Below are 58,420 nucleotides of genomic sequence, written 5' to 3' on the forward strand. Positions count from 1 at the left end.
TTGTAATCGAAACGTGCTTCGACCAATTTTGGAAATGCATTTCTTGGTCGAGTAAATGTGTCGAAGTAATTCAAACCAATGAATTTTATGTTTAAAATCTCAAGTTCGGTGCAAATGGAGATTATGTCAAAAGTTGACGAAATTTGAACGTGCATCATGTGTAGTGTATTTAATTTTTCAAATAATGGACGACATTCATACAATGTTTGTTCGTTCACATCGAAACAATCAATTTTCAATTGTTTTATATTCTTACAATATTTAACGATCAGTCTTAGATAATCATTCTTATTAGTTAGCCATGGTGATAATAGGGACAACGATGTCATGAATTGACCGAAATTGCTGAGAAAATGTTGTACTTGTGATAATGTTGGATCTCGGGTCAATTCTAAATCCAAAATATCAACATTTTTCCATTTATATTTTCTTGAAAAGGCTTCATTGCCGATACTATTGAAACGACTACAAACATTTACAACTGAACTGAATGTGGTAAAATGTAATTTTTTGAATACTTCACGTAAACAATCATTATTGAGTGCATTCAAAATGTTTCGCGATGAACCTGGCTCTGGCAATTGTAGCAATCGTTCGCTTGCATCTAAAACTATGGAAGTCATCTCTTCATCTTGTTCTATGACATGGTCTGTGTATGATTTAACTTCCATCCTTATATCGTTGGCATATAGATATCCTGCCGCAATTAGTTGGTCAGCAATTGATTTATCATCAGCCTCTTTATCTTCCTCGAATTCCACGAAACCGGTCAGAGGACCGTTTCGCATGTCTTTGTTGTATCCAATGTATTGAACATTTCCGAATTGTCGAAAAAGTTCGTACTGTTTTAACGAGAACTGAAATTCACAAAATCCATAAGAAAAAAAAAAAGATTTGTTTTTTGTTTTTAAAGGAGTTGGTGAAATCTATAAGGTTGTCTCTTTTACTCGCATTAATATGCATATTTAAATTTGACATTGGAATCAAATTTTCACCAATTCCTTTAACTTCGAATCAAATAATCAAATAAAAAAAATTAAATCATGTATAACTTACAATCGAAGACATTGGAGACACACAAATCATTTTCGATTTGGGTTCGTATAAATGTTCATCCAAAAGTTTACTCATTATTATAGTAGCTCAGACCAAAAATGTTGAAATAATATTTTCTATTTATTACTTAAACTTGAAACTGATTTAACAAAATATAAATACTTCACTTCAGAGAGAGTATAAATGGTATCTATTCAACTATTTTTTTTAACTTCACCACTTGAAAAAAACTTGCTAGCTTTTTGAGATATTTTCTTGTTGACGTTCGACACCAGAATAACTACTTGTTTTTCACCTTCAAACCGATTAAATACGATACATGAGTTTTAAGTTAATGATTCGTTGGAATATTTTACCTGCTGTCATAAATGACAGTTGGACTCTGTGTCCAACTATCAATTGGAATTATTTGTTTATGAATGCCGATGTATCCATTTTTCTCAGAAGAGAAATAAGCATATTGATATACATTCGATGGAAGTTTTATTACTTTTAATATGTTTTTGTTTTATTGTAATACAAAAGTTATTGTTTGTTCATAGGCAAAAGAAAAAAAAAATAGACAAAGAAAGAATATTAGAATTTTTTTTCACTGAGACATTTATGACTATGTTCAAGAAAAAAAACACAAAAAAAAACAAATGAAACATAATGGTAAGATAGAGTCTGATCTATATACTCAAATCGATCAATAAGCAAAACAATAATGCGATTCAATGTGAAATGCACTACGACCCCGACAAACCATCACCTCTTCGTTAACTGTCTATTCAAAAAGTCGGATTTTATGATAACTTTTGATATTTCGGTGAATTTGTTCAAAGTTTTTTTGCCTAAATTCAGGAGAAACGATATTCAAAAAAATGTTATTTCAATATATATAAAAAATACATAAACATTGAACGCATTTGTTTAATTGAGGGGCCCTCACGCATATACGAAAATTGATACATGCAAGGCAGCAGAATTCAAAAGATGTATTATTTATATAACGTTCAGTGGCTTTGTTTTGCTGGCACAACTGCCTATCGAGCAATAGTTATTCGATTGCAATAGTTTCAATTTGAAACAAAAGTCTAGGAAATAATAACATATTTTTGTAACAGATCAAGTTGAAAGTAAGCACATTCTGCATTGGAGACATCTTTTTCTTCAATCAACGAATTGAATATTCAAGAATGTGATTGAGCAGCGTTACTTTTAGTATGTATTTTAACAATATTTTTTATGTATACTGAATTCACTTTTATTTACATTTTTCTGCTTGCGTCTTGACGAATATTAAATTATGCTGAGCAAAGAACTGTGCTGTTCATTTTGTCACTTCAATCGATTTATGTAAATAAGTTGAATCGACTATCTCATTTAAGTATGTTTTTTCAATTAATCTCTGTGTGTTAAAAATTGATCTAATAAAGTTATAATTTCATATCAAATATTTTAAAATGTTGTGCATAAATTTGCATTTCGATATTTAATTCAATTTTATTTATAAAAAAAGACCAATGAAAAATGTTGTCCGATCGCATTATGAATCTTATCCGAACGATTGCCGGAAATGAGGGTTTCGTGGATTATAAAATCGACGGATCAAGTCATGGCGATAATTTTGTGGCAATTATTACTGCTGTCAAAATATTCGGAATAAAATCAAATGCTAAAGTTGAAGAATTGCATTTAATTTGCAAGGATCCAACTGCAAATGAGTCACGTAAAAGATACTCCAACTATGCAATGACATTTAGTCACTAAATTTACGTCTACTCAAAATTATTGCCGGCATTCGTTCGATTCCAGACTGAAAAAGGTTTCAGCAAAGTGGATTCATTTCTTTCATTTCCAAAAGTGTACGCCACTGAAATCGATGTAAAAAGTGACACACTCATCTTGATCATGGAAGACATGAGATCGAAAAAAGAAGTAATGTTACCCAAAGAAGAAGTGATTCTGCTCGATTATGCATTAACGATTATGCGAGAGCTGGGCAAATTTCATGCTATTTCATTTGCAACCCAGACCAGAAACCCGATGAATTTAAAGAGTTCACGCAGATCGAGGACACATTTGTTCCAATTGTAATCAACGGAAGAATGAGATCTTTCAACAATAAATCGCTTGAAAAAGCAGCGAAGGTGCTTAAAAAACCTGAACACAAACAACTTATGAATTTTCGTGAGAATTTCCCAAATATAATCAGCAATTTTTTAACTGGTGAATCGAGCAGGGAATTTGCGGAAATGCGGAAATTAAAAATTGGTAATTTTGTGTCTGATTTATCTTTCAAAAGAAGAGACAGTTGAAGTGGATATGATTGGTCGATGGGCAATTTGATTGCATTTTTAAATATGCCGATAACGATCTAATCCTATGTTTTTGACACAATTTCAATTTTTCTTACAAAATATTTTACATTTTTGTACAATTTCGCTATATTTTGTAGGATGATCGATGCAAAAGTGTATGTTTCCTTGATTGGCAACTTACAAAATATTGCTCACCAGTACTGGACTTGCATTAAAACATTTTCTCGATAACAGATAAACAATTCCGAAACGATCACTGCGATAACCTATTGGAAGTGTATTAGGCATCGTAGAATACAAAAAGTGGGCAGCGACCCAAATAAACTCTATATATTCAACGATTTACAAGCTCAGCTCCGGAAATTCGCCAAATTTGCACTTTTATGTGGTCCAGTAATTTTACAATTCAAAGTGGCTGCTGCAAAGGATATTAAAAACTTGGACGATTACTGTGAACTCGTTGAAAATGGCGAAAACCCAGATTTGATCAATCAATTCGATGAAACAACACTACAAAAATACAGCATATTGATAAATGACCTTGTCGAAAAATGGCCCGATGTTATTGAATTTGGATATATTAAAATTCAATAATTTATTCTATTACATCTTATCCGTCCGGGTTTTGTCCCGAAAATCCGTCCCGCCCGAATGGCCTTAGTTTTGAAAGTAGTAAAATATCAATAAAGTGCTTAACTTTTTCCCATTATATTGGTGCATACACAAACTTTTAATTCATATTTAGACATCAAAACAAAAAATTCTATTAAATAAATTGTAAAAAGAAGAAAATTCTGGAATCGATGTGAAAACCAAATAAAAAACGTATCTCATATTGTAAATATAATTTTTATTATTTTTTATTTCCGTTAAACATGCAGTTTCCTATGGTATATTATACTGAAAAGCATTTATTTCTAAATTTATAGCTTAAATTTCACACATTTACAAATGTATTTTTTATTTTATTTTTTTCTTCGTTCTCCTAATAATGTAGATGTTTCTGGCGATAAGCACACTTTATCACAATTTCTATTCGGTGTACCGTTTGTGTCTATGTTCATGTCGATTCAATGGTTCGTGAATAGATTGGACAGAGATTCACCGATGTCGTCAATTGTAAAAAAATCACCGGCATCTGTGGACGGTGTAAATCACTGTGATCCATTGAATGGCTATGAATTAGCTACCAACGTCTACCAAATAAAAAGTGTATGTATGTTTGTATCTGTTTTTGAAGGCATATTTGGTGACAATGGGTTGAGTTTCTCTAGCTTATTCATTTTATACAATGCAAAACGAAAAAAATTTGAAACTAGAACACAACCCGAAATTTAGACTTGCAATTTCTTCTTTCCACACTAACAAAACAAAAAAAAAACTTCTTTATTCTTATTATTTCTATTTTTTTTTTTCGTGTAGTCGGTATAATTTTCTTTCATTTTATGTGAGTCTAAGTAAGTAATATACACAAAAAGAAATTTCTGCTGAGCAAATAAACAAACAAAATAAAAACCATCATGCTAATGATTGTGAGTACACAGTTTGCATGGTATTGAACGGAACGATTTGTTTGGGTGCAAGAAGCGTTCGATTTTTATGATTATTGAATAGTATGGGCGTGTGTGATTAAATTTTGCGAATGAATATGGGAACTGTTTTATGTTCCCTTTGCACCTAAACTGTAAGTAAGTATATATTCTAATGACTCACATTCATCTAAAAAGTCTTCTATAAATAAGATCTTATGAACGATATTATTTGATTAAAACGAGGCCGCCCAACACTTTGCAATGATACTGAATAAACACTTGTTTTTTTTTGTATTGGTGCATAGTTATATTGAATAAGCTTAACGGATAAATTGTGGTAAGTAGCAGATTTGTTGCTGAAATATATATTTTTTTGTAGATAAACAGTATTTCAAACAGTAGCCAGAATTATCGAGTGTAAGATAATTAGATATTTGGTATATATAAAAGACAATGAAATGTAAAATATCAAGAGACACGTATTTATAATCTCGTTGAAAAAGAAACTCACTTAAATTTTATATGAAAAATAAAGTCCCATTCATACAACATTCGGCATCAACTTCATTTTTTTCATTTTTGTTTTCAAAAACCAGTTTCATTGACCCTAATAAAATTCGCTTTCCTTTTAACGAACCAAAGGGGAATTGAATTTTAAAGATTTAAGGTGTTTTCTTTGCCTCAACTTACTAAATAAAAATATTAATTATTTTGGAAATTAATATTACAGATCTACATTTACATTATAGTGTACTAAAATATAGATAATTGATGTTGTTACTTTCGTTTGTTTCTCATTTTTACTCTCTATGTGTGAATGGAGAGTGCTTTTTATAGACGCTTGAAATCTGAAAATTTCATGTATGTCCTCTATCTACAAATCGTTAATACATTTTAGACGAACATCCGTTTTTCATTAATTTATCTATTTTACTCTATGAATCATCTCATTTTATGGCTTCAATGCGACGAAATTATTTATTTGGTTGAAATTTTATAGTTTTTCTTTTGTCAAACAAAAAATTTTCCGTGTGAAAAAAAAAACAGCGAATTTTGATATTTCTGGAATCGACCATAGTCGCTTAGTAATAAATCAATTATTTTGGAATATTTTGGCCGGCGTTCGACTATAATTACATTTAAGCGTAACCAAATAATCTGCTGTAGTCGAACATTTATGAACTTTTTACGTTTTAGCAAATGTTAATTTAAGTTGTCTATTTTTCCAATCAACGGCCTCAAATTGGTTCATCATAAATTTTTCTCGCACACGGAATATTTCCGTTGTCATCAAAGATTTGTCCTTTCGACTGAGTTCGTATGCATTCGGTCATCATTGAAAAAAAAAATATATTGAAACTGCAATAATAAATCCTTCTTCCTTAGCATTTACGGTATATGTGTCTATAGTTTAAATATACAATTAATCAACAATAAAAATGTGCTTGAAACATTTATGCATTCCTTTTGTATATGTGTGTTTGTATAGTATGTGAGTTATTTTTGATAATATTCATGGATTCATAGCTGCGGAGAGTATAAGCGAGCTGGTGCTTAATGGCCCATTCATTTTTTTTTTATTCTTCATTTTATCATCAATCGAAATTGCCTAAACTCTATTTAAATAATTTCATTCTATAATAGTATATTTCGATTGAACCTGTTCGTTTTTTCTACAATTCGAAATAATAATTATTATTTAGACAATAATAAAAAATAATTTTTTTTTATTAAGATATCTTTTGTTGTTTCGTTTGTTTGTTATTCACAATAGTTTTTTTTTTATTCAAGCACACCAAAATGAAATTAATTTAGCCAAATAGTCGCGATGACCAATTAATTGAATAAATAGAAATAAGCGCCGCAATTTTAATGGCATATGATGCAATCGATGGTGATACCATTTGGTTCGCTGAACTTGTATCTGAACCTGAATGAATAATGAGAGAGGGAGAAATACCTATGATGAGATTAAGTATACTGTGAAATTTGTGACATTAAATGGTGTATGACTTACCTTTAATTGGTATATCTTCTAGAGTTGAGTACACAGACCATCCATTAGTGTTTTTGGATTTAACACGAACATGCCAATCGCCTGGCGTCAAAGTAAGCTTATGTCTTATCCTAGAAAAAAAAGAAAGAAAAAAACCATTTAATCATATGCATAAAATAAATCACAATTGAATCGAATAAATGTGTATTCTTACTTCCAAATACCAGAATGTCCTGGGCTCTGATCAATTACAGCTTCGGTTAACCAATTAGTTTCCTATAAAAGTGATTGAAACCATTCCATAAGCATATTTAATTGAATGAAAATATGTATCAACGATATGAAAAAAAAACCCCAATAAACTTACTCCTTTAAGTCGATAGTTCAACATGATCTCTTTAAGTGGTTGCATGCTACGAATGTGCCAATGGGTAACGATACTGTTTCCATCAGTTTCAACTTGATGTAACTTTGGTGGTTCCGGTGCGTCTGTCAAATCAATGCTAACATTTTCATTGCCAATTGAATTTTCAACTTTACATTCATATACACCCAAATCTTGTGGCTTAACATCATTCACCACCAAAATCGATTGCATTTGATTTTGTGATGTTGGTGATGTTTTTGGTGGTAGAATAATGTACTTTGAACGTTTTTCATGCGAAGCACCAGTTTGCAAAATTTGTTGATTTTTGCTCCAAATAACTTGACTTTCAATTGATGAATCATAATCACAATATAATTCAGCATTGTCACCGTCTTTTGTATTAATCACTGAACGTAGAGCCGAAACACGAGGTGTGTCTGAAAATGAAATTGTTAAAATTTTATATTAAAATCGATTCCCGCACAAATAATTTATAAATAAATGATTGATTCTTCCAGAAAAAAATGCACTCACATTGAATATTGATTGTAACAACAGCATGTGCAGTTCCATCAGCTCCATCATCGGCCAAACATTGATAAACACGAACATCATCATGGCTTGCTTTTTCAATTGTCAAAATGCCACCATTTATTTTAAGATTATCGTTCGACTCAAGACGATTTCCACCGGCCGACCATTTGAAGACAATATCATTTTTCGCACCACTTGCTTTGCATTCGATTTGAATTCGATCATTTTGACGATAAGTTATTGAACGTCCGCTCACATCACGTTCACCCACAATGATATGCGCTTGCAAATTTGACAAAACCACCAATTTTGCTGTCATATTCATTTTATTTGGAAACAATTGACAACTATACACATTTTGATCTGATTCTTGTACATTGGTTATTGTTAACGAATGATCTTTTACGGATACGATGAATCGATCATCAATTGTGGAACGTTGGTTGCCAACAAATAAAGGTTTTCCTTGTACATTCCATAACACCACATTGTGTGCTGCAAAAAAAGGTGATCGACAACAAAAAAAAACCAGAAGAAATTAGTAAGTTCGGTCGAATAAACGGCAACTTATAGGGAGTGACTCATAATAAAAGGAACTGAAAGAATGGGTGTTTACCTGCAAAATTTTCAACATCACATCTTAGTGTTACCGTTTCACCAATTCGTACAGTTTCGGTGTAGTCGGACAATTTGAAAAATGCTGCAGCCGTATTAACATTTGTATCAACACTGTTACTATTTATGTTGCCCTGCTTTTGCACCGAATCTGACACATCATCGTCATAGTCATCGTCGCCTTCACCATCCTCTATATTATAAACGAAAGAAAGAAGAAAAAAACATCAGTCCAATTCATGTCATGGGGTTTTTCCTTGGTTCTTATTCAAATTACGTTGATAATCTGAATCCGATAGCTTGGCATCTTCCGATGGTGCAGACAGTCCTGAAAATCAATAGAGAATTCCATTTCATTAGTAAAATGTCATATTTAAAAGGAAACATTTAATTTTACACAAGAAACCATTAGCGACACACAAAAAACGATGGAATACGCAAAATTATGAGCTTAAATTAACGCCGGCATACGCTTAATTGAATCGAAATATAAATGCGTTTTGATCAATTGCATCTGTTACGACGCAATGATTGAGGCACTTAATTGATGTATTTGACTTAAATGAGCTACCATTTTTTTTTATTCAACGAACATTTTAAAATAGTTTTATCTGGATATAAATGCTCGCATTTTATTAAGTCCTTAAAAACAAACTCTCACAAAATACGCATATCATTGAAATGTATTTTTTTTATTCTCTCCAATAATCAACCGAATAACGATTAAATATAACTCAATTAATTGTTGCTGTATATATAAATATCCAAAATGAATTTATTGATCATAAATCGAATTTCGGTTCGGTTGAATGCATTTCGTGTGGCATAATTTTTCGATGTGTGTATATTTATATATCGAGATCATTTCCCATGCCGTGTTTGTGCATACGTGCTTGCCGACTTGTGCATGGGCCGGTATTCTCTTCCTTCATATCCGTTCAAATGCAAATTAAACTGTCTATTTACATTCTGTTATTGGTTCGGTTTTTTTTTTTCAATTTCATTGTAATCATTTCATTTGGTTCTGAATGGAATGTAAATATTTGTTAGAACTGGCTTTAAACTTTTGGAAAAACGTACCAATTCTAATTAGATTCAGTGTCTTTTTTTTCCTCTCTATCAACTTCGATTGTTCGAGTTTTTTCTCTATCAATTCTTCTCTCTCTCCATTTGATTACATGAAATGAGTTCTCAAAGTCGTGAGTTTAGGTTTTTTTTTTGATCAAAACGTAATTTGAATTCGGTTGATTTTTTTTTCAAACAACATAAAATATATGGGCGTTTGGCGTCAATTAAAATAAACGCGTCACACAAGTGCGTACACACAGCAACGCACAGACACACACACGCACAAAAAACCGATCGAATGCCATGCAAGCGAATCAATGGTAATAGGAAGAACGAAAAAAAACGTCATGCATAGAAAACTGAACAACAAACAAAAGTGCCGAATTTTTTTTCTCGTCGTTGTTGTTATTATATTGTTTGGGGAGAGTCAAAAAAACTGTTTTTTTTTTCCTCGAGATTGTCGCACGCATTTTTTCGGTATGACCACACAAAACTAAGTGATTAAATGGAAAATGCGAATGCAAAAGAGCGAAGGAGTGCAGTGGATAGAGAGAGAAAGAGAGAGGTAAATGCAACGCGGACAATATTTTCTGGTTGAGTAAATTCAAAAATTTACATAAAATGAGGGTCGGCGCATTGCATTAACCGTAATGAATGACGTGCGTGTTTGCACTCATGACAACGATGCTTTTAACTCATATCCCTGTTTGGATCTTCAGTCAATTCACTACATTTTGTCTCTTTTTATTTTCTCTATTTTGCGTCTTCGTTTCAAATATGCCAGTTGCCGGTGGCAAAACCACACTTTCGCGAAAATGTTCATTTTACAACTATGCACTTTAAATATGGGCGCGCACACGCTAAAACTTTACATTTCTTTTTATTTCTCATTTATTGCAATGTAAAAGTACAATCGATGTTTTGAAATCTTCGTTGTTCGCCACTATATCTGCAATCAATTCTAATTTATCCAACATACGGACAGTGGACGGAAGGAAAATTTAATTTTGACTTTCATGCAAATCCCGAACATTTTGTGTGAAATAAAGGATCGGACATAAATTAGGGCAAAGCATTAGTGAGTGAGAAAAATAGAAAAAAGGAAAACATGTTGGCTATTTTGCACTCAATTTAAAATGAATCGCGTAATATATTTTAAAGTTGCGGCAGAAAGCGAGAAGTAGAGAGAACAGTGAGAGATTATTCGTGTTTACCATATGCTTGGTCATTTTCACGCAATGTTGTCACTGACTTATGGGATTGCACGAAGAAAATGTACATAATTTTTGTTCCATCCTGTTGGAATTGTTGTGTAACAACGGAAAAATCAATGCATTCAACATAAAGTTTTATATTCTCTTCAATGTGCATGCGATTGTCGACAATGAATCGGGCCCGTTGAATGAATGCTGTCTGCATATCACAAAGACGAAACACATTTATAGCAAATGCAATGAATATTTGAACTATTTTCTTACCGCGGAACACACAAGTCGGACGTAGTCATCTAGTCTTACAAATGTTATACGACATTTGCTTTGGCAAAATCATCGTGATTATAAAAGAAAAACGAAATTTTTGCATTTTTATTACAATAGCTGGGATATACTGTTGTTAATAAAAAATTTCCTTTTATTTTTCTTATTGTGGCATTTTCAGAGGTAACGTCAACCATAACGATGGCTTCGGTGCATTTAACACTGAATGAATACTTGCAACTTGCTTTTGAAATTGTTTTCGGGCTTTTCCAACATCAATTATCCGGAAGAATTTTATGCTCTATACATCGTCGGTATTCGTGGTTTGCCGCCCTCAAAACACACACTCACACACACATACATAAAATATTGAGTGCATTGGGCAAGCACCGAAAACGAGTTGAAATTATGTCATGTTCAATCCAAAAACACTGTGTTATCGTTTTGGACGCGTCGTGATTATTGTCATCATCATCATCATCACCATATCGAATAGCTTGGTTCCGTCATCGTCAATCGTCTCTATTTCTCTGTGTTATTGTTTTCGCTCTCATTCGGATTGATGAAAAAATATGGTGATGTGGTTTTGAGATAGTTTTCGGGTGTTTTGTGCGTTAAAGTTTTTCGTCTTCCATAAAATTGTGCTTGTTTTCGAATAAAAATAGATTTAAATATGAGTCATGCAAGGAGCAGTGAATAACGAGCACGAATTATGTCTCATATGCATTTCATTCTTCTCTCTTTCTTCTTGTGAGTAAACAACCCAGCATATTAATCAATAAATGGGTGTAGAGTTTTTATGGTTTCGATTCACTCCATTCCATTCAGCGGGCGATAAAGAATAGAGACATAGAGAGAGAGAAAGGGAATGTGCAATGCGAATAGAGAAATTGACGAGGAGATGGAATGAAGAGTTCAAGAGAGAAATATACATAAATATCGTAGCTATATGGTGTCGCATGGTTCACAATCACAGCAATACAATAATGTTTCCATAGCGAACCGAATTTTGTGCTCAATGTTTATATTTACTGTTTGGATCGTTAAGATTCTTTTCCCTGTTTCTTTTTTCCGAAATTCATCCGACATATCGGCATCGTCGTCGATTGCATTGAAAACAGCACTTTGCTTCACAATTCATTGTTGAAAGTTTTTATATATAAATATATAGTTTTTTTTTATTTATGCTTCTTTTCCGATTATTTTCGTCGATGACTTATTGGCTATATGAGAATGTATCACATTAAATGCACACCAATTGGTCTTTTATTTGCCAAGGGTTTGCTGAAATGTTTTGATGGTCATGGACATGGGAAGAAAAGGGGAAATGCTACGTATATCGACCCACTAAGTGAGTAGATTTTATTTTATTTAAGATATACATTGATAAAGACATCACCATTAAATAGTTACATAATCCTGGTATTGTGTTGATGAGAAAGTGAATTCTGTATGTGTGTTCTTGTGCATTTGCAGCCATTTATTGTCTGCTTGCCAATCATTTAAGTGAATAACAGTTTATTTACTGTTACGCATTGAAAGCAAAAATATCTCTATTGAGATATTGCTCTTCCCATAAATGCCAGTTTTAAAATCAATGCAAAAAAAAATAACGGTGACAAACATTTTAAACAAAAGAGAAAAAACAGAAACGAACAAACAAACATTTCTTGTCTAAACAGTGGAAAAAGTGTAAATGTAATTTGAGAGATGGAAAAAATTGCGCACACGTTGAACGCAATATGATATACCCGTTACAATGAATTTTAAAACGGACGTAATGTAGCAATTAATTGCTGGCATAAACGATTCTGAATGGAATATTTTTTTCTTTTTTTTTCAAGAGAAAGAATGTGACGACCGTCAGCGTTCAGCACTCAACAAATACACATGATATGCGCTAAGGGAACAATAAAAAGAAGAAAGGGAAACCAAAATGAAAATATTTAGTTTTCACAGCAAATTATTAAATTTATATGTTCGAATTGAATTTCATTTAGTTTGTGGGACAGAGCATTTTATATTGAACTCGTTTTTGTTGGATTGTGTGAGTGGTTGTTGAGCACCATTCAACAAAATACACCGAAAAATTTTGGTGAATATAATCCGTAATATTATCATCGAATGTCTAACAGTATTATTGCATTGAACTTGATAAAATAATTAAAATGATCGGGTGCGAGGAAGTGCGCGAGCGCGCACTTGTGAAGGCTAACGTATGTTTTCATTCAACTATTTCTCTCTCTCTATCTCTATCTTCCTGTCTCGATTACTTCATGTTGTCACACTTTCCAATTATCTATCTCACTTTATCATTTTGATGCGATACTATATCTCAATGAGTCGATGCTATTGTCGTGCGTGTAATTCTAGAATGATTTGAAGCATTGAGAGGAAAAATAACTGAAATTGCTGAATTTTGATATGATTATTATTTTGATTAACGCCCGACACATGAGACCCAATGTCATCTATTACACCGCACATAACCCTGATTCAATGTATCACTCTTTCTTCGGCCTCATTTCCGATTATTTATTTATTTATCTAGTGCTTTGTGTTTTTTTTTGGCTTGGCTTTGTTTCAATCGACCCTGATCCAAACATTAAATTGAACATTTTTTTTTCGTGTTTTTTTTTCTTTCGATATAGTCAACCCTTAAATGCATATATGCGTGCCAAGAATGCGCGCTGACCAATCAATAAAGTTGACGAAAGAAGCCGTACTCACATGCACCGCGGGAGTCATATATAAATTAATAATTTCTAAGCGAATGCATTTCAAGCGTGAACCAACGAAAAAAAAACCTCGAACCAAAACGGAGTTTCATTGCGCGACAAGCGATATAAGCGTTAAAATGACAATGTCACATTGGCTCAGTGGTATGTCGGTAACCTAACCGTTTTGGGATCCATTTAATGAGAAATGACAATAAAACACACGGAATTGTAATAAAAAAAAGAAAAAACGACACCAAATAAATATGTCAAATTTCTGTTGTTCACACACAGTGCCTTTTTCTATTGTCCAGCGCGATGACTTATCACACGATGCGAAGGCAAAAACCGACCGGTACATTTCAAACACACAATTTGGACCCAACCAAATAATGAAAATGAAGATGAATACATCCGATAAGATAGAAAGGATTAATGTAATGCCATATCGAAATATGAATCATCGCAACCAAATCTTTATATTTCACGAAGAAAATCAAAAGAGCTAAAAATCAGCTTTTTTTACATTTTCGATGTAATCAAGTGGAAAAAGAGCAAAAAAAGACGCAGTCATGATGACCGCAGTCTATAAAAATTTAAGATTGAAAAAAATTGTTATTTTTTCGCTGATTTTTCTCATCAACAAAGTTATCGTTCTCAGAAAAATTCCATCGAAATCAGTCTAATTTGAGCACGGACTATATGATTTCGATATTTTTTTTTCGTGCCGTTTTTTTCCTTGTTGTCTCTCCCACTCTCTCTCTCTCTGCTGTCGATCAATTTCAATTTAACCGGGTATTGTTTTAGTCAGCGCATCATTTTGCCCAGTGTTTTAGATTTCTCGCTTTTTCTCCTCGTAAGATCAGTCGTTCTTTGTTCTTGCATTTTTTTTTGTTCATTTCATCTAAACAAATATGAACGAATTGTTTGTGTTAGAAGATGAAATATAAACAAATCATAATCTATGTGTTGATGTGAGTGAATTGCTGTTTTTGTTGTGCGCGCGATTCATGAAAATTTTGCTGCTCATCATCGTCATTTTCATCGAATTTCGAAAAGAAATGAGACTGAAATTAATGCAGCACATTCCACAGACGATCATATTATTTCAACAAATCAAATCATAGCACTCTCTTGTTGTCTGTCTCACTTTAACATCTCGACAAACGGTATGTGCCATACATAAATCATAATAATTGAAAAACAAAAATAAAAATGCTCGATATTGAATCAAATGGAAATGATGCATATTTCCCTCTCTCGTGGTTGCTTTGTATTCTGTTTCGTTGTCGACGTTGCCCCGTTGATCGATTCGATCGTACAACACACGCACACACACACACCATCAATGTATTTCAATAGCAACGATATTATCGAACGACATTAAATTGAAGTGACATTGAAATACATGATCCATAATAGATAATGCACGTTATGACTTGAAAAAAAAAACGAAAGAAATAGAATTTAAAGTGAATGAAAAAGAACGTCATGTTTTCTTCAATTTCAAGTAAGAATGTGCGGTGCGCGGTTATGCGGTTGTCAGTACTGAACAAAGGCGACGACAACACCGCCAACATCTTATGAGATCCAAATAATTAGACATTTATTACGAAGCGAGCATGAAATCGAAACAACAACAAAACCATGTATGAAATAATAAATTGAATATATGTTGTCGATTAAATGATGTGTTCGTTGGCAATTGAAAAAGAAAAGTGTGTGGTGATCGTTCGATGTAATCGTGAGCCGAATAAGAACCGAACCGTTGTTGTTCAAATGTATACAATAGCTAGATAACTCGGATCATCAGCCAGAGTCATTGAATTTGAATAAAAAACGCATTCCCGTTATCCGATATAAAAGTGATTGAGTAATATTGAGTTGTAATGATTTCTGAAAATGATAAAGCAATTTAAGCCATTTTAGATTGGTAATTATTTGTCAACTATTGACCGGTCGTGTGCTGAATTCTGACGTAAATGCATGCCGTCGCAGCAGCAGCAGTTTTGAATATGTATAAAAGTAATTTGATGTAGGCCAATAAATTATGGATCGATCGCGGTTGCGATAAGAACGACTAGGCTGCCTATCGACTTGAGATCACCGGTCAACGGTGGAAATCTTGCATTGAAATGAAACCAAATGTCGGAATGAATTTCGGTAAAAGTAGAAAATGTGATATGCAAATGAGTGCGTCATTCGATTCATTGTATGTCATGTTGTCAATTTATTGTGTAAATGTGTACGAGACTGGTGCATTCGTTGATTGTTGCTTGTTTCCCATCTCATTAAATATCATGTAATAATATAATGGACATTATCGATGACTTTAATCGCCATCATAAACGCTCTTTTGTCGCTTTGATTTTGTTTCTTCATTCTGTCCATTACCACTACTTCGTTTAGTTAGACTCCAACAGAGTTTGAACCACCATTTAGTACTGGCATTGCAATAAAAAAATGTTTATCGGAAATTCAATTCGAACAATGCGAGAATGAGTTGGCACAACAAAAGATGAAAACGCATGCACACACTCACACACATGTGCATTCCAAACGAATTGCTGAAACTCCGTTAACATTTTATTAGATTTTTGTAAGCGTGAGACAGCAAGAGAAAAGAGTCAAATCACATTGAACATTTCGTAGTTTTTATTTTCATCAAAGAAATAGAGAGGCCACAGAATTCAATAGACTTACAACTTACTGTCCAGCTCCAGCATGCGTGCATTTTCTAATTCTTTTATTCTTGGTTTTTTTCTGCTTTATGCATTAAATTGAAAATGGCATTGAGATTTGTTCGGGCAATCTTCATCATGTCGTCAAATGAAATTATACACATTCAATGAATTAACAATGTTTTGATTCTTTTTTTTTCTCTTCACTGTCTCGCATTTCCTTGAAACGGGTTCGTTGTGTTTATTCATCTTCGTCGTCGTTGTCAGTTTATTGCCGATGTGTGTGCCTGTGTGGCAATAAACTATTACAATGAGACTATGACACGTACCAAATAAACAAATCTGTATTTGATATGAAATTGAGAAATAAACCGGTGAAAAAACAAGACGCATTTTTGTATTGTGCATGACATAAAATAACGATAAAAAAACACGAAAAAGAAAATCCACAAAAAAAAACATGGTTCGTGATGAAAAATCCGAAAATCTGTGGTTCAATGTGAACTGATTGAATCGCGCCGAAAAAAAGATACACACACACACACGTAATTTATGTATATAGGAATATGGTAAAACATATGCGATACCGAAAGATAATGAAGAGTTTCTGTATGTGGTTTTATTTTTATTTTATTGACATGCGTTCGCTTTTTAGACACACTTCTACTACTTGGCTGCATTGATACACACGCATTTTTTATTGATTCTGTCTCTCACTTTCTTGCTATCTCTCTCTATAAATATCTATCTCTTGTCCGTTCTCTTTTCTGCTCTATCTATTTGTTTGCGCATTTCGTTTTCAGTGTCGTCGTTGTTTTCACGCTTATCAGAAACCAATTACTGCTGTGCAGAGCGCATGCAATAAAATTATGATTTAAATGAAATCTATGTATTCATTAAACGTGCCGCGTGCTCTTTTGAACTGTCACAGTGCGGTCGTGTGTGTGTGTGTGTAATATGAATGTGGTCGTTTCTGAAAAGTAATATTCGTTCAAAATTACATTCCGAGAATATTCACACTATTACATTACCATTATCTCGATTCGGCGGCGGCGGCGGCGGATAAAGAAGAAAAAAGAGACATTTTCACGGCAATTAAGTCGTTGTTGTTATCGTTTGGCATTCTTTTCAATTGCCAAATACATCAGTGCAACCGGAATTCAATTCAGAAAATTGCAGGTGTTGTAGCACAAATCTAATCAAATGTTTATCTAAATTTGAGCACTTTTCTTATGTTTTGTTGTGGACATGTTAAACACACCGACCGAAAGTGATGAGAAACAGAAAATGAAGAAACATTAAGATGTTGTTTATTGGACAGATAATATATGGGTTTTTTTTTTTGGACGATTACACAAAAGCAATTCAGTGACCGTTGTTGTGTGTTGGCGCGAGAAGATGGTGTGAACTTTTATCATGAATTTTTACTTGATAAAAAAACGAGCTCATTTTATGTTCTTGTGATGTGTTGCTCATTTTTATGAGTTCTTGTTGTTGTTTTTTCTGTGTAGAAGAAAATGTTGTATTGTTTTATGGCTTTTCTAGCTGGCTCTATTACCAGCAAACAAGATACATATTTACCAAAAACATTCAACAAAATCATAGAACAAAGAAACAAACAAGCACGCTCGCGCACGACCTATCAAACAAACAAACAAATGCAACTAGTGTCTAGTTTATTTGTGTAATTTGACGAGGAAACAAATGTTTTCGGGACTTGTTTGGCTTTCGTATAAGATTTTCGAGTGATGAAATGAATTTTTCAAGAAAAACATTATGGTAAAAATGGTAGTTTGAAACGTTTTTTTTTTACTCTTGATATGTGCGAGCCATTGTTTTGAGCGCTTCAATGAATCAGAGATTCGTCGCAACGTTTAGATAATTGTACCTCATCTTGGCGTCGCCCACCGATTCTTATTCTTATTCTTTCTATTTACAGCATTTCTATTCGCTTGAAAAGGGCACAGATATCGGAATCTTTTTCACAGGTACACAAATGGCGTACCAGATTTTGTGCCCGACAACATAGACGTATCTTATCTTTTTTAATATTGACTACGATGAATGTTTCATTGTTTCCTTAAAGCAGAGCATACAGTTTGCATTGATCATGAATTATCTATAGCAATAGCACGGATGTTCTCTGTTTGAGCTTCAATATAAATCCCGAACAGCTGATTTTATTCGAATATCTATAGCGATCTTCTTTTCGTTTCCCTCTATTTCTCTCGATCTTTCTCTCTTTTATTGAGTTCTCGCAGAAGAGAACAGCAATCTCATTCATATTATTCTATGGAGGAAGTCAAGATGCAATCCAAAAATATTTATCTTTTGTCAATAGATCATTTCAAGTCGTTTTAAGAGGTATATATGACAATTGGGAATGTTAGAAGGGAGAGAAGAAGGCATGGTGTGCGCACATTTTTCACTTCGATTTGCATACATTTCATAAATCATTGAGAGTGAAAAAAATCATATGACAAAATCGACAACAAACGAACCATGGTGTGAACACACAATCAAAAATTGGGTGAACACAACAAATATTTATTTCTTTTCTCGTCTTTAATAGGTGAAATGCAACAAAAGGTACAACGAATGCCGATTTTGAGCACTTATTGCCGTGTGTGTGTGTGTTGTTGCATGCATGCACACACACGTCAGGACACATATGAATTATGTGAATATGGCTCGAATTTGAGTTTATGCGCTTAATCGGCACATTTTAATCTACCTTTTTTTTATTCTCAAATGATCCCAGGCATTTTTTTTTGGCTTGTCGCGCATACATAAAAAAACACACACTAAAATAAAAAAACTCAAATACAGCTGTAAGCGAAAAGCACCCAAACACATCCACTTCAAATAAAATCTACCTGTTTCCATTTCAAGGGATAAAAATTAATATGTACACATTGTGCAGGCCATAATCATGCTTTCTCTCTACCACTTTGGAGTTTTACGGCTGCTCACTTTGTGTATGTGTTTGCGCATTGTTTACAACAACAATTATTTCACCATATGCACACATTCACTCTGGCCTTAGAGGATTCGATGTCACGAAACATACTGTTCCTTTGACTTTTTTTATAATCACAATTGTGATTTGGTATATGTGGGTGTGTGATCATAAAAAAAATCCAAAGGAAGTTGATCGTAAATATGCACATGCTGTCCGTTATTCATTATTATAAATCATTTCGTACTTGCAACGACCAGAAAAATGCACAAGTTTCCTGATTTCGCCTGGTGCATGTGTGTGTGATAAAATACACACGACTGTTTCCCATTCAGAATGCATTCGATTTATCAAAACCATTTTGAAAATTTCGTTCATCAATTGTCACCGTTTCTAGAATAACATCGACAAATGTTTTGTCCATTGTATGTGACCAAAACAACGTTAAGTTTTTTTGTTTCTCTGTTGTTGTTGCTTTTGTTTTTGTTACCATGCATGCTTGCCTCCGGTGCTTGTTTGGTGTTTTATGGATAATTTCCGCTTTTGCTTGTATTGCCTAACCAAATAAAATGGGAAACGGTCTATTTTTCTACTTGTACACATGAAATGCATAGGTGTGTATTGCAATCGGTGCGTTTGTTTTTTCAAACGCATTTATTATGTTGTTCCTTTTACAGGTACGTTGCGCGCCCTCAATTCACAATGTATACAATGTTTATATAGTTGAGAGTGAAAGAAAAGAAAGACCATTCTCGGAATCGGAGTATTTCGGTGAAAACAAAAAAAAATATAAACAAACTCGAAATGCTTTGAAAATGATCGAAAATGCGCATTGCATAAATTTGCTGCGGATCACTTGTGCGATATATTGTTCAAATTCAGACGCCATATAATGATCAACCACTTTGTCTATCTGTATACCGTGCACAAACAAAACCCCAATAGAAAAAAAAATAACATACCAGGTCAAACACTTGAAACAGCTGTTCCCATGTTGGAACGTTTCTATTTTCAATTTTCAAGTGGGTGAGAACGCAAAATTGACAGAGCGAACTAGACACGGTGAGAGGAGCAATTTTCTCAAATAGACCAAAGTGATTGTCAGTTTAATGGTCAAACTAGGTGCAAAAATCAATACTTAAGTGCTTCGCACACCAAAAATGCTCTTTGAATCGCAGACGAGTTTTTTTTTCTTCGAATTAATTTTTGTTTAAGTAGACGCAAATTGACTTTGACAACCAGATAGTTCTTTTTTTGTTTTGATTTTATAACCAGATAGTTTTGTTTAATTTCGACTACCAAATACGATTAAAGTAACTACAAATGGTAACAACATTTTGTGTTGAGGTCAAATTGCGTTGATGTTAAATTTCGGGCGTCTGTCATACGTCATAATAAATCCATCAAAGTATTAAGACACCGTCGAATCAAAATAAGCATCGATTAGATGACGGACTGATTGAGATTTAATGCTATGGTACGCATACGTATACAAAATAAAATTCGACTTATAATTACAAAAAAAAGAGTTAATTTCAGCTCTCTTGCTCCGGCGATGCTGTGCGCCAATGTTATTTTATTTCCACTTGAGAATTATTTTTATTTTTAAAATTGTCGGCTGGCTCTCTCAGATAGCAACAAGTTTTCAAGTATTATTTGAATTGATTTTGTGCCGCTTGACAACCACAAGAACCGTGGCAATGGCGTATGCGTGTGTTCGCCAGCCAAATTGCATATGCCGACACGATAAGAGGCAAACATCCGCACTATCTCCTCCTTGGCCCCGCTTTCTCTCTATCTCTCTCTCTCTCTCCTCGTCTCAATCTGTTTCTTTTTCTTTCGTTTGTTTCCTACTCTCGCTTAACCAAAATGCAAATTGAATATGACAGAACCCATATACATTTAATACATAATTATGGAAAATGGAAAACATGTGCACTTCTCATCTTCATAAAATCTAACGATGTCAGTGGTGTTGTTCGATCGATTTATGTAGTGTAGTAAGCGCGTGTTCATTATGTCATTGATTGAACGAATGAACGGACACACACACAGTATGAATTTAAAATTAAACTCTGCATGTATAAAATAGTGGAATGTGTTGTTGTTTTAAATTTTTGCGTGCGTATATGCTTGGTTGCCAATTAATAATGAATATTTCATTACAATACATCACATTTATTCGCTATTTGGTGCAATAAATGTGTATGTACGCATTACGTTCACTCTCATTGTAACGATATCGTGTGTCGTCATCGTTGTTGTCAATTTCATTCGCATGATTCGAATAAATTGAGTAAATATTTTTCTCTTGTGAAATTCTTTAGAATATGGATTGAATTTTTGGAATGCCTTTTTATCTCCGGCCTTTTTCTTCAGTTCTTCTTCTAGTTCATTTTGAAAGTAAATCACGAACGTGAATCTTCTTTGCCGGTCGGGCTGATGTGAAAAAAAACCACATTTCACATTCGTATATGTTTCGAGGATTTTCAAGAGAATCAGTATTGTAACAAAAGCGATCTTGAGATTCTCTCTAACAACACCATCGCAGACGAACGAAAAAGAAAAATCCATCTGAAAAGTGGACGATGCCGCATTTCACTCACTCTATCTCTCGTTCTCCCTCAAATATAACATTTTCTATCTTTTTCTCTCGTTGAAGAGTCATAAGAATGCAGTCATATCGTTCCTCTTTGGAATAGAACTCGGTACGCAACTTCGATTGCATTCTAGATTCAATGTTCATTTGCGCTCAATTTTCTTTTTCTATTCATTATCTCTTCTGGCTCTTCACAGTGAAATATGAGACAGAGATAGAGAAGCGTGTATGTTGCATGCGTGTACGCGTTTAATGCTTATTTTTTTCTTCGTTTTTCCCGTCATTTCTCTCTTTATTCTCGCAACTAATTCTTGTTATTAAAACTTAAGTAATGAAGGAATGAAACCGTAAAAGGCCAAGAGCGCATCAAACACACACTAAAAACATACAAGTAACAACCATTTTCATTTTACTAATAAACTTCCACACACACAAATGATAACTTTAAATGAATATTACAGAGTAGAGTTGAAAACTAAAGACGTTCATCTTACACTCTATTTGTTTAACACGAATAATAATTATTTTTATTGTTCTTTATCAAAAAGAATCCATCGATTTAGATCTACAGCTAAGCCAGCCAGAGTGATAGCTGAACCGGCGGCCGTCAAGAGTCGAGACAAAGATAGAGAGAATTGGAAGAGCGTGCGCACACACAATAAATTGTACAATAAACGATGCATCGTGTGACCGAACCGCAATGAATTTTAAACAAATTGAATTCCAACACGATAGATTTGGTGGCTACTACGACGAGTAGCGAATTGTTTCATTTCGATGGCTTAAATTTGGATAATTCGATCGCTCCGTCGAAAACTTGGCAACCAATTGAGAAAAAGATGATTTAATTTGGTAGTTTTTGTGTGTGTCGACCAAACCCAAATGAATGCACCACGGTGAACTCGATGCAGTTCAAAGTGCTGCCACAAAGCAAATTGCGTATGAGAATTTGGTTCAGGTCATTTGTGACTTATGTACGCGCACCCGCAAAAAACTAGAGAGAGAGAGAGAGAGAGAGCCAACAACAAGCTCTAGAGCATAATACAATGTGTGTTTGTGAATAAACTATGTCGTGTTATAGCCAATTAACCATTTCTCACCCACAAATTGCGTAATCAATGAACAAACGATTTTGTAATTACTGCCGTTGTTGTTGTTGTTGATTATTGTTATATTGTTGCGGATACTTTCGCTGTGTTGTGCTAATGCTCGGTGTGTTCTGCATCATTAAATGCACCCAAATGTGTATTCTACGACGATTAATCGAATAAGGTTAATTCTCTGTCTCGCATCGTATTGTTTCAAAGTACATGAAACCATTAATTGTGCTGCACAGCGCAAGCACAAGCGCATTTAATAAGTATATCTAACTCATTTTGTGGCTTTTTAAAATCGCTTCTTTTTCACTCGGTCTCGTTTTCGTTCTTTTTTTTTGGATTTCGTTTTTGTTTTTGTTTCATTTCAGTTATCGACGCTGTGACCAGGCGATAGATTATTATTATTCCCTTCAATGTGGTTGATTTATTTTCTTTCGTTCGGTAACTATATTATCGGATCGTGCCCAATGATGACACATTTTGTGGTCGTACATCGTAAATGTGTTGTTGTCGTCGCTTGAACAAACGTTGCACATCAATTGCGAACCCATCAACGACAAAAAATAAAATATATAATTCTCAAGCTGTAAACACTCCAATTTCCATTATTTTATGTGCCATTTTACATGTTTAATATATTATATTTTTCAATGAGCAAATAGAGAGCCGAGAAAAGGCCATAATTTGTGGTTTTGTGTTTGCAAACTACTCTTGGTTGCAATGAATTTTTCTTTATGTTGTGAACGCGCGCGGCGCGAACGCAATAGACCAAAATGACTGAGCTTACGACTTTGAATGCAAATTAAATTATTTTATTTGCCAACATACACTCCGTATAAAAGGAGCACATAAATTTTTAACTGGACTTTTTGTTTCCACGTCTCTCGGTCGGTTGTTCAGCATTCCATGGCCTGTCATTTTCATTCGACCGTATCATTTAAAAAATATGAGCGCTTGACATCGTTTTTCTTCAAATAATAAACTATCTAATTTGCAACGGCAACACAAATAGAATCGAACGGAATGTTTTTTTTTTTTTTTACATGTTGACTCCTGTTTTTTTTTTCGATTCAAAATGAGTTTAGCGATTTTATTTAAAACGTGTGAAGATTGAATGACTTGGTCGTTATACTTTGGCAGCTTGTTAGGCGATCTCTTGTTTTCTGCGATGCACAACTATTTTCCAACTATAGAAGCAAATGGCAGACCATTTTCAAAATTGTTTGTAGCGTGGTTTTTCTCTCTCATTTTGTGTTTTATTATAAATTATTATTTAGTTTTCTTTTTCTGTTCTCATTCAGTTTTCGTTATTCGGCTTCTGTGTGGGTTAAAAATATGAAAATTTCAAACTGGATCGTTGTAATAGCACATGTGAAATGAAATTTTATAGCATTTATCGACCCGTAAAATAATGCACGAAACGAACACGCAGTTAGGGCCATTACTAAAACAGGTGCTCATCGATAATATGATTGTGATTTCTATTTGGGCATTTTTTGTTGCTGTTGTTATTTTCAATTTCCTTGATCATTTCTGAGTTCCCCATTAAAACGCGCGTTTTATTTTTAATCGCTTTGCGGTATATCGCATTCTATGGAACATAGAAATTATATTAAGGAAAAAATTAAAAAAAAAAAACAACAACACATTGACCGAAGCAGCTTGGAAACAAAAATCTAACAAGTGTATTCACACATACACATTAAAACCCATGACAATAGCAACTTTCGAACGATTCATAAACGGAGGTCTTGTGGTTTCATTCTTCAGTTTATTTAACAACATATAAAAATCGAGAGATGCACTTTGCATCATCCCAACTGCTGTTCAAGTGTGAATACACACTATACGTGTGAAGAAGTATCGGCGTTCATTATTTCTGTAAGCAGCGCTCACATGGATGTTAAAAAAAAAAACAGTTTTTAGAAATGCCGTCATTGTTTTTTTGTTTTTTTTTGTTTCGTTTTAAGTAAATGTGAATGAATGATAAATCGAAAAACGTCAAATTGCGCGAGGAAAATGGTCAAGAAACGGTGAATGCAGGAGTCAATGATAATATAATAGATGAATGTGAACAGAAAATGAGACACACTCACACAAAATCAAACTCGAATGGACCTCTGACCGTCGACCAATTATTCTCTCTATGAATTTTTAATGTGCGTATCGAGAAAAACGAAGTCACTCAATTTTTAAGCGGAAAATTGTGTATCAGAGCAAAATTGGTTGTGATTGTCGACACAGGGAGTATTTGTGTTCAAATGTGTGTGCTGCAAGACACTCTTGACTTCAAATAAATCGAAATTTATTGAAATACTTCACAGAGAATCTATTCTCTCTCCCATCGATTTGTGGCACTCAATTGAGAATCGCCTTGTTCTTGATCGAACGAGGCTGTTTTACCTCTCTGACTCAGGTAAGAATAAAAACAAAACCCGTAAACGGTATACAATGTCGATTAAAAGGTACGGTTTCAAATACAATGTGCGTATGTGCTGTAACGTGACTGAAAATTACTTTTGTGTATCAACTTGCAACGGGACAAGCGAGGCGCATTTTTACCGAACCTTACTCTCTTTCTATCACTCTTTGCGCATACACACTCGCATCCTTCACATGAAACCAGCTGAGATACGCTCTTTTTTTCTTGTACCACTGTTTCCACAATAGATTTGTGTATTATTATTATTTTTTTGTTTTCGATTTGAAAATGAGAAACAGAACAAAGTGGAAAAAAAAATGTAAAGGAATCGACGGCGACAACGAAACGATACCACCGAAACTGAAGCCAACATCGAAGATAGAAAAAAAATAATGCACATATACAAAAAAATATATAAAAACATGTATAAAATAACCGATGAGACCAAAGGTATGCATGGTAGAGTGAAAAAAAAACCAAACGACTTTAAACAAAGAGTGAACATAGAAGAGAGACAAAAACAGAAATCACAAAAAAAAAAAAAAAACGTAAGACGAGAAACTCACACAATGCAATCGCATGCATTTCGAGAGAAGAGGAGTTAAAACGTAGACAGAATTTCTGAGAAAGATGAAATTACATCGATTAGGTGGGCTTATTTCTAAATAATACTATTATTCATTCTCTCTTTCTGTCTTTCGATCGTCCTCTCTTTCTGTCTATCGAATCGGCACTTCTCTGTCCGATCAGTCGGTTGGCTTATTTACATTGTGTGTTTTTTTTTTGGTGTGAGGATGCGTCGATGAATTAATTCTAGAGAACTATCCACTCGATTTTGGATTTGTTCATCTTGAGATTGGTTTTTTTTATGTTTTATTAGAAGGCGTACGCTGTTTCGACCGATTGCCATACATCAAAATCGAACCCTTGGTGTGCATTGTTCATCTCTCAATACAACAAACCATCAAATCGGACATTTTTATTTAAAATCAAGTCGAAATATTCGATTTATCTATTTCGACCGACCAAATTGAATTGAAAATGACTAAATGGCCGTGCTCAAACAGAGAAATTTAGAGGGAGAGAGAATAAAGGTGAAAAATATGTGCATACATTTTTAACAATGAATCGAAATCCGCATTGAAAATTGGCTCTCGGCAACAATAGCATTTGCAAATAACAAAGCTGAAAAATAACCAATATGTTTTGCAATATAATGGAAATTTGATGTCTATACATAGCGCACAGGATATACAAGAATTTTCGACAATTCAGCAGCAAATTGTCCAAACCCAGATGAACCGAGCACTCGATTCATTCAAACAATGCTCACAAAATCACATCGAATAGAGAGGTGATCATTGGTTTTAGACACATCGATCATTTGTTTTTAAACCTACACACACGCACACGAACACGCATACACAGGTTTTTTTTCTTCTTTCGCATTCTCGAAATTCAAATCACCGCATTCCCAATTGAACGAATGTTTTATGGGTTTTTGTGCAACTTGAAGAATTGATTCTTTGATTCTATTTTGCTGATAAATTTTTGGAAAAAATAAGAAGAGGAACAGAAAGGAGCAAACAAGAAGCAAACGAAACTGAAGAACAAAAAAAGTATTGTGCACGGCTGGATATTGTGAATCGGGGCGCATTCCAAACCGGACAAAGCAAACGGTAAACATGGACTATTAAAGGAAAATTAGACACCGTTGTGGACCGAATTGCGTTAATGTTATTTTCTGTAAATAGATTCCAACACACACACACACAAATCGACACGACGTGCACTACGTGCATATGATGATGATGATGCATGGAAACGAGCCCAAACGTATACATCGACACAATGAAATCAATGCGAAAAACGTACGTGCGAATTGCAGTTGCTAAATGGTTTGCTCTGCTTGATTCAAGGGCAGATGCACGAAATTTTATCTCTTTTGTGAATTGCAATGTGTATGCGACGTCTAACAAAACGATGGGGACAAAAATTTGTCCATAACCAACAAAATTTTCTACTTTGTTAACTGTTTTTCAATCGTTTATTGTTGCATCGAATTCGCTCACACACCCGCCTCTATCTCATGCTCGTTTGCCATTTACCCAACGGTTCATATATCTTTTTTTTCTCGTTGCATTAGCAAAAATGTGATATGCATTAAAAATTGAACACGATACAAAATGCCAAATAAAAAAATCTCCTCGAATGACACTACTCGTGCTTGAATTACAATACCAGCTCACTCATACAGAGCAAATAATTGAATTTATTTCACCAGTCAACACTGTAAAACTCGAGAATGACGAGATCCATTAAAAAAGGCAACATTTTGAAATGGCTGCAACTTCTAAGTGTATTTTCAGCTAAGAAAAAATGTGACTTCATGAGCACTAATTCTTATTTGATTTGCATATTTTCGATAAAGTATGCTTTATGAACTTACTTTTTATGAACTAATGTCCATTTTTATGCGCTTGCTCGCCTTACGCGAGCAATTCTCGCTCACTCAGCATGATACATAATTCCTTAATAAAAAAAAATCGTTTTGTTCATTGGCATACAAAATTCCTATTGTCGTCGAAATCCATACAAGAAAAAAAATGTAAAGTCGTTCATGGAGAGCGAAAAATGTCACTTTAGTTTTTGTGTTTCATTGTCGCGATAGATTTCACAATGTGTAGCAAAAATTTTTTGTGTATGCAAATGACAAAACGGCCATACTTATGTACAATGCTTTGTGCAAATTGCGCGATTTATTGTTTACTGTTCGTGCTGACGGGCCAAAGTGCAAGCCACTTATCGCCATCGACGGAGAAAAAAAACCCATGCACTTAATGGTTTTGATGAAGTTCTCGAAAAATGAAACGCAAATCCGCGACGTAAAAAATGCGCCAAAATTACTTTCTCATGAATTTGATATTTAAAGAGAACGAACATGAGAGGTAGAAATGTTCAAAATAATCTTCAATTTATGTTTTACCGAAACAAATAAACCATCTGATAAATGCCATCATCTGTTATATGGTTTGATGCCGGAAATATTTTGTGCTAAAGCCGGCTAAATGTGAAGGAAATATACAGAGACAGAAAGAGAGAGAGAGAGAGAGAGAGATGGAAAGAAAGTTGTGCATCAAAAACCAAAACACACAATCCAATTATTTCCGGATGCACCCGGAGCAACCTGTGTGTGTGTGTATTTGTGTAAAGAAGCGAAATGAGTAAATGCGACACATATACACTCACAAACAAACGACGCAATTGTATATCACCTGCGGTATATTATTCTCATTGTGGCAACGAGAACGAAAATGTGATGATGCGCTTCCTCAAAATAAACCTAACCGGAAAATTTCGAGTGAAAACGATAGAGACAGAGAGAAATCATGCCAAAACTAATGGCATCATACATTTCGAAGGAGTAAGCAAAAAAGATTCGTTGTGCTTGAAGATAATTTTGCTGCTTGTTGCAGCATATAATGGTGATTTTCAATGTACATGAGATATCGTAAATTCCAATCGAAGCATATTTAACGAGCGAGAAAAGAACAACAACAGCGAAATCGCGCTCCAAATTGTCCAAGCTAAACTATAATAACGACCGAAACGAGAATAAATTCTCATGCGCTCACAAATTCTTTCAAAATTCCATTTCAATATAAATTCACAGACTTTTTTCTGCTTACTTCTTCAATATGTTCATGCAAATCATAACAAACTAGAGTGAAGAAGAAAAAAACCAACTAGTGAATGCAAAAAATTGAGTCGCCGTTAATAAGCAAGCCAAGCACTTATTAAATCAATATAAAATGTAGAATTCATACATTTGTGTGTGGGTGCAACATAGATGCATTTATTATGATTAAATCAACCGGCTACCGTGGCTCATGAGTAAGCCTTTCGCATTCGCTTACTTCAATGTCACAATATTTACGAAAATAATCCAGCAAATGTGTACTGTTGATATTTCCGTCGTTGTCAAATTTTCGATGCTGCTAACACAAATCGCATCGAGTGACTTTTATGACTTTTTAAAGTTTTTCAGAGTGGAAACGATTTTTTTTTTACTTTGCAATAATAATTCTGATTCATAAATTTAATCCCTCTTCATACTTTATTGTTTGCAATCAATTGTGTCACTTCTCATTTGCTCGTTGCTTGATGTCGTATGATGTACCATTTTATTCTTGATCTCTTCCGGCTTTCTTTTGCAAAAAAAAACAGCAGCAACAACAAACCGAACCAAATCGTTTACAAACGAGAGAGGGTTCTCGATGACTATTCGTCAAGATACATACACACACATACACAAAGCAGGCACTTTTCGGCTATGCACACTGATTTTCGTATAAATGTGTTGAATGTTCTGGGAAGTTCAGCCAGCACAAGATGACGATGCAAACAAATTCAATGAAAAGAAGCATGATTTCGGTTGATGATGGTATGTGTTGTTATTGTTTGACTTTATTTGTATGTATTGGTTGATGTTTTTTAGGCCAAATCCTATCGCGTATCAAGGGCGCCATCCATTCATTTAATCATCGATGTAAACATTGTAAAACGCTGGTTCACTCAACCGCGTTGTGTCGACGATTCGATGCCGATTTGGTGTTTCGTTTGTCAATGTTGAATATCTGTGCCAGATAACGTGTGTAGGATAAATAAACGAATCAATAGTGTGTATACATAGAGCTAGAGAAAATCGTCGTCAAGTTTCTTGGTTGCAGACAAGTCGACAGTATGACCCGCAGACAAGTTTATGGAGCATTCAATGAAACCCTCACATTTACACATATACACACACACGTACACAGCACATGCGGCACAGCACATTGTGTAACGAATTCCGAAAAGATAATATTTTGGCAGCAACAGTGAGATAGAATCTCACAAAAACATTCATAATAATAATAATGAATAGTCTTTTTATACTATAAACACAAACATACAGACTAAAATCGATTTGTACGCGAAGCGTCGGCGACAGTTCTCTCGACAACGAACACAGAGCATGAATGTAACCGAGAGTGTAAGATGAAGACGATGAGAGGAGAATAAAAAAAAAAACAGAACTAACCCGATGTATCTACATCAGTAATCGAATTGAAACGGCAAAAATTGAGAGACAATGAGTGCGTTCGCTAAGCAGCCACCAATCGTGTCTACAATGCTCATGAAAATGATGTGCTCAAATCGCATGAATGAACAATTGATTCAGGGAGAAAAGAGACAGACGACACACCGATTACATAGATTGAGACAGAAATAGACAAAACAAAAAAAAACTAGTTAGAGCTTTAAGTGACGCGCACACATCATTTGCTGATTTATTAACTGATTTTCGCACTGCTAATATCAATGAATGTCCGCATTTATAAAAAAAGCAACAACGCTTTACGCAAATAGCATGGAATTATTTATTTTTAATACGATGAGATTGTCAGTGAAACGTGTACGTGGAACAACAACAACAAAACGAATAGAATTGTATTTGCCGCGAACGTTCAACTGTGCAACGCAAATATTCTTGCATAAGTGAATGAAATATGGAAAGTATAAATCACAAATATAGCAAAACATACACATAAAAAAAAACAAACGTTCATTCACTAAGCGTTAATTTAAATCTATTCGTGATGCATTCGGTGCTTGCATAATTATAATTTTGTGTGTATGTTTCATTTAGTGTTGTTGTTGCGTCTGCCGCTGCCGCCAATGCTGCTGTTTAATGATTCGCAGCCAGAGAGACAGAAATGTGTCAGCTGCAACAGTGAGCGAGAGAAAAAAACAGCGAACGATAAAGATAGAGAGAGAGAGGAGTACGCGCGCGAGTCAGCTCATTCACGGGTCAATGAATAGTAAAATGCTTACATTGCATATATTAAGTCTCTATAACTTTTCATAGTTCATTTGTCGATTGCCACCATATAAAATTGATGCTTTTATTTCGGTTTTTTTCTCTTTCGTCTATTTTAACGCTTTTTTTTTGTGTTATGAACCGACTAACAAGCTTCTGTCGAATTGGTCACATGTTGCTTTCAAAATTGCACTTGTTTTTAGATACTTCATTTGAATACAATAATCATCATCATCACTTTTGATGAACGAAAATGCACAGTAAAAATTTTCACTCGCATTTGAAATATCGGTTATTTGTCGAACACAACATGAACTCAATCATGTTTGAAAATCATGTTTATTTAAATTTGATTCGGTTTATTCGTCAAAGTCATTCCACATCGAAAGATAGTGATGACGTTGAACGAATTGAACTGAGGGAAAGAAAATATCTTCAATAATATGGACTGTGCAAATGAATGTTTGCACATTGTTCAATTGCATCATATATATGCCATTCGGTGTACTTGAAATATGGTAAATTTCGCTATTGAATCGTCCCGCTTTGCAGCTGAAGACATTGAAAAAGACACAAGAAAATTATGGTGTTCGTTTGTTGTCGATTCTTTGCATTTCATTCAAACGATGTTGACATTTCTTTTTCCAATCATTTTTCAAACACAATATCATAAAACAATTGGTCACAATCACTTTTAAGAAAATGTGTCTTTTCAATCGATTCAAACCATAAATGGAAACAATCAAAATGTTGAAATATACATTGTAACTGAATGGGCGAACGGAGCGCAAACGGTAGTCACACACAAATAAAATGTGACAAGAGAATTTCAACCATTTTTCTATCCATATACTTGACAGATGTATGAAAGTGCAGTTAACATCAAATTGGTCAAAAACCAAAACATCTATCTAATCATTTGACTATTTTCATTCTGAATTCAGTTTTATTGCGCATATGTAATTATGTTGCGTTATTTCTTTTGTTTATATTCTTTTTGGTATATGAATGTGATTCACAGTAGTGAAAATGGGCGAATGATCATTTTCATTTGTGTTTTATCAATCGAAATTTCCATTTTTAACGCATTTTATACAGTATGGACGATCACAAACAAAAAAATTCCACAAAGAGTGAGATTTTGTAAAAAAGAAGAGAAAGAAATTGGTCGGAAGTTCATTTGTGCCCCGTATATGGATGCGTATATGTAAATCAGGCAATTTCATGAAAATTAGTGCGTGTGTGGACGGTTGATGCAGTGCATTTTCAGTTAGATGGTTCAAGTTCACCTGAGGTGGCGCCATTCTAATTTCACTCGCAACTGAGCGTTTGACAGAGCGTCAGTTCCAAGAATCAACAGCAGAAAATATCTCAGTTCCATTTCACAATATTCATGTGAAAAGAGAAAAATTATAATTTATTGCTTAAAACTCACTCCCCAAATGCACAAAATGCGCATCATTTTACACTTGTTACATTGTCGTCCAATTAAATACCGTAATAATTTTTTTTGTGGAATCATTCTTGTGATCTTAAAATCATCGTCACTTTGTAATTGTGTTATGATGTTGGTTAGGTTTTATAAGCGCGCGTCTATCATTTTTCGTTGAAAAAAAAAACAAGCATTTAACTTCATTAACAACTGAATTGAGCATTCAAATGATCAAACTACTGAATTTTACTAGACGCGAAAGAGTGGAGAAAAACGAACCGCCAAGAAAAAAAAATTGACGAATTTCTTTTTCTGTCGATTAATTTCCCCGGCCCAATGTAAATGGCACACATGACTGCGCACCGAGACAAATGTGGTAGCGCGATCGCTATATGCACGATCGCTATATGCACACGTACCAATTTTTGAGTGTGAAACACTCGCAATGCCGAAAACCCATCACATCCACTTGAAAAATTTGAACATATTTATAAGAAAGACATTCAAGAAAATAGAAGAAGAAGGAAAAAATCGACGGTTTGAAGAAAACACGAAAATAAAACGAGTCGAATATGATTATTAACAACTACATCTGCATCGATGCGACGATCAATTCAAAACTCACCGACTTCGATGTTTTACCCGATACGCATACGCACCACAAATAATAACAATAATCATGGTTATAGTTTGTAATTTGCTCCTTTGGTTATATTCTCGGCCATTTAAGTCAATTTCTTCCGCACTTTCGTCTCAATCACACTGCATTGTTCTAATCGATTTCTAATTCCAAATGTATATTTTGACTCCGATCGGTGAGCACATTCTGTGGAATAAATCTTGCTTGAATTGCTTCAATCAATTCATCAATTTACTTTTCAAGTGAAATCCATCGAAATAAAATTCGAACCGATATTGCTGTTGAATTTGAAAGAGAGAAAAAAACGTTCAATGTGTTCTAGTCGAAGCTTGACGATACAATATGTTTGTTTTTTTTTGTTCAAAATTAACATTCAATGTAAGCGTCTGTGCTGAATTTCATTTTTTTGGTTTGAAATTCTAATAATAAAAGTACAAATGCAGTATGCGATAGAGAATGAAATTGTTGCGGTTCGTTCAGTGATTTAGTGGGGCGTTTCTTGTCGACAAGTCAGTTAAAATGTGCGTGCAACATTTCAAATCTGATTATCGCACACGAGAATATTTTCAGTTTTCTCTCCCTTCACTCTCTGTCTATCTATTTCTCACTCTCTCTCTCTGCTCGCTCTCTTTCTCTAAATTAAATTTCATTTAGTTATTTATTTGAAAATTCATACAGAAAGGCGCGGCTTGTCGTTTCGTTTGACAAACTTGAAAGTCCACAAATTATTTTTATTAGAAGATTTGCATACACGTACACATACTCTCTCTCTCTCTCTCTCTGTGTATCGTTGTTACTCTGCACGAAACAGCCATTTGATTATGCATCAACAAATTCGATTCTTTCGAAGAGACTTCACTTTATGTTCGAAGAAACTGCTCTTTATGTTCGTTGAGTAATTTCGTCATAATAATTTTATGCGAACGTTTCTTTGATGCGAACGATAAATATTAATTGAAATCAAATGGTGAAATAAGTGATAAGAAATCCGTGGGCTGCAAAAGTGACCGACAATCGTTTATGGCCGTAAGAAGCCGTTGCCCATAAGTCGTTACGATCATTAGCACCCGCAGTGTTGTATTATCCCATTCATAAGATGAGCTGCCATTCAATTAGCCGATAAAATAAAAACACTCACGTACACACAGAGAGACATGGTGCTTAAATTGCTCTCTTTCAACATGACATAACTTAATAATAATATGAATTAATTTCGATCTAAATTACATTTTTAGTTGTAATTTAGAGTGGCCATATTCCGCTTTTTGCAAAACAGGACTTGGTGCGAATGAATTTGTTTATCACCGAGTGTATCACACCGTCATTACCATTAAAGCACATCATTTCGCAACATCGTTTAATAACGAATGTGTGAAAAGGAAGTTTAAACGATTTACATGAATAGAATCAAGCGAATGCTCCAATTTTCGCTGAATGATGATCGAAGAAAAAATCGAATGATCCACATTGCCCGGAATAATAATGGATTACTCAATAGCTATGTGCATGCGCAGAATGATTTTCTCAGAGTTTGACCTGAATATTATGTCAGTTTATGAGTTCGCCTGGTGAATCATATGTCGACTTTTCCATTCTATTCCCCTTTTCTTCTCTAATTCACGCGTTTGCACATTCCTTCACTAAATATAAGCAGAGTATAGAAATATGAAAAAAATGCCGCACACATGGTGTCCAAAATGTGGATTTTCGGATCATCATTGATATGCTGTGTATGTGTGTGTGTGCAAGCATAAACATATTCCGCGCTCTATCTCATACTGCAAACGAAAAATTCGGCGATACGTCATTTCGTGTCGACATTCAACAGTTACGCGCATCAAGCTGTGAAAATAAATTGTGCGTTGATATTCGGCGCTTCAACATTGAAAATTAACTCGTCCAATCGAAATTGAGTTAGATATTTACATGTTTTGATAGTCGAAAACAAATATGGAATGATAAAGATATGTCTGGTGCAAAATTCATCATCATTTTTATACAGACATATTTTACATACGAATCCATCGATGTGTTTAATTAAAGAAAAATATAAATATATATCCATTTATTTGGTGGTGTCGTGTCTGCCTCAAGTATTTTCACAAACGAAAAATAGAATTCTTTTGGACACTTGTGTAAACATGAAATGTAGAAGGCAATTCGATCTCTGTCTCTTTATTTGGACATACGCCCGCTAATGCGTGCGTGCACACTCTGCCAACCACGTACATAATGAAATGCCCGATTCAATAGAACGATGGTGTATTGTTCGGTTTGTAAATGAATTTGTGTTGTTCGATTGTGTCGAAAATGACGCGGTCTCTTTATCTCTGCTGTGTGTTTTTTGGGCATATGTATACTATATCCAAACATGTGACACATTTCACGAAATGGCAACATATTTTTAATTTTAACCATATTATACTGTCGAAACTGCACACGTCACACCAAAGTCACAACACGCATACATACTTTACGATTGATTCCGTTTGTAGTGTCACATTTCCACTTTACATATCCCGCATCAATCAGGATTGCACATACGCTCAGACGCCCTATTTGCGCGTCTCCCGTCTCAAATTATGAAATGCCGAAAATGTATTTATGTACATCGTTGACTCAAAATCGCAGGTATGCATTGCGTATTATTTTCTTTTTTTCGACAAAATTCTAATAAATCAAAATCACAAAAATACTTTTTGAAATTCCGCAGTTTTTTTCTCTCTCATCTCGATTGAACTGTTCATAGATGCGCAAATGCCGGAATGGATTATGCAAACGCATTTTTGTCCGCCTATTTTGCTTGATGTATCGTTAAGCTTTAAATCGTGAAAATTACTGTACGTCATAAGTCGAGTTCAAATCCTACGACTTCGTTTTAATTCACCTCATCCACTTCAGACCCCCGGATCACAAAAATATTTGTGATATATTTTTGAAATTCATCTCGTTTATACATCAAGCATTACTTCCAAGTAAATTTTCGGTGTATTTCGCTTTGAATCCTTTGATGTGCACTCGGTTTGATATACGTATATTTTCATTCTTTCGGTCGCGCTAAGAAAGACATCGCATGCTTGGTGTGATTTATCACCAAAAATAATATAAACCTTTTACACAATGTTGTCGGCGAGCTCATAAATCCGGTTAATATTTTGATTTTTGACCGCATTTTCAAAGAAGCGCCACAATTTGGAAATTCAAATGAAATACGCAAACGTGAAAAATGATATAGTAAATATCTTTTTGTTGTTATTTAAAAAAGAAAATCAAAAATAATAAACAAATAATTGTGTGCTCCGAATGAATAATAAGTATTTATTCTGTTATGCGGAAGAATTGTATGAATTTACACAAAAAGGGAAACAAGATTGTTGATTGTATGCATGAACCATATTTGAGCTAGTTTTATTCGGTGAAAAGGTCATCAAATAACAAGGAAATGACAAATAAACGATAAGCTAATTCATTATTAGAATCGCATCATTCTGTCGATGTTATGACGAAAGTGTGTATATTGTCAATTAGAAAATAATCGTAATTTTTTGTTCGCCGTTGTTGCATCTTTTTCTTTTCTAACTATATTCGATTAGTATGTAAACTGATTTATTATGAATTATGTTATCATTGTTTGTAACTGCTAAATGTGGCAGAAAATTATCGCTCTACAAAAGTATCACAATTCAATCGAATAATATTTTCATGTTTATTGTAATTTGCACATTTTTCAGTAGTTTCGTGCTGTTAATCGTTTCCATCAAAATAGGCAGCAAATAAACACATATTTCATTCAATATTCAATAAATAAAAAAAATGGATTATTATCTCATGCCTGCCCTCAGCAAAAGTGCCAATCACTCTAGGCGGCTGGCCACACACAGGCCGGACGGCAAATTATATTGGCGAAAGTGAGAAAAAAAACCCGAGGAGAATGGCACTTAATTTACGTCGAATCTTGACCAAAAACAAAATTTACACATTTCTTGATTCTTTAGCTTTTGGGCAATGTTATAACGAAAAATCTGGGTCACCGATTTTATATATTTGAAAAACAGTCCGTTGATCACGGAGTAAAAACAAAGAAAAAAATATTCAATTATATTCTAATAGCTATTGTAGTGTCCGTTTCTCTGTCTTTTGTGCACGTACTGCGCACACAGTTTGTTTCTTTTGTTTTTCAATTAATATAATTGATTTGCTGATTGTTCTCTTTCTCTTTCTTTCTCTCTCCGTCTCTGGCACAAAATGGAGCGTTGACTGCAGTACATCGCACACATGAAGTGCAAATTAGACAGAAAACTCACACAACCGCTACACTCTATCATCAGTAAAATGTTTATATTCAATATACATATTGAGTGCGAAGCTTTATTCATTCATTTTGTTTCGCAGCGCACTGAGTTTTATCAAACACCGATCAATGAATGTTTCACATACATACAATGGCCATGTTGCTCACCGCGCCGCAATGCATAACAATAAATTTAATTCAAAGTAGCATTGCTTTTACTTGAAAATGGGCTTCAATTCTATCCTCATTATTATTGTGAAATGCAGAAAAGGGCAAGAAACAGACGAAGGAGAGAGAGAGAGAGTGAGTGACAGCACAAGAATAAACGTTTTGGTTGCCGCTTTTGAATTTTTTTTTCTGTTCATTTACACTACGAATAAGCGATTGGATCGGTTCGGTCAAATCAGATTTTCATGCTAGATGTGTGCTCATTATTCTAATATTTAAAGAAATCCGTGCGAGTGTGCGCGATTTACACAACAAACATGAAATGGTTATTTGCTTTTCATTTCAAAATTTAGACAATGCGCTCGCTCAGAGAGATGACATTTAAAAGACGATTTTCTATCGGTGGCAGTAAAAAAAAACGAGAGGAATTCATACGCCATGTAAAAGAATTTTCAAATGGTTTGCCATTGTTGGGCCACGAAGTACTATCCTTTCATCGACTCCATTTGAAAATCAGCGGACTTTTTTTTTGCATAGAATCGCTATTATTGGTGTTAAGGCACGACTTTTGATTGCCACCATTTTTTACGTCGAGCATTTCAAATGCCGTCGTCATTCAGATCGATTTAGTCAGATGGTATATTGAATGAGTGTGTGTGTCTTTTGCTAGAGAACAAAAAAGTGCCGGCAAATCGAAAGAAGAAGAAAAAAAAACATCGACAAACCCTGATAAATGATTCGTGGTAAATGCAAAGCGAACAAAAAACGTACTGAAATTGAATTTCGCTCATAACTACTTTTGATGACTTTCAGCAAGATTGGATGGTTAGTTCTTGAGCCGCATATTAAGCACTCACTCTATCAAAAATGACCGTAATTAAATTGGATATATTTCGAATTAGATTCGGTTTTATGTTCAAATAAATGACTAAAATCACTTTTAATTGATAGCGGTTTTCCATGCGAGACAATAGTTCTTCTTTTTTGTGTGTGTTTTCACCGATTTGATGCGATTTGTACAGCAACGATATATCTGGCATTTGCATCTGAACTCCATGAGCAACCTTCTTTCGTGTCCGCGTATTTTTGTTCTTTTTCACTCGACACACCCAAATCGGAATCGGTCGTTTGAATTCATTTTCAATGTGCGATGAGCGTACAAGTCAAATACGATTTATCAAACGAAAGACAACAGAATTCCCGTATTGAAACACATTGGACCTAGCATTGGACGGCACGAACGCTATCCGTGCTTTAATATCCTTCTCATTTTAATACCATTTTTTCGTCCGTTATTTTTTGTTTCTTCTCTCGACCAAACCGACTTTATTCTTTTCCGGTGTTCCACATCGAATGGAAGAAAATATTGCAATTTTATGTATAATAAAAAAGAATATCAAACGATGAATAGCTTCACATTTTAGATGCATTTTGTAAGCCTTAGAATTTTAGTGTTCTCTCTCTCTCCCCTCTCCTCTCTCTCTCTATCTCGACATGCAATATTCAAATTCACTCAAACAATATTAATTGTCTAACAACATGGAAGCTTCTCTTCTTTCTTCATCGTTTGGAGACACATTTGTCTCTTATCACATTGTTGCCCATGAGTCATGTCGCGCGCGCGCGTGTGTGACTCAATAATAATGGAATATCTCGTTTTCCAGTTATAAATGTCATTTAATAAGATAACATAAAGCCGAGATCATTATTACTATTATTAACATTATTAAGAGAGTTAAACACGTAAGTGGTTAATTGACCTTTTACCACGGTCAAACGAGAGAGTGAGCGAGAGAGATGAATCACAGCGCACATTCCTGATGGTATGGCTTTCTTGTTGTTTTGGACAAAGTTGCGTTCCACAAAGTGAAATTGATGCGGGAAATCAATGCTAAGATTGGTGTCACATAGAAAAATCACTTGAGTATGAAAGTGATACCACATCTAGGCCAAGACACCATCAACTTTGAACCACACACACAAAATCGATTCGAAGAAGATAAAAAAAATTGATCAATTTTGGTGAAAATTTCTGTAATTGAAAATCATTTTAGAAAATACGCTTTCACGCTCATGCGCACGTACCAAAGGAAAGTAAAACACTTTCATCCAGATCGGTTATGTCCACAAAATGAATCTATGGAAAAGCTATGCAATCACGTAAATTGATCATTACGTTAATTTGCATCTTATCAAGTGTAATTCATTTGGAGCAAAAGGGTTCGAAGCGCATGTGAAAAAAATTATAAATTAGCATGGAATGATGTGTGCACGCGATAATCAAATTTGCTATCTGTGGTATGTCGGCTAAATGGGCTTGTGCCATTAGCTTGGATTTAAATTGTGAAGTATATTTGAAGAGCTGAAAAACGGTTCAATTGCATTTAAAAAGTTTCCCGAGAAAATGTATGATGGGGAATTTTAAATTGTACTTTGACAAAGGGGTCACACGAAATATGTTTATTTGATCAAGCGGGCAATTCGTTTGAAAAATAACTGTTGCTATCGACCGTTTTAAATTGACCGATTGACAAAACCAAATCTAACGTCGCAAACGTTTTGTGACCAGGACTAGTGTGGGACACATGCAAGCAATGGCCGTTGTACATATGCATAAAATATAAATAAAAGCATAAGTTCCAGCATACATGTGATCGCGTTTCGTTAAAGGGAACGAACAAACGAATGAGCGATTTATATACGTGAGGCAATGCACTGCGTGTGTTCATAGCTATGCATAGAATGCATATGTGCGCGATGGACTATCGGGCCCAGGTGCTTTTCTCCACAACAAACATGCCACAGAGAGAGAGAGAAAGAGAGTTAAAAAAACGAACTGAGAGTGAAGTGAATTGGAAATGGTAATGGCAAAATGCAATGAAAACAAAATTATAAAAAAATAGAAAAAAATAAACAAAAAAAAAATAATAATATTATAAAAAAACACGAGCGTATAAAGGAAAAATAAAAGAGCGCGACCACCAAAATGAAGAAAAACAAAGCATGCTCATATGCACACACTGGCGAACAAACGAGTAAAACATAAATGAAGTAAATAATAAAGGTGTGTCATTATTCCGCTTATTCTTCCATCGTGTATTTGCTTGGTGTCGTTTGTTGCTGCGGTTTTTTGTGGCTGCTGTTGTTGGAGCTGCTGCTGCTGTTGTCTTTATTCTTTTTATATTCAATGCATAGCATTTCGTGTCTTTTTATATGATTTGAATGGAAAATCGAGAAGTGTCTATGGAAAAATGTGTGGATAAAATAGAAATCGAAGTACTTCACAGGGCACAAATCAGCGCTCATTTTTAGCGTTCGCCTGCTAACTGCCTTGACCGTAGCATGCATTTTCTGGCGCTGCTGTAATCCAGCTAATCATTTTTTTTTCATTCGTTCAAAAACAACAACGAATACATGCGATGCTGTTAATACAAAATCACGCTCTCGATCATCATCAACGAACAGAGACTGGCCATAATAATCGTTTTAATATCGTTATCTCTATATTTATATGGCAAAAATAATCCGTCAATGCCTGTTTTGTTGTTGTTCAATACATTTTTCCTCGTTGCCATTCCATTTTGTGTAATCATTTCAACGTGTACTACGTGTGTAAATTTGTTGTTTTGTGCCATTACGATTTGGCTTGGTTAGAGAATGACTCTCTGCTTTGGACACTGGTCTTGGTAAGCTTGCGCTTTCAAGAAGACAAGAAAAAACGCACAAAAAATCAAAAACAAAATGAAGAACACATGTAAAATAAACTTGTTTTTGTCTCGAACAACTGATTTATCTCTTTCTAGTCGATGGATCTTATTTTTCTTTCGGTCTCTCCGTCGTCACATTCAAGCTTTAGCATCGTTCTATACACAGTGTTAGATGCGACCGCAGCTAGAGATGATAATGGATCGGCGTGCATCGAAACACCGGACACATTTATGTCGATAGAGGCATATCAGGAATCAGCTCATAATCTATTGTTTATAATAATACGAAGTAAACATACACATACCGAAGATCAAGAGCGCTTCTTCTGTTTTGTTTTTCAATAATGCCATCGTATTCATTTCTTCAACCGTATACACGCAATCGGATGAAGCTAATCCATACATTTTATTCTTATTACTTTATTAATTATCATGATGGTCGATTGCATTCACTGTACCGTTTTGTTGTTGTTCTTGTTTTTTTTTAATTTTTAAATTGATTCTTTTGATTTTGTTATTTATTTACTATTGGTTTTAATTAAACGGCATATTTGCCGATTTCTTTTTCCATCTCGTTTCATTCATGACCATTTCGGTGCGAATTCTCATGTGCATTTTATTTCCCTTTCGATGGGAATTTCTTCAGACAGCCACATCTGCTGTAAAACTCTTTTCTCTAACGAGACGATAGAAGACAGAACGGAGCAAAAATAGCATCGAAAGAGGAAAATTCAATTCACATCGACTAATATTGTGGCAAACATGCGAGCATATGAGTATGTGTGTATTACTACATCGTTGTTGCGTAGTCGAATCGAATGACAGCACACATAAATAAAATGAAAGATGTTGCAAAAGCAGCATGGGACACGCATAAAAGGTAAAATGATCAGAATCTTCAGCATCGCCAGCAACAGCAACATCAGCAACCATCAACAACAACAGAACGGAAGAAAGCATTTCATTATGTTTATTTCGATTCGTTGAAATTTCTACATTCATCAAATTAATATGCATATACAAATTATGGGCTCGTAAACAAGATGAAAAATATCACAATGGGAAAATTAATTAATTGTTGTCATTCGACCGTGATCAATATAACCTATTGACGAAAGAAAGCATATATATTTTTTTGCTTTTGTCGTTGCCGCGGTTTTTTTTTACAAACTCCAACTGATCTCTTACGACCAGTTGGGCTGGTGCTCGTTAGTTTTGCCTGATTTCAAATGCATGAATTGCTAGTTTAACGGTTTGGTGAATATTGTGTCTTTTTTCGAGATAGGTTGGTGGCGGCAATAACATCAATTTAGTATGACGTACATTTGACGATGATCAATCGCCATTCGACATAAATGGATATCTACTGAATAAATTGACTTCGTCTTAACTTTGATACCGTATATTTTATTTTCTTTCTTTTTTTTCCATTTTGTCTCTGCCAATCAAATATCAATAATAATTTGTGTGTGTGTTAAAATCGTGTTTATCACAATATGTCAAATGTGCAAAGTAAAATGAATGTTTGGGTGTGGTGACATTTCAAATTCATTTGAATTATACGTGCACGCGCGAACTTTAGCCACAACCAACACTACGTTAAGAGACCCAATTCGCCGGTTTCGGATTATTCATCAGACAGATTAGATCTCGATTTTTGGTAATTTTACGGTGGCCAAATCACCTTGTCTCCAAATCGTTTTATTACAACAAAAACAGCGTTCAATCGTAGATATTCTTACAAACGACATTCGAACTTCCGAATGGTGCGTGGTAAATATCACATCAGATCCAAATCTTTGGCAATTGATTCCTTCCAACATCGATTTAGTTTAATGTTACGATTCGATTATATCATTGCGAATGATGAAAACAACAAATTGGCTACGATTTTCCGCACATGATACGTTGACAATTGAATTTGCCATGTTGTCGAATGCGATAAACCGACAACGCGAAAAACAGCGACAACAAATCGACGATAACAATATTGTGATATATGTTGTTGTCATTTGTTAAGTAGAAATCTGGTGTGTTTTTTATTTGGTTGGCGGTTATACATCATTGTTTTGTGTTATTAGCTATTTCAACACAGTGTACACCTTGGCAACGCAAGATATATACACACAATTTACAGTCCACGTTTTGTACTTTTCTGCTGCCACTTTTTTTATATCATTGCCGTGTCTCACTTTATCACCGTAATAAAGTGTATATGTGTATGTGTGTCGCCATGGGTTTCGAATATGATTAAATATAATTTTCAAAAAAAAAAAATGAATACGCAAATAGACGCGGTGATAAGAGTAATTTCTGTTGTAACGTAGCTCTTATCTAATGAATGTTTCTTTTTGTGCTTCCGTATCAAAACTATTACAAATTAGTGGGCCAAAGACCAAAAACGGTTTAAATCGATTACAAAAAAACGTGATTCGAAATTTTAGCGAGAGAATTAAACGATCAATTGTTTTTGACCTGTTTGACGTGCTGTCTATGATTGCCAACCTTTTTTTTCTGGTACGACGGAGAGATCGCTAGAGACCCCAAACTAAAATACGGTTTGCTAAACAATAGTATAATAAATATGACTTTTTTGGGCGAATCGAACGTGCTATACGGTGACAAAATAAAAATGTCGAATGTGTTCAATAAAATTGCAAGTACGCGCGCATACAAGGCCACGCATCACCGAAAAGACAATGGATTTCCGGGCGACATATCATCGCGATTGGGCGCATAAACAAAAGAAAACAAACACAGTTAGATGAATCAAAACAATCGGCTCATAAAATGTATATGGCATGATTTTGTCTTGAACGCTTTTCGGCCACAATGTGGCCCAATCTTGCTCATTCGTTTTTTCTCTTTAAAATAAAACGTTGAACAAACATTGAAACGGTTTTTGATATCGGCACGTTTATTTCGCTATGTGTCCCACTTTTCACAGTACATTCGCCCCAAACGCCAGCAAAAAAAAATGCATAAAATACACAATCAAAATTAATTAATTAATGTAAACTGGGAGTATACCCTGAAACGATTACGTGGTATTCGGTGCACGCCATCAATATCAACAATGTTGATGACGCGATTTTATAATACATACGTACATACATACGTACAATATGTTCATTTTATGGGTCACTTGCAACAACTGACACTTTGTTATCGGCTAATCTTTAATGGGCAAACAAAAGTTGGCCTGCATGGTTTCGTCTTCGCTTTGAACATATTTGAACTCGGCGGTGGTTGTTTTATTTTTCGGTCTCTTGACGCCGTTCTTTTTCTGGTCGCTTTATTTCAATGTGCGCATTTGCTCTCGTTCCACTCGTATGCCGGTTAACGACACATAACTTCCATTCAATTTGCGATTATGTCAGAACGCACGCACATTTTTGAACTTTCATTGGCAATATGCACACTTGGCAACAGGATACATACACTCACGATAAATATGCAGAGTATTGCTCAGCGCTGCTGCCATCCAGAGCATATTTAAATATCTTGCTGAGAATGCGTCGTCCGTCGCATGCGAAGGTACGTAGCAGTTTATACATCACAGCGAACAACAATACATACATTGTTCTCTATTCAATCGTTTGAATGTTTTGAGTCACATAATCGTGAAGAGAACAATGGATTCATTCTTGTTCGCTGTGATGTATAAACTGCTACGTACGTTCGCATGCGATGGACGACGCATTCTCAGCAAGATATTTTAATATGCTGTGGATGGCAGCAGCGCTGAGCAATACTCTGTAAATATGTATTCAAATTAACGTTCAATTTTTGGCATCGTGTCGTAATGATAAATGGCATGATTAAATGATATTCAATACGTGTCTTACCTGATGTCATCAATCCAATGATTAATAGTTGTAATAGCAGCAGCTTCCAAGAGTTCATTTTGTTGTTGTGTGAGTCCTTTTTGGTCGGATTTTTTTTAAATCTACAAATCTCACTTTTTTAATGCAAGAGAGATCAATGCGATTTTTCTGTCTCTCTCTCTTGCTCGTTTTTTTTTTCTTCTTCAAATTTCGATCGAGAAACGATTATTCAAACAAAACGTTACGTTTGTACAACGACCACTTCAACGATTGATTTGTTTCGTTTCACCTTTTAATGTCTGTTAACTATCTTTCCGTCTTCGGTTTTCTTATTCTGTATTGGAAACCATAAAGAGAATACAAAAATAAATCAATATCTAAAAGAAAATTATTATTATGAGTTGGAATTTTGCGCAATAAAAATGGCACTAAAACCATGGCGTTCTGGGATATAATAATTGTGCTGCTTGGTATTTCTTCTTCATTCGTTTCAGCGCAGATTTTCACAATCAATCCTTGGAATTCAATTCAAGTGCGCCATGAATACAAAGTAAATTTTTCGCAATAAAATGCAAAACTATTTCTGGAAAATTGAGATGGAGTTTTTTTTTGTGTGTGTTTTCGTCGTTCGTTTCATTTTCGCTTTGAATTTATTAGCCGCAATTGTGTCTCCACGTGAAGAACGGAAGCCAAAATAAATCAATGGTAAACCATCTAAAAATGTTTATATACTTTGGTGTATTTTAAACCCAAACAAAGTATCAAAGCGATAATTAAAAAAAAATGCGAGAGAAGCAAACTTTTTTCTGTTGGAAAATCACACTGAGCTGTGAATAGCCGCTGCAATTACTTGTGAGCACAATCGTCAGAAAAATTCACAACACACACACATACTCACACGCATGTTCATAATATACAATGTATGTCAGTTTATTGAGCGACGAATGAAGGAAAAAAATGGTGAAAAATAACGAAAGAATGGGAAAAAAACAAATGAAAACTAATTGCAAAGACGATATAAATCACACTGACATTTGTCAGCAACGGCAGCAGCAATCTTAACTTGCTCATCGCGTCACTCATTCTTTCATTCATGGCCTCTCTTTCATTATTCTTTCTTACTCTCTCGCTCTCTCTCTCTCTCTCGATCATACATACGCTCGATCTATGCAAGAATGTGTTTAATGTGTATGCATACTATATTTATGCGTAAAATTGTGAAATGTTTCGTGCACATTTTACTTGAAAATGTTTAGCACTTCGACAACGATCGAAATTATGATTCTTATGTTTTTCTTTTTTCTTTACGAATAAAATGTCATTTTCTTTTCTTTTATTTGCCTTTATTTTTATAATATTTTATCGACAGTTTGTTGCTTTTGTTCACGCTTGCTTTTCGTCGTGCATTAGCTTGGCAAATTTATGGATATGGCACATTCACGACCGCTTCGTTTTTTTTTTTATTTCAAACATATATGTAGATGTGCACATAAAAGTGCTTTTCAAAACATGAACAAAACTGCGCTGTGACATGGATGCGTGCGTAATTGAATCGGCCACCATTGAAACCACAAAGTTCTGGCGACATCTCGGCTTTGCCAAGAATTCTGTGTTTATTATATTGTTGCATTTGCAAACATTCTCCGTCATGAACATACGAATGTGAGCGGGAGAGATAGTGAAGAAGGCGAAATGAAAAAAAAAATCGAAGAAGAAGAAAAAAATGTCATTATTTTGCACGATTTATTCATCGATTTCGTCACCATTCATGATGATTCATTTTTTTGCGTAAGTAGTCAGCTACCGTAACCCATAACACCAGCAGCATATAACCGTGTATCGATTATTTGAATTGATCTGATCCATTGAACTACGCTCCTTACGAACACTTACATATAAGCAACACAATTAAAGGAAGCCAACGAAATGAATGTGCAATGGAAAAGAGTACCAACAGGAAAACATGTCGCCAATTCGTTGTTGTTGATGCAAACCAAGAGAGGAAAGAAAAGAAAAAATGCCGCAAAATACACAAACGCACTTGACAAACAAACTGTTGCTTCGTTGGCTCATTGAAGCATATGCGTGCGCGAACGCGACCGCGCTAATTCTCATTTCAGAATCCACTTGTGCGTCTGGTGGAGTGAGTGAGTGCACATTGGTCGTGAAACGGCATTAAATTATTTGTATTGTCTGTAAATAAGTAGATTTTACGAGCAAAAAAAAAAACAAATAACGTGAATAAAACTCAACAAAATGGCAATCATCGTCATCTCTTGTGTTCTGTGTGCTGTTGCCATCATAATTTTCAATCATACATATATATCATTGTAGACAATGTTTTGTATTCATGAGCATAATTACTTTTTATGTAAATAAATAATATAGAGTATTGTGTGTATGTCTTGATGGTGTTGATCACGACCACAGCGACCGACGATGTTGGATGTAGTTGGTGGCTGAAGAAGGCGTCTCAATTTTTTCGCGTGCACATCAAACAAATCAACTTTAATACTATAATCAGCATTACACAAAATTCCATACGCAACAAATTGGTGAACGAACAAAACAAATAAAATTGAAGAAAAGAAAATGGAATATACGATCTAGCATACGATACTTTCAAACATCATTATGAACAATCATAATATGTTTTACATTGAACCTTAGAGCATTTGGGCGCGCACATAAATGATGTGTTTATGCGTTGGTATTTCAATTCAATTATTACATTTTTAACTCAATTCGCACGAATATCGATTGTTTGTACAGGCAAATGCATTTCATTTCATCTTCATCACATCACAGACACACACACAGAGACAAATGAAAACAAAAACATTCCAACCACTCGTGAGCAGCAACATTATTGGCGACAGATTGCCTCGCCAGCTTCCTTTTTGCATGACATCAACTATACATTATGACATCAACTAACTATAAGGAAGAGAATCACGAAGATAACAAAAAAAAACAGATGAAGAATGACGGGAAATTCTTTTGTCAAAATTAAATTGAATTGCATATTCGTACTCGTATTCATTCGGTTTACGAAATTTCGATTGTGTATGTGTGTAAATTCATTTATTTGTAAACTAAAAGGATTAGATTTCTTCTCAGTCTCAGATTTCGGTGTCTCTATGTGTTGCAAAATGAGCATTTCGTACACTTTTTCGTACATTTTTGAGACTTGTTAATGTTGATGCACGTAATAATATATGTTCACGTTGGGATATGTCGAATGAGACAACGGCTAAGTCGAGAACAAACGAAAAAACCTAAATGAGAAAAGTATTTTAAAAAAATTCAATTTTTTTCGCTTTTTATCTCTTTTTCTCTGTGTCTCTCATAAGTATTGAATCATTTTTTAAAAAATTTCAAATACAATATGATCTCTAGTCCATCAACGAAGACAGAAATAGCATTTTATGTTTGCGCTTGTAATTTCAGTAAGCGCTTCCTTTTTTTGTACTCATTTTTCGCCCACTTTAAAAATGATGTGTTTTTTTGGTTGTTATTCGTTTTATTTTCTTTTTCCCTTTCGTCTAATTGCAATTCAATTACCGGCATGTTCAAGCGATTCATCTACAGTTTGCTTTTTATTTCAATGTCTTGCATTGTATCACATCGAAATTTGGTCTTGTTTTCTCCATCTTTTTTCTCTATTTTTTTTTTTCGTTGATAGCGATTCGTAAAGTTAAAATGTAAAGTCAAAAATGATGTATTTTTTTTCTCGAAATTGATGAACTCGAACGGTATACGCAAAAAATACACAAACAAAATCGCTCTCGATCTCATTTTTACTGCGTAGTGTGACTAAGTATGAGACTTAGTAATAAATTTCGTGGTTTAATTTGGTTCAAACCAAACCATTTAGCATACACACGTACACACACATACGAAAAGAAACGATCAATTTGTTTTCTTCTTCTCTGTCGGAGCTAGCAACGCCAACTGCTTCACATATGGAATGTGAACAACTCGAAATTGTGTGTTTTTGTAATCATTCATTCATGCATTCAACTAATGCTTCTGTTTATCACTTGAAGATGTTTTTCTTTTTGAGTGCGATCCACCTTGCCATCGATTGAATGAAGGAAAAAGAAACCATACACAAGTACTCAACAAAACGATGATCATCATAACCGAGTCAGAAATACAAAAAAAAAATAATAATAATTTTGTTTTCTTTCATTGGTCGATGGTGATAAGGTCGCTGGAAGTAAACATCATTGAATTGTATGTAATGGTTTGATGATTAAGCGCGCATTGCGACTGCTTAAAAATAGACAAACATCGTAAATATATGTGTAAATAAATCAATTTTGTTGAACTTCACAATCAATTAGCGATTATGCATTAACAAATTGACCCAAAGAAGACGACAATTCATGAATCGATTCAAAATATAACACTCTCACTAACTCAATCGCTCGCTAACACACATGCATCCGAAAATTATGTGATGCTTACTTTGCTCTTCTTTTTTTTGCTTGAGTCATTTGGCGCGCTCATTTAAGCTACCGAATTATTCAAACTGTACACACAAAAAAAGTTCAAAAACAACAACAACTACATTTTCGCTGACACATTAAACTAATATACGCACACAATATTCTCTCTCAACACTGTTTGAGTTACGATCGCTTGCCTATTCGCAAATAAACATTCGCATTTCGTTCCCCGGCAGGGCTTAAAAGTCCGACAGTGCGGAATGTGTAATTTATTCGAAAATAAATTACGATACCGCGAAATGTACACACAACGAAATTAAATGAAAAAGAAGCAAACAGAGAAAATAATAATGGTGCAAATTGAGGAGGTAAGACTTAATTTCGGGTATTTGGCTTACACAAACACAATTCGTTTCATAGGTATTTTTCTTCTTCTTTATTTTTTTGGTTCAAACTGATTTATCGTACTAATGCTCTTTCTATTTCATTTGGATATAAATCATGGAAGATGGTGATCGTTTCCAATATATATATATACTTTTTTGTTTCTTCTTGTTTTGTTCTGAAAGACTGTGTTGCTTTTAAGTCGATTTGAAAAATTGCCTGCATAGAATACACGGTGAATAAAAGTGAAAATAAGCGCATTTTTCTCTCACGACCAACTGCGATCTTCAAATTCGATGATCGAAATTCCAATATGAATAGCCGGCATATTGAAGAAATGGGCAAACGCGTGTCAATCGATCACCACTATTCAATGTCAATTATCTACCATGATTGATTGCGATCATATCCATTTAAACCACTTTTTTTCTCTCTCTTCATCTCGTTAGTGGTGTGCGCAATAATTTTGATCGTTTTGAATTGATACAAATGAAATGTATAAAAAAAATCAGACTGGTTTATCACATGAAAATCACTTGCGATGGACACTTTTTAATAAAGATTTTTTTTTCATTCTCTATCAAATCACTGGACGCGAAAAAAAATTCAAAAAAAATATACAGCACAAAATATATCCCAGAAAAATCCGCAAAATTCGTTGAAAAAAATAAACAATTGATGAAAATTTGAATAAACCACACACCAATTTATTTAGTCGCTTTTCATAATCGATAATGAAAAAAACGTACAACGGTCAATAACTTAAAACCAAATGGCCAATCAAATGACTAAATTAAATTGAGCCAAAAAAAATATTGTATTAGAATAAGAAAACACCACAAGCAAAACCGTACGAAACACACAAACGCACCGCACAAAATCTGTTTTGAAACTAAAATAACCGAACGAAACGAAATCGTACTGAAGCCAAAACACTCGCGTTGCATTGAAGACATGGTGTGTATGTGTGCGCGTGGACGTGTGTATGAGTGTTGTGTGAATGTATGCAGAAGCGACGGTTGGAATAGTCCTATCTTTGCTGTTGGTGCCACAGATGTGTGTTGCGCGACTATGTGTGCCAAACTGCTGTGTGTGCACAATGAGGAAAGAGGAATAGAATTGAAATCGAATAGAGAATAGTAGTTGATTCATTGTTTATTGGTGTCAGTATTTGGCGGCACGTAAACGGTTTGAAGATTCAAGAAGAGAATCGACTCGATGGAAACAATTTTTTTTTTAAACAACAATAAGCAACTATCGTCGATAGTTTTATTTTCGTATAATTCATTCATTTTCTGTTTTCGTCCGTAGAATTTGTTTGTAAGAAACCTATTCGGTGTGTGTAATGCACTTCCTAGTCTACAATTCTGAGTCAATCGAACATAATTTTGGTTTTTATACAGAAAGTAATTGATAAGGTCGTATCAATTTTTTTTAACCAGACAACATCTTCACTATCTCATTATAGATAAAGTGACACATTTTTCATGTTGTTTTGATTCATTTTCCCATTCATTTGAATCGCTGAAAAAACAACACATACCCAAAAGTACAAAATGTTGATGAGAATACGGAGAATTCAGACGAATATCAATAACATTTCGCGTCCCCCGAATTTGATTCGAGAATTCTCTGGAAATCAATAAATTCACTCAAAATCAATAAAGCTATTCAGAATAGTAGTTAAATCAGCGAATTAAAATTGATGTAAAAAAAAACATCAAAAGAAATTGAAACATATCATTAGATCACCAAAACTTGTTTGAGAGAATTGGCTCAAACAATTTTTGGCTCGTATTTTCAAATTTGAATCGAAACGGTATTTCCCATGTTGTACGACAAAAACATTCGCATGACAATGAACAGTTCCTCGTGCATGGCTGTTGTTCTTGACATTTTATCACAACAAAACTCATCCGAAGCAGTATGCAAAATAGTTTGCTGGCAAATTGAATGCTAATCGAAAGCTCTTTGTATGGCCACATGTGAGTGTGTGTGTGTGTTGTAAGCAGTGACGATGAGTAATAAATATCGTGTCATAATTTCTGCCAAATCTGAAATGATCTAACTATGAAACAATCTATGTTCTCTGTGAATGTTTCGTTTTTCCCAAATGACCTCTAAAATTTATTTTATCGTTGACACATTCATTGCTCGATCATGTAATATATTTATTGCTGCTTTTACGAGTAAGTTTAATTTTAGTAGAGCATCAAAAGTGATGAGAGAATATCGATCGGAGAGCGACTGATCGGAGTTTGGCATATTTTTGCAGGTCTGATATTTTGATAGTCTGTTGAAATGATCTTTTACTCATTGTCTCTCGGGTGTCGGCGTGCGTGTATTTGCAGCTTGGAACTAAACGCCGTTCAGAACAATAAAACTAAATGACTGCACAAAGCTAAAAAGCCGATAAACTATATCTTGATTGGATTCACTCACGATTTCATTAAGCCAAAAGCAATTAGCAAATTGAACAAGGCAACCAATATGCACGAATACAAAGTGTGCTCGTGTAAGACACAATCGCGTAACACACATAATATGGTAAACAGGGCGCGCTAGCATGTACTTAATGTCAGAACTCGTTGTGATTACAAACGGTTATGCTGACGAAAGAATATTGAATATAATATTAGGAAATCATGTACACGCGTTTATCCCACAGCAATTTGATGCGATTTCTCTTGCACAAAGGATTTTTAACTGTCCACCAATGGGCAAACTTTTGTAATTGGCAGAAACAGACACCGCTCATACAATCCAGATAAATGAAGTAATTTTTAACTGATAACTGCCGATTTAGCCGATAGAATGAAGATTTCACTAGAAACCAGATGAAAGCAATTTCCAATCCGAAGCGAACACGAACACGCACACACAAAATGCTTTATACGGTTAAATAGTTTTGCAACTACGATGGCATTGAACAAATTACAAAATCTTCCTTTTGCGATGTATAACCATTTTTTCCCTTTTATGATGACCTTCGATGGAAAATGCACGATCCTATGGGTTTGATCGAAGTGTCTACGAAAGCAACAATTCAATTTCCATATTTGTTTGTTTTTTAATCACTTCGATTGAGCCGCATTTATATCATGTTAACTTTGTGTGTCTTGTTATTTTGAATGTTTCGTTTTTCCGTTTGTTGTTGTGTATTTATAATCACTGAGTCAGTGCCATTGGCGCGTTCAAATCACGATTAGATTTATAATTATTACATATTGCATTGGCGAGAATTTATCAATTGAATAAAAAAAGAACGACTATAATACAATAAAGAATAAATGTTATTTCAACAACTCGTTCGCATATTAAATTGTGCAAATTTTGCAAATCGACGTAATGCCCGATAGAAATGAATACACCAACATTCCAGCCAACCAGAGAGTATAGTGAGACTGACTGAGATTGATACAGACAGACTCTACTCTTTTTTTTGTAAGTGTAAAAAATAAAATGGTTTTATAAATAGAAATTGTGTGAGATTGAATTTGAGTTGCATGTTAGTTGTGGTTAATACAAGCATATTTGGATATTGGTTTGGTGTTACATTTGAAGCGTGAAACAGAGAGACGAATGAAAATGAACGTGCCCAAATTGATAATAAAAACGCTTTTTTTGGGATGCAAGCCAAAATGTTCATAATAAATTCGTGGCTGTTAACAGATTTTGCACACTGAAAACTGAATTGTTGATATGCGATGGCTTTTTGGACGGTGTTTCGTCCCCGATTCGCCATTTACTGGCACACTCACAACACAACGATTTGCACACGGGTCGTGCCCATATTCTTTGAAATGAAATACATTTTTTTTTCGCTGAAATTTTTTATTCTCATTTCTTGAGGTTTTTTTGGTGAGCCCGTCTGCAGTGATAAAATATTCGCACGCAACAGTCTCATTCGTTTGCAATTAATATTGGACGAACCTAAAAATATAATTTCAACGATCTATCGTTCACTGTTTCTGTGATGCTTTCTCTCTTCCTTTGCATCTCTCCGTCTTTCTGTATCTTTCCATCTTCGTTTTTTTGTCTATTTAACGCAGGCGTACGCAAAAAATCGCACTTCAAATTCTTGACACTATAAATATAGTTTATTAGGTTTGTGCGAAAAACGTCGTGCGTCTTATGTGTGTGAATGTGTGCCTGCAACGTGCACTGATTCGATTCAGCTTATACTAGTGGCGATCGAAGGATTCATTCATTTTTTTTTTGTTTCCGGGGACATTGATAATTATGAAGCGTGAAAATCACGATCTAAATGGTTATAAATCAATGATCATTCGACGACCGGTTGAATTCACGCTGTTGACTCAGTCATATTTATCGATATCTAATTTAACCAAATTGAAAAGATTAAAGCAACAACAACAACGCTCATTTTGATTCAGTCGAATGATTCACATTCAATTATTCATATAAACGATGATTAATACATTCATTGATTGTTACGGAGTCGTGTAAGCTTTATAGAATATTTAAAATAACATTTTTTTATTATTATTTTCCCAGAATCTCTTTTACCCGGGGCAATGTTTTTAGCATTTTAATTATCGCACAATTGATAAGATTCATGTATTCTTTTTCCATCATATAAACGAAAAAAAAGTCACCTTGACTCGTGATTTGGATGATAAAGTTGTGTCCGAATTCTATTTAAAAAAAAACTCTAGTAATAAATTATATAGCATTTTTTACCTCAAAGTCGCACTCACTTTTTCTTTGTGTTTTGAATGTTATCGCATGAAATCTAAAATGTGTTTTATTGACTCCCAATTAAAATAACTGAAATATAATGTTTATGATCCAATCGAAAACAAAAAAGAAAACACCATCATATCATTTCAACATTTGTCAAGTACTTTTTTGTGCAATACTCATGCCTTCCAAATAGATCTATCTTTTACTCTCTTTCTCCCTCTTCCGCTCGCAATAACTATTTTATTCTTCTTGGTTTGCATTGATGCATACGAAACCCTGTGCCACATATCGGCGAGTGCAATTTTGTACAGTGGTAAATTTGGTAAATAAAAATGATGGGGCGCCCTAGTTTTAGCTCGATAAAAATCGTAATGGTGTGCATTGCACTATCGAATGATGTGCATCATAGTGATGATGTCATTTGTGGCAAATGGTATTTTTTTTTCTATTTCAGCCACTAATAACTAGTGCTATCAGCATGTAACTTAATGGCTTGGCGCTAGAGAACTGGTTGCATTTCAGGTTGCCTTATCTCTGTGTTTGTGAGAGCGATTGTATGCGATGTAAAAACCTTGGGTTTATGTGTGTGCCAGCAAAATCGTTGTCATCGAGCCACAAGATTGACCTTTCACTTGTTTGTGTTGACAGACCGAGAGGGAGACAGAGAGGCGGTGAAAGAAATAGTAAGAGTATTTTCTCGTCGCCTGACTGGCGTTCAGGCAGAGAAAGAGATATTTCTGTCGACAGTACCGAATGTGTACTTCTTGTTTCCCTTTCGTTCTCTTTAATCAGATTCTTAGTGTGATTTTTCTTCGTTATTTTTCTTTTTGCACCAGAAATGTTTCGTATATTCCGCCAAAACTGTGCCATGAGTTCGCACTTCGAATTGAATGCATCCAATGTGTGTTATCATTCATTAGTGTGTTTTTTTCTTTATTGCACGACAATGAACTCAATGTTACTAGTGGACACATCGATTTCCATTGTGCATGCATGCATTTGAATTCAAATGTTCGCATTCATAATTGATTTTTTTTTTGTTATTCGCGATGCTGATTTCGGTTCACGCTTTCGATGTAAATGCGCGAATGCGCACTCATATATGTGCTAAGCAGTTGCAGTCGATGATGTAATTGTGGTTTTTCATTGAGTTTCATCTTTTTTCGGTCAAACTTTAACGCAACGAAGAACGTTGTATTAATTCGGTTTCATTTGTTGTTTATTCGTTCCAATTCGGTACATTACCAAAGAATGTGCATCTGACCACTGTGAATTGGCACAGATATACCTATAGTTCACAGCGTTTGCCAATTTAATATTTGTTTCAATTTTTTGTTTGTTGTTTTTGTTTTGTTTGCACATGTAATGGTAAAATTGCAAATTACGTCAATAAAAACTCTCTCATACATACACTTAGGCACTCAGTGGTAACTTAACTTGATTGCATTTTGATTATATGATTCGTAAGCCAAATATATGCAAAACAAATTGATTTTAAGTGAACACACACACACTTTTCGATTCATCGAAGCATTACGAGAATTTTGTGGTGTTGAATGAATACTTTGGTATTTACAGAAAATACTAATCGAATGCAAATTTCACGTTGGTGGCGGACGCGATTGACACTTGAACTTTTCTGTCAATTAATAAATGATGACTCATTGACAAATGTAAATAGAATGAGCCTTTTTTACATGATTTCTCTCTTCACCGATTCATGCTGGTATCGTTCAATTGATTCACAGGCTAATTCAAGTTAAATAGTAAAGAACTGTGATTTCTTTTTTTTAAAAAAACAAAATCACATTTTGTAAATAAATTGACGTTTCTTTGAACAACATGTTGAAATCCTATTCAAACATACTTGATAAAAAAGAGTATTTTAAATAAAACGGTAAAAAGCATCTTCAATGTTCAAGAGGCGGTTCGATTTCTATTTGATTGTTGCCACAAACATTGTTTACGTTTTGTAATCTCGGTCATTAGTACTAAATCTGTCAGTTTGAACTATCGAAAAATAGTTGTGGAGTGTTATTTCGATTTGAGCCGATAGCAACATGTATTATCTTGTGTTGGTTTGAATTTGATATCTGTTAACTAAAGGATTACCAATAGTCACCATGATATTGAGAGACATTTTTATAGATTTTCTTTTTTGAATTTTCATTTGTTCCGGCGTAAAATGCATTTTGAATTTTGAATACGATTAACGATTTTTATACAAATTGACGTTTTTCACAGGTGTCTCGGACCATGGAGGAGTCATTTCCATAGTTGGTCTATTTAAACGAAATATAGATCACAGCATGGACTACATTTCATCTGAAGATATTTACTGTCAGAAATGATTCCATCCCAAACTTTTATTGGCTGAAAAGCACATATACTCATATTATCATATTCATATTAAAATATAAACATTTTAGAGGGTTGCAAATTTGAATACCTAAAAAACTAAAATTTCGTCTGAATAAACCGCCTATCGAAAATGACTCCTTCATGGTCCGTAAAACTTGTGAAAAATGGCAATTTGCATTAAATTCGATAATTGTAACCAAACTTTCTATCAGTCATATTTATCGATTTACAAGCATTCGAATCCCAAAAAACTGTACTATTCACTAAATTTTCGCATTTTTGTGAAATGATATGTCTCTCATCGTGTTTTAACCATATCATTTCATGATTTGTTCAATCAATGCTTAATCTTGAGCTTTTTGATTGAATTTCGTTGATATACACAGCCCATAAACATCTTATCTTGTAAAGCGATGAATAATATTGTCAATATTGTAGCGGCACGCATCATTTTATTTTTATCTAACAAAGTGTCACGCGAAATAAATACTACTGAATGAGCAATATCGAAGTGTTACGAATTAATAAACACGAGTAAAATTCCCATATAGTGAGTAATTGCTTTGAAATGATTATTCAAATTGTCTGCATTTCTTCATTTTCTTCTCCTTAAGCGACGTTTGATCGAACAATCTCGTATGCATGCGTCATGAAATGATGCATTAAAAATTGTGAATTAGAGAAAAAGATTGTGGTTGTTGATCAAATGATGGTAAAAAAACGCGCCGTAAAAAGCCACAAATATCAATTGGTGATGCATTTCACGTATTCGCTCGGATGGAATCCGTTTTGCCAACAATGTAACAATGGATAACTCTTCAATAATGAAAATGTTGATCTGTTCATAGTATTTAAAAAAAAACCAATCTCGGTGAGTGTGCGATTTGACCGCAAAATAGCAACAAAAATATATGGCAGAATTTTCCGTGTTTTAGTTTTTTTTTTCCACCAGGTAATAAAATCGAATGGTTTGATGAGCGCGTGTTTTGATGCCTTTCGTCACGTTTGCCATCAGCGAAATGAGTCATCGCCACTTTTTCATAAATGGATGTGAGCGTGTGAGTGTGTGTATTGTGTTGCAATGTTTACGATCGATAGGCATGATCTTGAGCTGCACAAGGAAATATGGCCAGAGGTAAGAGAAAATGCAGTAACGAATTGCTTT

The 58,420-nt window shown here is 34.4% G+C and overlaps 1 protein-coding gene across 2 annotated transcripts; it reads right to left on the reverse strand.

The window, feature by feature from the left end:
• Positions 1 to 4,192: 4,192 nt before the first annotated feature.
• LOC116352078 (lachesin) lies at positions 4,193 to 51,065 on the reverse strand. 2 transcript variants are annotated; one of them, XM_031784372.1, is made up of 9 exons: positions 50,891 to 51,065; positions 45,371 to 45,683; positions 8,681 to 8,731; positions 8,405 to 8,596; positions 7,789 to 8,283; positions 7,255 to 7,691; positions 7,102 to 7,163; positions 6,909 to 7,018; positions 4,193 to 6,821 (listed from the first exon to the last, which is right to left on the reverse strand). In XM_031784372.1, exons 2-9 carry the CDS (start codon positions 45,426 to 45,428, stop codon positions 6,703 to 6,705), a joined length of 1,524 nt encoding a protein of 507 aa, XP_031640232.1. In that variant the 5' UTR covers positions 45,429 to 45,683; positions 50,891 to 51,065; the 3' UTR covers positions 4,193 to 6,702. The 2 variants fall into 2 exon arrangements, with proteins under 2 accessions (XP_031640232.1, XP_031640224.1); XM_031784364.1 differs by having other exon boundaries at positions 4,193 to 6,851.
• Between the last annotated feature and the right edge of the window lie 7,355 nt (positions 51,066 to 58,420).

Source organism: Contarinia nasturtii, unplaced genomic scaffold (genome assembly GCF_009176525.2).
Source record: "Contarinia nasturtii isolate CC-2019 unplaced genomic scaffold, AAFC_CNas_1.1 Cnas_scaffold_78, whole genome shotgun sequence".
Classification (NCBI taxonomy): Eukaryota; Metazoa; Arthropoda; class Insecta; order Diptera; family Cecidomyiidae; genus Contarinia; species Contarinia nasturtii.

Bases quoted from the DNA above. Each gene is read 5' to 3' on its own strand.
- LOC116352078 (XM_031784364.1), bottom strand. From the start codon at position 45,428: ATGAACTCTTGGAAGCTGCTGCTATTACAACTATTAATCATTGGATTG. The intron at 8,732-45,370 runs GTAAGACACGTA...ATTGATTTTCAG, and splicing joins CATTGGATTGATGACATCAG to GACTGTCTGCACCATCGGAA. The intron at 6,852-6,908 runs GTAAGTCATACA...ATCTCATCATAG, and splicing joins AGAAGATATACCAATTAAAG to GTATTTCTCCCTCTCTCATT.